General features: G+C 34.6%; 1 pseudogene; it reads right to left on the bottom strand.

Moving 5' to 3' along the window:
• Positions 1–21,537: 21,537 nt before the first annotated feature.
• Positions 21,538–42,682, bottom strand: LOC132364431 (dual specificity protein kinase TTK-like; annotated as a pseudogene).
• Positions 42,683–72,089: the final 29,407 nt, after the last annotated feature.

Below are 72,089 nucleotides of genomic sequence, written 5' to 3'. Positions count from 1 at the left end.
TTTTATCTGATACAAGTATTGCTACTCCAGCTTTCTTTTGATTTCCATTTGTATGGAGTATATTTTTTCATCCCTTCACTTTCAGTCTGTATGTGTCCCTAGGTCTGAAATGGTATCTTGTAGACAGTTTATATATGGGTCTTGATTTTGTAAGCATTCAGCCAGTCTGTGTCTTTGGGTTGGAGCATTTAATCTATTTACATTTACAAGGTTATTATCGATTTGTATGTTCCAATTATTGCTTTCTTAATTGTTTTGGGTTTGTTTTTGTGACTCTTTTTCTTCTCTTGTGTTTCCCACCTAGAGAAGTTTCTTTAGCTTTTCTTGTAAAGCTGGTTTGGTGGTGCTGAATTCTCTTAGCTTTTGCTTGTCTGAAAAGCTTTTGATTTCTCCGTGGAATCTGAATGAGATCCTTGCTGGGTAGAGTAATTTTGATTGTAGGTTTTCCTCTGTCATTACTTTAAGTATATCCTGCCACTCCCTTCTGGCTTGCAGAGTCTCTGCTGAAAAATCAGCTGATAACCTTATGGGGTTTCCTTTGTATATTATTTTTTTGTTTTTCCCTTGCTGCTTTTAGTATTTTTTCTTTGAATTTAATTTTTGTTAGTTTGACTAATATGTGTCTTGGTGTGTTTTTCCTAGGTTTTATCCTGTAAGGGACTCTCTGTGCTTCCTGGATTTGTGTGACTATTTCCTTTTCCATGTTAGGGAAGATTTCCACTATAATCTTTTCAAATATTTTCTCGGGTCCTGTCTCTCTCTCTTCTCCTTCTGGGATCCCTATAATTTGAATGTTGGTGCATTTAGTGTTGTCCCAGAGGTCTCTGAGATTGCCTTCAATTCTTTTCATTCTTTTTTCTTTATCTGCTCCTCAGTAGTTATTTCCACCATTTTGTCTTCCAGCTCACTTATTCATTCTTCTGCCTCCATTATTCAGTTATTGATTCCTTCTAGTGTATTTTTCATTTAAGTTATTGTCTTGTGCATCTCTGTTTGTTTGTTCTTTAGTTGTTCTAGATCTTTGTTAAACATATCTTGTATTTTCTCAATCTGTGTCTCCATTCTATATCCGAGATCCTGGATCATCTTTACTATCATTATTCTAAATTCTTTTTCAGGTAGATTGCCTATTTCCTCTTCATTTATTTGGTCCTGTAGGATTTTACCTTGCTCCTTCACCTGTGACTTATTTTTTTGCCCTCTCGTTTTTTTTTTTTAAATGAGTGGGATTGTGTTCCTGTCTTACTAGTTGTTTGGCCTGAGACTTCCAACACTGGAGTTAGTAGGCTGTGGGTAGAGTTGGGTCTTGGTGCCAAGATGAGGACCTCTGGGAGACCTCACTCTGATGAATATTCCCTGGCGTCGGAGTTTCTCTGTTAGCCCAGTGGTTCAGACTCGGAGCTCCCACCACAGGAGCTTCAGCCTGACCCCCAGCTCATGAACCAAGATCCCGCAAGCTGCACAGCATGGCAAAAAATAAAAAGAGAAAAATAACAAAGTAAAAAAAAAAAAAAATTAGACTAGGAAACTAACAGATATGTTAGAAAGAATATAAAAATAAAAATATAGATGAAACAACAACCGGAAAGTAAAACAGAAGCACAATAGTAAAAAAAAAAAAAAAAAAAAAAAGGTGGAAAAGACCTTGGCTGTGGAGGGTGGGGCCTAAGCAGGGGCAGGGTTCGGGTGGTGGGCAGAGCCTATGCTTAGGACCCACAGGGCTTGAAAACACCCTAGGGGTGTGGGGAGGTGGGGCTTAGGCTCAACTGAATAGAAGGGGCCCAGGCGTGCCTCCTGCCTCTGGTTTCAGGGGGTGGGGGACCCCACCTGGGAGCCCAGCAAGCTTCCCAGGCCTGAGTGGGGATGGCAAACACCCTCCTCTGGGCCTCTAAGGGTGTAGGACCTGGTCCAAGAGCCAGGCAGACTTCCCCAGCTGATTGGATAGGGGATATGCTGGGCATGCTTCCCCTGATCCAAGCCTCTGAGTGTCCCTCCAGGCATGGGAACCCCTCCTCCCTCTCAGCTATCCCTCAGGGACACTGGTTCTGTCTGGCCTCCACTTCTTCTCCCCCCTCAGTCCCCCCACATCCTACCAGTTTGCTTGGGGCTTCCTCCCGTCCCCTTGGGTGTCAAGGTCCCCCACCAGTGTCTGGCAGGTGCCCTAGTTGTGGGGAGATGCAAACTCCACGTCTTCCCACACCACCATCTTGACTCCACCCCCCCATCATATGTTATCTTAACTTATCAGAATATTGACTCCTTAAGGCAGAACTTTGTCTTTGCTCATTGGTATATTGCAAACACATATTACAGTCTATCACAAAATAAACTCTAAATACGTATATATTAACTGACTATTTACTGACTGACTATTTTGTTCTTTATAGCAGTTATTGCGATTACTTTCTTGGAGCAACTGGAGAGATGACTGTATTTGATTTTTCCAGGCATTTCAGGTTTATTTTGTCACATTTGGAATTAGGTGAATCATCTTTGAGTAAACATCTTATTAAAATTAAATAGTGTTAGGAATGCTTTATAGAGTTTTAGAAAGATCAGATGCAAGGATTAACATTTATATTTAGAGATAATGAGTAATACCCATAGTCATACAAATCTCCACTCCCCAAGACCCCACTCCAGGGAAAGAAACATTATTTGAATTTCTCTTTCTGGTCCTTCCATCTTTCTTATTATATTAAGATATAAGAAAAAAGGAGAGTGTCAAAGTCAGGATAATTATTTAGCGGAGAAAGGAAAAAGAGATGATAAATTCTTCATTTTAGTACCTATTTGTGGCACTGAGGTAAAATTTGCTGATGGTAATGCCTGATGCTTGGGATTAATGGGGGAAGGCATTGCCTTTGCCATGAAGAATACCAAGCAGTCTTAGGCAGAGTGCAAACATATTTTCCCATTCATAGGTTTGTCAACTACAAAGTCAAAGTATACTTCTGTTTCCTATTTTATCAGCCTTTGAGATTTTACAATAAAGCAAGCACTGGAGTTGCCAAAAGTTAAAAGACATTTGTTGCTTACATCTTGGAAACCAAAGGCAGTAGTTTTCCTCGGTGCTTGAGTCCTTCTCAGCCCTGACAGCAATGGCACCACTGAATCCAGTTTTCACAGTGAAGAGAAGCCAATACACATTTTAAATGTTGTATTTTATTCTTCAATGCCAGATGCCAGTCAGTGATTCTTCAATATTACTTTCTCTTTTCTTTTCTTTTCTTTTCTTTTTTCCCCAGTCTGGCTGCATACTCTTCACATCCTTAGTATAATTTTCATAATTAACATTACTCATTACATGCAATGAGTGAGAATGCATGCATAGTTTAAAAGATATATTCCCCATATAAACCCTAACAAGATTCCTTATCTCTGCTACTCCCCCCAACTTCTGGAGACTTACAGATGTCATAAATAGTGGATTTTTTTTCTTTTTTCATGTTAAATCTTTTCTCTCTCTTTTATTCCCACCCATAATATTGTGATGTTCATGAAATAATCAGATATCTGTATTTTACTTTCACACTGATGTTTTAATATCTTTATTAAAATGTACCTACAATTTATCATAATCAGATATTCAGTAAATCCTCCAGTGTCTTTAATTTCTCTTTCATTATTTTGTCAGTACACAGTAAGACTCAAGCTACACTGGAACTCTAGGGAACACAAATATCTAAAGTATAAACAAATGCATACAATTAGTCTTTGCAAAGATGACATTCTATGGGTTTACAAAAAATCATTTCCTTTTATTCTAAAACCAATAATTTTATAGTGTTATTTTTACTATAAAAATATTTTGTACAGACTGATATTTGTCTCTTAAAGTTCCAGTACATACAAAAATATGGCTTCTCCATTTGAGGTGGGGAAGGGAGTCCCTATAATATTGCCCAGAAGTCTCTTCCCTTTTGCCTTCCCTTTCCTGGAGGCACTTATTGGAAAAGGAAGATGGAAAATATTGCTTTGGGAGGCAATTCTCCATGGTGTTTCTGTACATCTATGACAATTTTTGTTCAAGACAATCTTTTCAAGGGTATTTTTTAATAGCAAAACCCTTGGAAGATAAAGCCTTGTTTGTAATGCAAAACCCTTGTAAGACAGAGGGCCAGAGGGCAGAATTATTTCTTAAGATAATAAGGACAATGTAACTCTCTGGGCCACAGGTTAGGTAGGTTTGCTTGTAGGCCCCTTTATAAAATTGGGGGTTTCCTAAGCTTGGGGTTTCTCAGCTATGACACCAGCCCACTGAGTGCAGCATCTACCTGTGCTTACCTCTGTACCTTTTTCTTGGGATTTGTGAAACAAGGGGAACCAAAGCAAATCTGAAGCTGATACTGACACAGGAGACTCATGTCTTCTGCCAATATCTATATATAATTGTGATAGCCTAACATTAGCTTGTAAATAGGGCAAAGTCTTAGACATTTTGTGACAATTTTGGAGACAATTGGAGGATAGGATACCAACAGAGACATGGCTCTCTAAAAGAAGAAAGTAAAAAGATCCTATGTGGCCAGGTTAAGGGACATGAGAATACTTTCCAGGACTAGTAGCAAATGTTCTCAAGTTGTAGGCAAGAAGTGGTGGGGTGCAGTTAAGGGCAATCCCTCAACTTTTAATTGATGAAGAGTGGGAAGTAAGCTTGAAACAAGCTACACAAATGAGTCTTTTCTTGTTGTTTACTCCTCTAGGCAGGAAGTGGATGAGTCAAGGAGTCCCAAAGCTGGTACACAGGGCTTTGAGTAAACTGAAAACAGTGGAAATTTGATTGAGTCATCGGTCTGTTTGACATGGAAAGTAACTGTGACTTACTGGTAGAAAGCTGTTTTCTCTCTTCTTGCCCCCTCTCAGCTGCTTTGAGAAAAGAGGCTGAGTCTTCTGTGGATATAATTTGGGAAAATAGTTTGGGGGGAAGGAGGGACACAAACTTTTTGGCTCTGTTAGATGCAGGTGCCCAAATCTCCATCCTACCCAGACTTGTGTGAGGAGGAGACTTCGGGATTCAACTGTTGGGATTCAGCAAGGTTCACTGTGGGAAAAGAAAACTAACATGACCTTGTATGTGGGGCCCTTTAGGCTAATTAATTGCACTGTTTTTGTTGCTTCTACACCTGCATGTATGGTAGGAATTGATGGGTTACTTCAACTTCGCCATCCCACAAGTGCCAGACAATCAGCATGATCAAGGAAGAGCTGTAAGTAGAGAGAGACTAGGGAGACAAACTTCAATAGCATTTACCACCAGTGGGTGGGTCATGATTTAGCATGAGATCCTTTGTCATCTTATGTCCAATGCTTTCCTTATACAGATGATGTCTGTGTATGGTAGGTCAAAAACAGGAGTCTCAATTGTCCTGTTATCATATCTCTGTCAGCAGGGTAGCTGATAAAACCTATTCCTTTGATAAGTACCAAAAGTGTTTTGAGACTATGTGGGGAGATTCATGATTATCCATCTGGCAGTCAAGGAAAAAATGCTGCCTCTTCAGACCCCTGCCACCAAAAAGAAGCCCTAGCCCCTTGTTGGCCATTTTGGGAAAAAAGACAGAAAAGTCTCTGTGACTGATGATTTTGTTGTTTGGAACCTCTGGAAAAGGGAGATAGCTTCTACCCAGAGGTGCTCCTTGGAGTTTTGAACTTAAAGTCTCCCTGATACAGCTTCCAAGTACACCTCTTTGGAGAAGTAGCTATTAGCCTGCTACTGGGCTCTTGTTGAAAGTAAATGCTTGACCCATAGAGGCCATATGACTCTCTGGTCTGATATCTACATTTTGTGGTGGGTCTACTGGGACCCAGTGATTATCACAGTATGAAGGGTCCCAAAATGGAAGTGGTATATTAAAAAACACAGCTACTGGCCCCAGTTGCATCTTGGCTTTACATGAAAAACTAGCAGCTATAGCTTGGTTGTACGGAGACTTTCTGTCCCACTCCACCTCTTGAAGCAAAGCTACTGTCACCAGGGTGTTTAGTTCATAGAGGTTCCCCTAGGTGCCTAGGTCTGGTTCACTGATGGTTCAGCTAAAAAGAAACCAGATTGGGCTTCCCTCGTGGTGCAGTGGTTGAGAATCTGCCTGCCAATGCAGGGGACATGGGATTGATCCCTGGTCCTGGATGATCCCACATGCTGTGGAGCAACTAAGCCCATGCGCCACAACTACTGAGCCTGCGCCCTAGAGCCCAAGAGCCACAACTACTGAGCCCGTGTGCTGCAACTACTGAAGACCACTCACCTAGAGCCCGTGCTCCACAGCAAGAGAAGCCACCACAATGAGAAGCCCGTACACTGTAGTGAAGAGTAACCCCCACTCGCCTCAACTAGAGAAAGCCCACACACAGCAACGAAGACCCAACAGAGCCAAAAATAAATAAACAAAATAAATAATTTTATTAAAAAAAAAGAAACCAAATGTCTGCTGGGATGCTGCAGCTGTTTAGCCTAAGTCCCAGCTCTAAAGAACTAACACCAGACAAGGTCTTTCTGTTTAGAAGTAAGAACTCTGACTGTTGTTCTTTTGCTTATGACCTAGATGTTTGGTCCATCACGTGGAAAACTACTAGATTAAAAGTCACCCCTCTTTGGGGTCATCAGCTGTGGAAACAGATTACAGTTGCTGGCTGAACTATCTGAGTCATTCATGTAGACTCCCATGAAGAAAAAGGGCCCATTTTCTGATAAGATCCACTGTAGTCAAACCATTGATTGAGTCTGATTCCTAATAATAACAATAATACCTATTTCATAGGGTTATTTGAGGGTCAAATGGGATTATATGCATTACAAAATTTGAAAAGTTCCTGGAATATGGTTAGTCCATATAAGTGTTAGTTATTCTTAATATTATCATTAGATTTCTTGTCATAGATGCTTCTGTATTTTCTTCCTCAGCATTGATGGAAGTCATTAAGCAATGAACTTTATTTCCTGTTCTAAAATGTAACCTCATTTGCAGGTTGTAGCTCATCAAAATAGTGGGTACTGCTATATTTCTGCCAGCGTCGGCTCTACTTAAAGTAAAGGAAATTGTGGGTTCCCCCCTTATCGCTTTTCTTCCATTGAGCCTTATTTGCACTATATCTCAAATTCCTCCAGATTTGATGCATGTAGATTACTTGATTTTTTTCAAGCACTCTTGTAGATTTCTTCTGTATGAAATTATCCCTTTCACAATTTTAGGCCAATACTGGAAGAAGACTGTTTCTTTTAACTTTTACGTTTAAACTATTAGTACTAAAGAAGTGATATCTTAATTTCTCTACAGATTTTATATCAGGGATATTATTAATTATGAAAAGTGTAGGTGTCATTAAAAGATGGTATTGTACAGAAAGTACAAATGGACATATTTAAAATATATTACTTTTTCATAGAAAAAATACAGAAACTTATCTGCACAGATATGGCTGCACAAAGCAAGAGATATCATAATATATTTCCATTTGGAGGAGCTATCACCTGGGTTTACTGAGTCCTTATAGAGATGGAAAGCTGCCGCTGACATCTTCTGAAAGTAGCAATTATTTTAACAGGCCTAAGATCCAACTTCTCAACCATTCTCTGGGATAAGGGAGGTTTCCTGAATACTGTCACTCAGTTATGTGCTTCCTAGGAACAAGAAACAATGAGATTGCATGAGCTGGGGGTTAATATGTAGCAATCTAGAATTTTAAGCTAGAATCATTTCATAGGAAGCCCAGAGTCCTATCACCCAGCAGGAATTATTGGTTGTAGCACACAGAAAGGTAATAATCATATTAGAAATATTAGTTTTTATTTCAGCTTCATTAAAACCTGAGTCACTTAATAAAGAACTCAAAATTTTAAAACAAAAGTGCTTTGTTTCAAAACATAATTCAAACTATGTATTTTAGCTTCTAAAGCACACTATAGTAATTTGTTTTCTGGAAATTAAAAAAATCATTGAATTGACTAATGTCTGTATAGCATGCATCTATAAAAGGAATATTCAAAAATAAAGGCTGCACTTACTTTTCAGGCCAAGATGGAATAATAGGAATTGGATTTATTTTTCCAGTTAAAGCAAATAAAAAGCAGACAAAATATAAAACATAATGGTTTTCAAGACATTGGACATCAGGCAATAAAGCTTAATGATCCTTAAGAGAAAAGAAACAAATGAGGTGAGTCTTGTAATTAGCCTAACTTCATGTCTGGAGAGAGTTTCTAGGCCACAGTACCAAGAAAGGTAATCCTTGTGGAGTCTGGCAGTCTCCCTGTATTTAGGAACCAGAGCTGGGATGATGGAAAGAATAAGCAGGCTAGGATTTACAGTGCAGAATACTGGAGAGGAGATAGCTAAATCAAGGGACAGCTCTAGGGATCAACAGAGGGTCCCCCACAGGTTTTCAGATGAGTGATGACTAATGAATGCAATGGAGGAAATTACCCAGGACCAGAGAAAGAACCACCTGAAAGAATTATAACAGTGCCAAGAACTCACACAGAATAGAAAAATCCCATAATTCATGGGGCATTAGGAAGAGTGCTCAGAATCTAGCTATCTATCCTCAAAAGGATCAGAATGCCCCCAGGAAACTTAACTTCACCCAGAATATAGCTCAAGAATACTTTTCAGAATAAAAATATCCGTCACTTAACAAAATAAAAATCAGTAGCTGGCATTCAATCAAAAATTCCCAGGTGTGCAAGAGGAAGGAAATATTTATGATCCACACTGAGGAGAAAACCTGTCAATTGAAGCAAACTAAAAAAATGTTACTGATGTTAAAAATATAGATAAGAATCTTATGAGTTATTATAATTGTATACTATATATTGAAGAAGACAAAAGATTGTACATATTAAGTAGACTATGGGAGAGATAAAAAAGTTTCAAATTAGAGTTCTAGAGATGAGAATTCTAAGGTCTGAGATGAAAAAATTAGACTAGATGAGATTAACAGCAGAATAGACACTGCATAATGAAAGATGAAAGAACTTGAAGAAATAAATATTAATAGAAATTATCAAAAAGAAAATGAACACAGCAATGGTGAACTGGGGGGGGGGGCAACTTCAAGTGGTCTAATCCACAAATAATTGGAGTCCTTGAAAGATAGAAGAGGAGGGAACAACATCAACAAAAATAACCCTCAATAAATAATGGCCAAATTTCTAAATTCTATGAAAATTATAAACTCACATATATCAAAAGTTCAATGGACCTCAAGCTCAAGAAACATGAGATAAACTCCACCAAGTTACATTATAAACAAGTTGCTAAGAACCATATAAATAGAGAAACTTAAAACTGAGAAAAAAGACACATTACTTATGAGGAATAGATATCAGAGTAATAGCAGGTTACTCTCTGGCAGCATACAGACTGGAAAATAGTTTGGCGATATCTTATAAGTACTTAGGAAAAAGAACAGTCACCTCTGAATGGCATACCCAGTGAAAATATTTTCAATATTGAAAGCAAAAATAATGTCATTTTTAAACATAAAATAAAAGAATGAATTTATGTCCCAAATCCATGAAGAAATGTTAAAGGCAGAAAGAAAATTATTCCAGTTTGAAATCTGGAACTAGGCAAAAGAATAAAGAGCACTGCAAACCAAAGTATGGGCAAATACAAAACAGCATTTTTCATTATTGAATCTCTCTGAAAGACAATTGCCAATTTAAAGCAAAAATAACAAAAACGAATTGTGAGTTTTACAAAATAGAAAGAAAAAAATGTAAAACAGCAATAGCATCAGTGCTAGGAAGGGAGAAATTGATGTATACTCTTGTATGGTTTTTATGTTATAAATGACACAGTCTATCACTTAAAAGTAGAAGGTGATAGATTAAAGATGTTCACCATAAACACTGAAGCAACTATCAACTTAAAAAGTGTTATAGTTAAAAAGCTAACAGAAGACATAAAATGAAATCATATAAAATATTCAATGAATTCAGAAGGAAGCAGAAAAAGGAGAAAGGGAACAAACAACAGTTGGGACAAATAGAAGACAAATATCAAGGTGATCAATTTAAAATTAACCATATCAATAATCATATTAAAGGTAATTGGTCTAACCTCTCTTGTTTATAGGCCTTCTCCAAGAGGACTTACAGATGTAACCACTCTCTCCTTTTTGTCCTCTAGTTGGTCCATGTGTCTGCTTTATGAGATACAGCACTTTGTTTAATTCCTTTCTTTGCCTACTTTCCTAATAAAGAGGCCCAAAGTTCTATTTGATTCAACTCTATCCCTTTTATGTTTTACATAGCAACAGAGTAAAACTAGACACTCAATAAATATATATTAAATAAAATATTTGAAGTATTGTGAGACACCGAAGACACAATAAACATGGGAATCTCTCAGGCTTATAGCCGGTGCTAGGATGGACAAGCTGATATTAGACCTGGTTCTAAAATTCTTGCTAATATGAGAAATTGACCTGAAAAATAGAAGTGAAGAAAATTAAAACTGGAAGGTGATATAGATCTGTAATATTAGCTTAAACAAAAGGGAGTTTTTCATCGAGGTTGGCAATCAATGAAGTAGTATATCAATTTGGAGCTTTAATTTTTTTAAGATCTGTCATTACTTTCAAATGAAGATTTTCCTTTCATTTTACTTAAGATAAATGCAGGGATCGATTTAAATAGACCAAAGTCAACAAAGCACTATTCCTGTCTGTCTCTCAATAACTGGAGGCTTCTTTAGAAATTATTCTTTCATGTCAAGAAGTTCCCTGGTATCTTAGCTCAAGTAGAAAATGATTGCCTCCTTTATGGTTGTGGCATATTTTTTGTTTGTTTGGTTTTATTTTTTTTGAGCTCCTATAGGTAATACTCTCAACTAAAATACAGAACCTGAACATTTCTTGGCTAGAACAAATAACTTCCACAGTCAAAACTCCTGCTTAAAAATCATTATACACCCACACCACATTATGTTTTATAGCTTACAGTATCATACCATTATTCTTTTAGGAGATAACTTTAATAAAAACAAAAACCTTGTAACTACACATGGCACAATTAAGGCAATTCAAATTCTCTTGAATAAATTGTTACATGAAAAGCCACACTCAGGAATAATTGTAATTGAAGAGATAGACAAAATGGCCCACAAATAAACTCGCCTTTTAACACCCTTTACTATTATACAGTTAATGCATACAGGTTAAGCCATGTTTATAGCAAGCATGAAAACTTACATCCAGACTTAATATAAGTTTTAGAAATCAAAGACAAATGTTGCTCTCTGTGGATTATAACAAAAAAATTAAAAAAAAAATACTAGTTATATAAGGTAGAAGTGAACAAATTCATTAGTTAAATAAAATGAAAAAGAGCACAATAATCATATTTTTGTTTATTTATTGAAATTTGTTTTAATTCCTTCCTAAACTTTCAAATTCTAAGTGTTATAATGATAAAAGTTTGAAATGAGGAAGACAGTTTGAAATGGAACAGCCTGTATCTAGAAATGAATTTATAGCAGAGGATTAGACCTTTATATTTTAGTTTATAATATTAAATATACACTTTCACATATATTAACCAGTGAGTCTTACTCTCTTTTGATAATTAGAAAAGCAATCCTCATGGAATTCTTGGTAATCCATTTACTCTGAGAGAAATAAAACTCTTTAACTTGATAATTTCTGATTTATTGTATTAGTTGTAAGGTTAAATGTATGAGTACTTACAGAGGTTGTATGCTGTCTGTGGAGCTATTTAATTTAAGCTCATAAATTAATGCCTTAATAATTAATATCTACCTAATGCACGGCTTAAATAGTGCATATTTCATTAATTTTGCTCTAGTTCAACTATCTTAGTGATCCTGGCCAATACTGAAGGTGAAAGCAACCTGGTTAATCAACGATTTATTGCAAACTTAGTTTACAAAGAAAACACTCAATTGCCTATTTGCCAGGTTGAAACAAGTTGAAATACCATTGATGGTATTTATTTATGAATTTATATAAATTCCTTACTCTCTCTTTATATGAATTTATATAAATCCCTTAACTTATGAATTTATATGATTTATATAAATAAATTCACTCATTTATATAAATTCATAAGTAGGATATATAAATTATCCTACTCAGATATGTTTTCCTCTATTTTCTCTGAAGCTTTCTCACTATCGTTTTAATCTGCTAGTTCTTTGTGTATTTAGGGACCATCTCCAACCGTTTTCTTTTGTTGTCTATGTATTGCTCTTTTTCCTTCTCATCTCAGCCAATATATTTTCTTGAATATTTGAGAGCCCACAGACAACTTTCTGAACTTTTCCCTATCATCTTTCTCTCCCAGTACAGTTAATGAAAGAGATTAAACATATTATCCCTGTAGAAAAGAATTCCTGGGTTTAAATCCTAACTCCAACATTTTCTGGTTATGTGATCTTCTCTGTTTGTCAGTAATCTCATTTGTAAAATGGTGAGAATAATAATATCTGCTTTATAGGGTTTGTAGCTTAAATGAAAAAACAATACAAGAGCACTTTGAATCATGCTTGACAATATAGTAATATTTGCTATCATTATTCTTATCACCAAACATCTTTAATATAGGAAGCCAGCCTCACCATTTTGACTCAAACTGCCACTTACACCTAAACATGTTTAATCTGAGTTCTGCACCATTATCTTAATGAGATTGCTTTCATGAAATCAGTGATTGCGTGCAAAGAACTGGAAAATTCGTACAATCTTTCTGTGGCATAACAACATTACGTAGGAAAGGCTTTTTAAAAGTTTGAAAGACTATGCATCCACAATTCTATCCTCTGGCATATATTTTAAGGAAATAGATAAGTGAGAAAATTAAAAAAAGATGTTTATCAAAGAGTGACCAGCAAGATGCTAACCAAACCTTGTTTACGATATGTTCTAAAAATGTGAAAAACTTAAAGTAAAAGAATAATAGAGTGATTCAATAAACTATCATACAAGCATATAATTATAGAGTGGACAGATAGAATAATAATATTTTAGATGGACATCTGTCAACATAGAAAATATGTTTATGATTTTTTCAACATTAATAACACAGGCTTTGGGGCCAGATGGCTTGTGTTCAAATCTCAGCTCATTCAACACATAACTCTGTGAACTTGGACAAATAACCCCTCCAATCTTTTTTTTCTTTTTTTTTTTTATAGGTAAAGTAAAAATATTAGACCTTGCCTAACATGTTTTGTGAGGATTAAAAGATCATTACTTGAAATATTTAAATAGAATTTGGCACATATAAAGATTTTTCATAATAAAAAGTGTTATTTTTTTCTTTGCTGCATGAGCATAACATTTCAAAAATTTCTAGAACTTTCTTCCTGGTATCCAACTTTTCAAAATGAACATCCTAAATTAAAAGATTCATTTAAAAAAATATAATAAGTTAATTATTTCTAAATCTCTAACTCCATAATCTCATCTAAACTTTACAACCTTGTTTCAAATGCCTGTAATATATTCCTACCTGGGTATTGTAAAACTCTCAAATCCAGAAATTCCAAATATGCCTTTATAATCTTCTCCTTCAAATCAACTTTTTCTTCTGTAGTCCTTCTATTCATTACTATATTGCTATCTAGGAAGAATTTAAAAATGATAGGCTCTGATTTCTTTTCAATAAATTTGTCTTCCTAATCTTCCATATCAAAGTGGTTACTTTGAACGGAATGGTATCTGCCCCAGAAGGCTTATGTTGAAACCCAAACCCCTAAAATGACTATATTGGAGATGAGGCCTTTGGAGGCAATTAAGGTTAGATGAGGTCACGCGGAAGGGACCCTAATGATGGGATTAGTGGCTTTGTAGGAAGAGAAAGAGAAAGAGAAGAGATTGTTCTCTCTGACAAGTGAGGACAAAACCAGAAGGCAACGACCCAGGAAGACAGTTCTCCACCAGGAATCTAATCTGCCAGCACCTTGATATTGTACTTGCCAGTTTCCCAAATGTCTATTATTTAGCCACCTAGTCTATGGTATTTTGTTAAGCAGCTCCAGCAAACTAAGATACTATGTCTTGATTTTTTTTTTTTCTCAGCAATCTACTTAATGCAGATTAGTTCAGGGTCTCTGTGTCTCTAATCAGAATATCACTATATCCTCCTCATGGTCTTTCTATGACATGAATCTTCCCATTACAGTTTATCTATCAAATATCACTAAAATTTTCCTTCCAGAAAATAATTTGATTATATGATCCCTCTGCAAAAAATAAAAACAAATTTCTCTTAGTTTCCTGTTATAGTAAAAACAATCTATGCTCCTTACTCTTAGTATTGACTGAGCATGAAATAGTTAAAAATATAAATATTAGCTTTAGCAGTGCCTAGAACATGATTAAAACATTATGGTTATTGTATTAGCTATCCCTGCTTATCTTAATTCCTAAAAATAATGTAGCAGGTACTGCTGGTGCCCCAACACAATTCTGTTCCATGGCAGGTGTGCTCAAGCCCCAGCGTTTGTGAGTTTTGGCTGATAACTCATAGTTGCCCCCTTTAAGGTGAACATCCCTCAGCCAAATGAGAGCCTTCTAGCACTGGAGTCTACTCTTCACTCCTCTACCCCAGTCCTATCTCCCTTGGAAGAAAGGCCTCTGCCAATGACTGACTTACACTGGGGTGGGAAATGACCTGCCTTTCCTCAGTGCACAAATATGTGTTTTAGTCTTCTCTTTTGGATCCGAGATATCCCTACTTACCTCAATTCCCTTGTACTAGCCTGCATCCTCTACTTCCTTTTTCCTAATAGCATTTCCCTAATAATCATTTGATTCGAAATCCATGTCTCAGGCTTTGCTTCTTGGAAACCCCAAATAAGAGAAACAGTACTATTTTTATTGTTCACAAGTTTATAGGTCAGTTGGATGGTTCTTTGGGTCCTGGCTGATTCCATAAATACCTGTGGGCTTGGAAGGTGGCTCTGCTGATTGTGGCTGGGCTTTTTCACATCTTTGAGTTTGGCTGGCTATCAGCTGCTCCCAGACGGCTCAGCTCTCTCCCATGTGATCTCCCACATCTCTTCAGTAGGCTAACCTAGACACGTTTTCAGTAGATCACCAAGGGGCAAGAGAAATCAGAAGTGCAAAAGTCCCCTTGATGTTTTTGAACTGACTCACCATCACCTCTGACCCACTCAGTTGGAGAAAGCAAGTTTACAAGCCAGCCTATCCTTTATATCTGACCATAAAGTAAAAGGGCTTTGGTGTTTGAAACTTTTATATCTTCACTCAGCTTATACTGTACCTTTTTTGTCAAGAATGTCTTCAGAAGGATTGAAAGAGTGACAGGTGGAAAGGGAATTTTCTCAGAGAAGAAGCCTGGAGCTAGGTCATTGTTTGTTTGCACGCTTATCCTTCTCACTACATTGGGTAACTTTCCCTCAGAGAATAGATCAGTCCTACTAATTATTATGTTGAATTTATTTGTTTATTACTCAAACATTCATTAAAGTCCCATATGTACCAATCATTCTATTAGGCACTGTAGATTTAAATTTCAGTCAATTTTCCCTTGCGTATTTTTCTTCTGCATTTCTTTTGAATTCACATCTACTTTACTTCTCTTTTTGTAGAAAGACGTCACATTCATTTTACTGTCATACTTTTCAAAGTTATATCACAAATCTCATTCCCATCAGTCCAGTCTCCATTATAGGCATATTTTGAAGCAGGCCTTTTTAAGTTCAACAATCATCTTAGCTGACAAGTCAGAGGCAGGAGTAATTAGAGCATGAAATATATACTGCAGGTCACCTTACATCTCCAGTGTAAATCATGATCCAAAATGCTAAGTCAGCCACATTTTCACTAGGAGCCTTCAGCTAATTTCCTTATATTTGGAGCAGCTCACCCCTTAGCTTGTTAGTAGAAGTTGTTAATATTAGAAATGTGTAAACAGTACAAGCCCATTCATGCATATATGCACCTTCTTTTTAATGTGGAAATTCTTCCTTTCCCCTGCATAGTAGTTTATTGAAAGCACTTTTTGATTTATGTTCTTTGGTTATGTTCTGAGTAAAGGGAAGGATCATACTCTCTTATTTTGTGTTTCTGAGATAGAATGTGGGAAGACCAGATGCTAAATAAGACAATCAAGTTAGTTTTTATTGTTTCTATAGATTTTCATCCTAAATAGGAAAACTTTTCTTCTGGGGTTACTTTTAGAAAGAAAAAAATAAAAGATCACTCAAAACTCATGTAAGTGACTGAAACAGTGATGACTCTGCGAAAAATCCCAACTTCTTATGCTTCTTGTTATTGAGTTAAATAGTATGCAAAAGAAAAGTATCCCAGAGTGTGATATAAACTTTGATTAAGCAATACTTTTGAATGTTCCTACCTCTAGCAAATGCAAGAGATTCAGTTCACCTTTACTACAAATATAAATATCACTTACAGAAGAATGAATTGGCCATCTAAGATGTCAGAGTACCCAGACATAGAATAGACTGTTGCAACAGAACATAATTTTCATTGTGAGTACAAACTGTTTATTTTAATTTGTATTTATGATTAAGTAAAAGAACATAGGTTTTATAGTTAGACAAAGTTAGGTTTTCTCTTGGGATGAACCATTTACCAACTGAGTACTTTAGTACATAATTTAACCGCTGTAATGTTTCATTCTTTTTTCTGAAAATATGGATACTAATACCTCTTTTAAGAGATTATTTTAAGGCAAAGAATAATCTATACAACACATCTAGCTTAATTTCTGGCAGAGAATATGTACTCTTGTTGCTGGTATTATTATGATTATTATTTTATTGATGTAGCTATTATGACTGAGAAAGTAGCTCAAGATAATAACTCTTAACATGCAATTTATTTTAACAAGTAATTCTTATTTTAAAAAGTAAACAACTAACTGCAAAATATTTAATAATCTCCCCTATGTTTAAAGAAATCAAGGATAGCACTGGGAAGAAAAGATAGATTTCTCTCTAGCAAGTAGGTACATACTCCAAAAATTTTGACCTCTTAAGTAACAGTAATTTAATAAAAGTCAAAACGGTATTGATTTGCTTTTCTAAACTGAAATGAGTTTTGCCCAATTTCACAAATTGTTAGTAATGTTTATTAAGCTGTATTCTAGCAATTTCAGTTAACTCAAGAGACTGATTCCTAAAAACAGCAAAAAAAGAAGAAAGTACAGTTCAGTGTATGTTGACTTAAATGTGGCATTTGTTCAATCCTTCTAAAGCAGTTTGAGGAAAACAAAATCGGGGTTCACTCCAAGACTTCCCTCGTGTGAAATGTTTTAAGTCAATTACTTGTTCTTTTGTTCTCTATTTGAAAATGTAGGAAAGCAAGAATTTTTTTTAAGTTAAATAATAAAAAATAAATTATATACAATCACCTCATTCATTAATGTAAAGTTTTTCAATCTTATTTTCTATTTTGTTTGTTCTAGAATGATCAAATGTTAGATGAATACACACATTTAAATAAAGGTACTACAGGCAGATTTTCAAAAGAAAATAATATTCTGAAAGTAAACATGGCTTATGATAATGTTTAAAAATAAAACTGGAAAACATATGTTATCAAAAACTATTTTCATGTGGGTAAAGGGTTTTAATAAATGAATAATAAAGTGTGCTTACATACTATTTTAAACTTAGAAAGTACCTTTCTGCTATGTAAATAAGCATATGTAAATAAGCATGGTAGCATCATTACAAAGTCTGCTATGTAAATAAGCATGGTAGCTTTATTACAAAGTCATTGCCATCATAATTTGCGTATTATATTATTAGATTAATTAGAATATTAATTTCCAGAAGTACAGAATAAAACCAATTACCATGATTTTATTGCCTGTATATATTTTAATGAAATTTTATAAATGTAAAATACATATCATAAGGAAAAGTAATTTGTTATAAAAGCATAAAGACAGAATTATCAGAGATATATAATGTATGAAAAACTTTTCATCTCTTTAGAATACATTGTATTGGTTACCATATTGTTCAAGTTTAATACATGAAATTTAAATCATGAGTTCTTACGTATTTCATAATTCACTAACTTGGCTAATCAGATCTAATTCACAAAGTATTTTTCCCTTTTTCCACTATATTGACATATTCAAAATTTATACAAGATATTCTTATACTTACTTGAAGGTTTTTTTTTTTTCTTTGAGATTTGAATTATATCACCTGAAGTATATAAAACTCTTAGTGTTTTAGAAATTTCAAAATAATTTGCAGATGCAACCTACAACCTTTTAAAATATCTTGCTAGGCATACTAACTTACTGGCCTTTATTGTGTAATTATCTTTCCCTTTATAAACCATCTTCAAATGTCTTGACAAATTCCATCATTTAGGCACACTAGAATTTCTGAGTGGTATTCAGATGATCTCCCACCAATAGAAGGACCTTTAAGAGAAAACATGCTCTAAACCTAGAAAATAAGGCGAAAGCATATCTGTATATCCTTTCAGTGTCATATTGCAGTATTAACAGGTCTACCCAAGGATTATTTGATTTTCTAGAGAATGGATCTTTGTTTTGACTTTATATGCTAATTGGTTAGTGCTTAGACACCAGAAAGTTACATGCTTACTTGTAGATATCTGTTTAGTAGAAAAGATATCACCATCTTTTAGGATATAAACTGGTATTATAGGTAACCAAGTGATCTTATTCTAATATTCTACTTAAATGCCTTTCCTTATAGACTATGCAAACACTTATTCGTCAGATCTTGTTGGAATCAGCCTTTCCATGTGACTGGTCCCTCATTAGTGAGCCAATGAGCTAAATAAAATCTTTGACATGTATTTATTCTATATTTATATAAGGTTCATGTTCTTAAATTCTGAAAATTATAATTAAATAGAATAAAACTTAAGAGTGACTGTCCAAATTAAACATAATTTTAAACGATTAAAATTTGATAATTAAAATGAATACTTTTCATTAAAATGAAATTTATTATAAAATTAAAAAGATGATTTCATACTTTTTAAAATTTAAAACACTGGTGTAAAGGAAAACTCAGTCTCACTGTTTTTAGTTTCTTTTATGTAAGCTTATATCGTCTTTAAGATCAGCTAATGTATCATTTTTGTTCTATTATTTCTTATGCAGTACTTCTTCATGTCACTAGTAATGTATTTCTTATCATTGTATGTGCCTGTTTATAAAATATCCATTTTACTGTATTCTTACAGCTCAGAACAAAAGAGACTCCAGAAAGAGGAGGGACCTGACTGAGGGAATATGATTGCTTCTGGAAAGCAAAGTGCAAGTCTGGTTGTGAATGTTAAGTGCCGCTGGCTACAGCTCTCTGGAGCAGTATTTCTTGTCCTGTCAGGTGAGTTCAACAAGTTAGAAAAGTTATGGTCTACCTGGAGGTTTCGCTTGTAAAGAATGTTTACTTGTAAGGCCATTTGACTGCACTTAGTGCACTAAAGAGCAAGCCTTTGACCTCATGACAAGTAAAGAAGGGACAGAATGAAATGCTGCTTTCAGAGGGTACAGCAGTCTGTCAGAGCGTGGGCCAACTCCTCTTTAATTATTCAAAGAAATCACACCATTAAAGTCTTTACGTTTATTGAATCCAGAGAGAAAACAGTGATTCAGAGGACGATAAAAAAAAAAAAAGTGTATAATGTCTCAGTGCCTTAGGATTTAATTCAAAATAATGGACAGAATTTATTTCCAGGTTTAAAAATTGTATATTTGCTATTTTTTTTATATTGTAATCTAATATTTCAGCTGTGGAGAGAGGCCATTAATAGTTATTAAAGAGTGAGTGGTGATAATAATAGTTACAACCTCAAAGTGATATTGAGAGGCTTAAAGGAGGTAATGTATATAAATCTCTTGGTACTTTAGTTGGCAAATATTGAGCACTTTATATTACATTATGTTTATTATATTATGGATATTACATTATGTATTGTTTTACTAGAGACTGTAGTAGGTTGAAAATAAAGAGAATTTTTCTTATTTATATGCTCTATCAATCTTTTTTGCCTTTGTTTTTAGAATCTAACTCTCATTCTTTTGTGACATATTTTCTACACCTGTTCTTTGGACTATCTTTCAACAGCATTATTAAGCAAAACAAAATTTGGCATAAATTCACTGGATCTTTAACAGTACCTATCACCTTCCCCATACACCTGTCAGGACCACAACTGTTATAGAGCAAGAATAAAAATAGTCAAGAAAAAATACAATTTAGTATTAAATAAGAATTATTTTTCAACATTTTTGCAAACTCTTAAAATTAATATGAAGGGAAAATGGAGAATGTTGAAAATGATGTTGAATGCATCATTTGCTTGCAATGATCTATTTTCTTAAAAATATCCTCAAATCTATTATACACCACCTCTATGGTATAAAAATTTCACACTGCTGAACTATAATTGGTTTTCTGGACTGGATGACGTATTTCCATTGATCCACACTCACTTATTAGCTTTTTGATCTTTAGGCTGGTGAGTAATAGCCAGATGATAGAAGAATTTGAAGATTCTGAGAAAAAGGGTGGACATAAGGAGAGAGACTAGCCTGAGATAAGAAACTAGATGCCTTCACCATCATGATAAGAGGAGAAGAGGAAAGAACATACTTTCATATAGACAAAAATTTAATAAAATATTTCAAATCATGTAATGTATACATATATATATATATGCACATGTATGTCATTTCAAAGAGGGGATATAAAATATGTACAAACTTTCTTGAAACTATGTTCTTAATCATAGAACACTTTTGTTTCTGAATACAAAGTATCTTGTGAACATCTTAAAAATCTGTTTTAGAAATGCTGCTTTGAATGGAAGAATGATAGTTAAAAAGTGTAAATGTTATTTGGACATAAGAAAGTATATACATCCTTGTAATTGGAAAGACTTATGGCTCTTTATGGTACTTTTAAATTAAGTTTATTGATTGCATTACTTAATAAATATTTGTCATTAGTTTTTAATAAGATCTTAGGATTAAAAAGTTCTTTTGAACACTTCCTCTAATTTTACTAGTCGTTTTCATTGCATTTAGATGCTATTGTGGTTCATACAAATAGATTTATGGCTGCAAAATCCATGTCCCTGCTGTATTTTATTAATACATGATGGATGTCTCCATCCTTTTTATTGATTTATAATCTTTAATGTTACTTTCTCTTAGTATTTCTTCTCCACATGTCTTGTTTTGACTGTGCTTCTTTCTTTGCTGATTCCTACATCTTCAACTTTTTTTTTTAAAAAAATCACTTCATTTTGAGAATCTTTGTTTCTGAATATAACATATCTGGGTGTTAGTTCTTAATCCAGTATGACAGTCTTTGTCTTCTGATGGATCAATTCCTTCCTTTTTTCCTTTCTTTCATTTCTCTCTCTCTCTCCTTTTATTCTTTGAAATTTTAGTTTCATTTTATTCTACAAAACTTTTTACATGATTTTCCCAATGTTTCAATTTTCCAACATTTATTCTAATGTGAAAACACATCAGGTACATTAGACTCATAGTAAACTACACGACAGTGAAAAACAATTCTAGAATTTATTGCATATGGTACCATCAGTGGTTGCTATTTTTAGAGTTTTCTTTGGGGGATTATCCATTGAAACATAAAATTTCAGAGCAAAGTCATCTTCAAGAGTCGACTTCTGAAGACAATAAAGAGTACAACAGTCCAATATTTTTATAGGTGTTATTTGACAGGTTATGAGTAGCTGCAAGCCATTTCTACACATTTTTTTCCAAAAGGCTTAGATGATGAAGATGAATCATTACTTTCAACACTACTCTACTAACATAAAGTTCTAACAACTTTCAAAATGGATTTAGGAGAATTTGGACCAACAAGTTGGTTCAGGATATGTTTTATTTCTTTGATGGTTCTCTTATCCATCTCAGTACTTTGGTGAATTTGAAATTGATCATATACAGCACCAGAAGCTCAGAAATGGATATACTCCTGTTTAGAGCCCCTTATTAAGCCATGCTTCCTCATATCTAAAAGAAATTTATCTAACATTTCAGGAAATTTAATTTTATGGTTAAGATAAATAGCTTGGAAATCTAAATCTAAAATCTAAATCTAAACAATCTAAAATTGTTTAGAAATCTGCACATGGATTAGAAATATATTTACATGCTGAAATGGCATTTTCCCATAAGTCATTAATAGAGAATGGATCCTAAAGATCAAACATCACTTTGAAGGCTTAACTTTGATTTTGATTTCTGTTTTCTCTTGAGGAAAATATATTTTCGATTATTTCTGGTAATCTATAATTAACTGTACCAACCTTACAATATTAATCAATGCATGTTGTGCCTGGATGGTTATATAAAGTTTGCAACCCAAAAAATCAATTAGCTTTAGCATTCCATCAGAAAGTTAACAGGTTTCAGGTCGCTGTGAAAAATGCCATGTTGATAAATTATGTGAAGGGTCCCAACATATTTTTTCAGTTTCTCTAGTATTCCTGTGATGCTGGATTTTTGTTTCTTTTTAAGCCAACTATTAAGATCAATATTTCCACACTCCACTGCCATATAGATGTAGTGGTCTCTGATTTTATAATTCTAAAGTTGGGTTACATTATTGCTGTGTTGTTATAATTTATTAAAATAAGTCATCACAATCCCATAACTCTCAATTGTTTGGTCATCTGATTCTTCTAGGTTCACATATTTTATAGCATGTATCTGCTTCTTTTCACTCAACACCTGAGATACCTTACTTGAATTTTTATGTCCTACCTGCTTTAAAGTTGAATTGTTTTTATTTTATCTGAAATGTATTTTTTATTAAGATGTTGAAATCATAAGTAAAGTTTATCAATTAATTCAGTTCTTTCATTTTTAATTTAAGTATTCATATACTTGTTTTTCTTCAAGTTTATTGCTTATTTTATATCAGAGATTCCTTTATCTGTGCTGACTTTATCAGTTCCTATTTTCAACCACTGTTAATTTGGATTTTTTTACTGCATTTCTTTCCCATGAATTGAAATTTACCATTCCTCTCTCTTTATCAGATGATTTTACTTTTATTACAAGTTAACAATTGCTTCTCTCACTGAAAGGCACTGTTTATACTGCCTCATGCTCTTTAATTCTCTCTTACTACATTTCTGTATAGAAAACTATATTGAGAATACTTTAAAAGTCTCCCCATTTCCCCTTTCACACAATGAGACCTATGGAACAACTTGAACTTCCTTTTTCTGATGCTTCATGCCTATCTTGGATTTTGACTAAGATAGTATAGTTCTTACTAGAACTATCTTTCTGTGAGTCTTATGCTGCTTTCAAGCAATACCAGAAAGTATACATTCATCCATTTTGAGTTATTCTATAAATAAATAAATAAATTTGTATATAATTATATAATATTATATATTACACATAAATGTATATAAAACAAAATAAATATAAATATAGAAATAATATATATCAATAATATACATTATATATTATGTATACTTATTTACACAGACACACATGTGTAAGTTGTATAAATATCAAGTTTATTTATACCAATGTTCATAAGCACTGTTAATCTACTATTCCATCTTCTCTTCATTGCTATATTTTGAGGTCTTGTTTTGGTTAATGTCTGGTTTGGTGGTAGTTTTTAAAAAAAATTTTATTTCCAAACATTTTTCTTAGTCATGATAGTTGAGGAATACACTTTTGAATTCTGGCATCTCTTCAAACATCTTTGTGCATCTGAGATGCAAATGACATCGATAGTAAATTTGGAATTCCTGGGCTGAAATCCTTTTCTTTCAGTAGTTCATAAGTGGTACTCTGCATTTAGCTGCGGGGAATACAAAGATGTCAGTCAGATTTATTTTCCTCTGCTTGTAGCTTATCTTTACATATGGAGAATTATAAAATTATTTCTCTATTGTTAGAGATGATGTGTTTTATCAAGATAGGTGTTCTTTCTCATCAGTACAGCCTGGAAGTCAATGACCTCTCTCAATATGAAGACACATGCTTCATTCAACTCAGAGAATTGCCTTCAATCAAGTGTTCTGTTATTCCTGATCCTCCATCTGTCCATTTTCCTCCCTTTGAAACTCCTATTCTTTTCTTGCTAATTTTCCTGAACTTGTTAAGTCACTAATTTCAGTCTCAATTTCTTCTCATTTAATCCATTTTCTGAGTGTGTCTTCCTAAGTGCTTAAAACAAATCAGGTGTCCATCTGTCTCCTCCAGCAGGTCTTTCTCTCTTGCCATGTGTTTCAAACTTTCCATCTTATGTTTCTCTCTGTGGTTCCTGAGGTCTATCAAGTAAGCTGCAATTTTACTCTGCCAGTAAATTGAAACTTAGATTGAATGTTTGAATGTCTCCCATGAACAGAATTCTCAGGGTTTCTGAGGCAAATGGGACTCCTTGTCTGGGGAGCTGTGGATTAAGGGCAGACTGTCACCACTCTCCTGAGATAAATGGAAGAGTCCTTTCTGCTCTTTGGTATTTGTCTACTTCCAACCTTCCCAGTAGTGAAGAATCAGCTCACTTGTTGTTTGCAATCTGGGCTCGCTGAGGCCAGGGATTTCCGGGCCACATCCTAGAGGAAAATTCAACTTTCAACCTTCACTTGGAATACTCTCCCACCTGGGTTCTACAGATCTCTGGACACCAAGCACTTTAAAGAGTAAGTCATACAGCATCAGATCTTCATTTGGAGAGATAAGAAGAGGAAAAATGTGGATGATGAATTTGAGTGGGCAAACTGGAAAACAGGGATAATATTTTGACAGATTTTGAATAAATCCAGGTGATATACGATATGATGAAATGAATATAGAAATTGACTATATTGATAGAGAAAATGTAAAGAATTTTTAATCCTTTAAGAGATATAACAAAAGCCATGGCCATTGATTGAGTATAGAGGACAAGAAAGCAAGAGCCACCTGAGCTAAAACTCAAGATTCTGGTTTGAGGTAAGATGACAAGATAAATTTTGTGCCTTTTAATGAGAAAGGAGAAGTGTATTATTTGGACCAAATTGGTACCAGAATATACTGCTGGGTCTATCAAATCTCCTACCTAGATTGGGATTTCCAGATGTTCATTGGTTCTCTATCATGAACTCGATAAAACTTGATAAAATGGATTTTTGAAGATTTTTAAAAGATCAAGATCATAAAGATTATCGATAACATTGTTCCACAGGTACTTTAACACTATTTGGAAAAAGAATCTCTGTTCACTCTGAATTCATTCAGTCATTAAGTATTCGCTATCTTTATATCATTAACAGGAATGGTGAGAAGCAGTTTAGAATCAAAGATGAATAAAGCAAAGTCTCTTTCCTGAAGAAGTTCTGTTACACCGATAAACTCTTATTTCTCAGAACTCTTATGGCTCAGTATCAGAGAAATTCATAGACTGTCATGAGAAGAGAGGACCTGGAGGATGCGTTGGTGAGAGAAGTCGTACCTAATCTGATTTTTAAAGGATGAAGAGAAGTTAAATAGGGAAAGCTCAAGGACATTTCAGAAAGAAAATGACACAAAAGTGAATGACTGTGGCAACAAACAGCATAGTATAGGCAAAGCAATACAAGCAATTTTGTGCAGTTAGTTAAAAAGTGTGAAACTGGGATTAAAAAAGAAAGAGTTTGAATGGAGCAGTAAGTGCCGGGTTATGAAATAGTTTGTTAGGAAGTTTAAGAATTAACCTATACATAATGGGAAGCTAGGAAATATTTACAGAAGTTTTTTTATGACAGCAACATGGTCAGATTTTTTTTTTTCTTTTTGACGGATCACTCTTGGCTGTAATGTAAATGGATCCAAGGGGGATAAGACTGGAAACAACAGAGATTTTGGAAGTTACTGCATTGGCTTAAGACAGAGATAGTAATGTTGTAATTATGTCATTTGAATAAGAATAAGGCCAATTTAAGTTTTAGACAGATAACTTGATTTTATGTTCTAGTTAAATTGAGTATGAAAGTAAAGATTCCCAGTTGACAGGTGGACAAGCACATGTAAGGCTGTAAGGAGGTAGCTGGGATGGAAATAAGATTTTGGGTCATCAGCTCACAGGTGTTGGAGGAAGGCATGAGAATGGAGAGAATTTCTCAGGAAAATCATGCCAAGTGAAGTGGTATTAATCTGAACTAGGAATAACGGTGGTAAGCAAGCTTAAAGTGTGGACAAAGAAAGTGATTATCAGGAAAAATTAGTTTTTTTAAAGATAAAGAGATATCTAATAACATTGGCACTTGAAGACATCAGTACTGTTTACTAATATCCAGTTCTCTCTTCCCTTGGGCACATGGGAGGATTGTACTCCTCATTCCCTATGAGTTAGGCATGGTCAACAGACTCATTTGATCAGTGAAATGTGAATAAAAGAGACATATTACTTCCAAGAGAAAGCCAGTAATTGCCCAACTCCCCGTGCCCTCCGACTTTGGTATGCTTGTCACAGAAGCATTTGTTGAGATGAAGCCTCAAAAAGCCTGGGTTATTGTCTATTCTTCATAGCTGAATGAATGTTGTTGTTTCAACAGAATTTTTAATACTAAAGCTAATCTTAGCCCATGAAAAGAGCTGTTAGTATTCATTAGGAAATGCATCATGATCTTAGCAGGACATTTTTGGTGACCTAGTGAGATAAGTCAAACTTCAGTGCATCTAGGAGTTTAATGGATGTGATATGGTGGACATAATATGTGTCCCTTGCTACTATATGAACTTTGGGAGAGAGGAGAGAAACTGGAGAGTATATCCAGAGAACTGTAGAGTCAAGACAGGGTCCAATTTGGCAGGGGTGAATCAAAGAGAGAGACTTCAGGAATATTCATGCTGAGGGAAGGGAGCCAGTTAAAATAGGAATGAACACAAAAGAAAAGGAATGATCAGTGAAGCTATTTTCTACAAACGTCAAGAGATATTGCAATAAAGGGCACACAGGGAGAAGGATTTAGGATGGGCTATGGTCACACAACGAGAAAGCTTTAAACAGGAAGAGGTAACCCTCAATATCCTAGACAGAAATTTAGGAGGGATAAAGAGGAAGGAATTAAGGAAAGAACCAGGGTTTAGTTAAGGTAAAATAACAAATCATGAGAGTGACAGCCTTCTGTGTTAAATGAGATATTGGGTGGTTTGTTAATAATGAAATTATGTTTTCAGAGGTTACAGTGTAAATTTTGGAGGTAGGGCAATAAGAAAAAAGACAGCAGTATAGACGTTTACATCAGAGAATATTTAGAGGAAAACTGGGAAAAAGGGATTTATCCATCAACAAATTGATAATTGAGATCTTTGTCATGTCTTTTAATTTTTTGTGTATTTTAACTTTGTCTAAAGTCTTTTAGTAACAAAGCTACTCAGTATGCTAAGTAATATCTGCCCTGGTGTTAGTGGCTCTGCCATATGTTTTAAATAATATCGTTTAAAAGATGTTGACCAGTGTGCATCTTCTAAAATCTTGTAATACTAGAATCAGTCGATTGTAGAATGACCTAAAGCAATAATTCCATTAAATATGTTCATGAGCAGTATTTGAGAATCATTTTCTTTGCCTAGTATCATGATTTATATCTTAACTAGTTGCATTCTTTTTTTTTTTTTAATTGCTCTGTGCCAAATATCACAAACTAAGTGGCTTAAAACAACACAAATATATTATCTCCCAGTTTCGATTGGTCAGGAGCCTGGCACTATCTAGCCGACTTCTTTGCTCATGTTGGCTGGGGCTGCTATATCATCTGAAGCATAAGTTCCCCTTCCCAGCTCATTCAAGTTGTAATTAGAGCTTAGTTTCTTTGGATTCTAGGACTGAGGTTCCAACTTTCTTACTGGCTGTTAGTCAGAGCCCATTCTCAGCATTGAGAGGCAGCCTGTGGTTTCCTGTGTTCATCATAATATGGTGGTTGTTCCTTTAAGGCTTTGAAACTTATTTCCTCTCACTGTGATTTAAAGAGCTCATAGAGACAGGCCCATCCACATAATTTCCTTTTGATTCACTCAAGGTCAGCTGATTAGTAACCTTAACTCTATTTACATCTGTAAAATCTCCTTTGTCATCTAACATAACATAATCATGAGAGTGATAATCCATCATATTCACAGGTTCTGAACACACTCAATATGAGGAAATTACACAAGACATTTACACCAATGTGAAAATCTTTAGGGCCATCTTAGAATTACAATTATGCCAACAATATTGACAATCAGTACACTTAAATAGTACATGAATTATTGAACATACGTGAGAAAATATTAAAATATGACATCCCCATCCCCACCTTGTTGTATTTTCTATTATCACCTGATAACTTTTCTTTCATATTTCCTTCATTAATGAATTAAATACATATCCCACCTTGAAATCCATAAAAATTGTTTTAAAAATTGATGTAGAAAAAAGAGCATGAGAGAACAAAGTCATGCATGGCAGAGGAAAGACAAGAAGAGATATTTTTACATAAAGAAGATGAATGATTCTATGAGCTTCTAAAACTGACCCAAAAGGAGTTTTTAATCTCCTATAGCCATGGAGATATAAAGAAAAAAACACAAATTTTTGACTTTTCAAGTAAAAGATTACAATGCAAATGAAATTCAGAACCTCTCTGGAGCTCTTAAGTGAAAGTGAGAATGATGATTAGAAAAAATTGGAATGATGGAATTTGTAGGGATTCTGATAGATTATGATTACTTACACCACCACCTCCAATCCTCTTTAACTTTGCTTTTAAAAAGAAAAAAATCTCTTGCTCTAATGGAGATTGTTAGCATTCCTTTGCTTTAAGACTCTTTAATAACCTCATTTGAAGCAGATGCATTTCAAGGGGATGCTGATTGTTTTTAAGATCCACAAGTACCATCTCTCAGATCATCCTGAGCCATACCCTCAGAAGAATTAAGATGAATTATGACTTGAGAGGAAAATGGACAAAAATCTGGCAAATCATTCGGTTTTTATTCTACTATTTATATCAGCCAAAACCTGGGACTTCATGTAATTCATGTATGAAAATATTATACATGTGTTACGTTAGGGAGGAAAAATCATAACATTATATGGAGTCAAACAATTAATATGGATTGCAGCTTGAGCAGTGATAGATATCTCTAATTACTTGGTAGATAACTGAAATCTGGACTCAATATTGGCTTATGTTAAATAAAGTTGAGATATTGGAACTTAACTGGAACATAATGCAGGAAGAAATGACAGTACTTAGAGAGAGAAGCTATCTGTAGAGAATTCTTCATAGGTTATTTACTCACCCTAACTAATCATGCTCCCAAGAGGGGCTCTTCAGTTGCTTTCCCTTCTCCCTGGTCTTCCTTCATTTTCTCTGGCTCCTGGGCTAAGGGTAGTGTACATACGTTCAACTCCATAACAAAGGGCTCTGGTTTCTGTAGGATGCCTTCATCACTGAGGTCAGAGGTAACAAGAAACAGTATGATTTTCAGTCTGTCCTCCTGTGGTTCCAGATTTCTATTATCTTCTCTTCCTGCCTGTGGACTTCAGTCTCCAGCATTAGAAACAAAAACATCCTTGCGGGGCTTCCCTGGTGGCTCAGTGGTTAAGAATCCGCCTGCCAATGCAGGGGACACGGGTTCGAGCCCTCGTCCGCGAAGATCCCACATGCCACGGAGCAACTAAGCCCGTGCGCCACATCTACTGAGCCTGCGCTCTAGAGCCCGTGTGCCACAACTACTGAAGCCTGTGCTCTAGAGCCCGTGCTCCGCGACAAGAGAAGCCACCGCAATGAGAAGCCCATGCACCGCAATGAAGAGTTGCCCCCGCTCGCGGCAACTAGAGAAAAGCCTGCGCACAGCAACAAAGAGCCAATGCAGCCAAAAATAAATAAATAACAAATAAGTTTATTAAAAAAAAAAAAAAAAACAACATCCTTGCAAAGACTATTTAGTCAATCCCCTTACTTCCGTAAGTCATTTTCTATAATAACTATCTCACTGGTTCAGCTCCTCTGATTGAACCCTGACTGACACAAAAGGAAATCTAGTAATTTTTAAAATAAGTATAGTAGAAAAAGCAAGAAATACAAACAAATCTAAGTGGAATGAAGACACTTGAGGTGAGGCACCAAGTTAGAGAATCAAGGGCTTCTTACCTAATTCCCAGATTAGAACCGATAGGTAGACTCTAGAGATCCTGGAGTAAAGGAGAAACTGGGTTTCCTTAAAGGTGTATCCTTGTAACAAAAATGCACATATGTAATGGAGATAATCTTCCTGGTTTTCCCCTGGGGTCCTGTGAACATTTTCAGGGTAACTTGCTTTGGACAAAGAGAAGTATTGAGACCTTTTAAGTGTTACTCAGTGCACAGCTGTGGACTGACATGAAGTTTTGATCATCCAAAAGGCCACTGCACACTTTTACTCAGAATGGGGGCTTATGGAGGTCAGTTGAGAAATTATATGTTGGCCTGAATCCATCTTTTAGTGGGCTTGGTAAATTTGCAAAAACATCCTGTAGTTATCTTCCCAAAATCCAGGTATATACTTAACATATCTCCATAGCTGACAGAATTCCTACATTGGTTTTCTGGCCCATGGAGTAAAGGCTGTTATGGTACAAAGGAAAAGTGGAGGTCTCTGATCCCATTATATCCAAAAAGAAAAAAAAAAAAAGAACGTTATCCATGATGCAATCTCAAAGAATGATGCCAACATCAAAGACTTGAAAGATGTAAGAATAGTGAGTTCTAACTTATCTCCATTGAAAATGCTACTTTGGCTGTGAAGAAATATCAGTGCTGGAGAAAGAAAGGGAATTATTGGAAACAATTAGAAATTGCCTCCATTGCAACTGTCGTTTCAGATGCGATCTGCATACTGTAACAAATACCACGAAGGTCAGTAGGCGGTAAAAAGCTATTAATATGGTAAATGCTTGCATCTATGTTTTAATTAGGAAGGACCATCAGAGAGTTTGCTTTCATAAGGCACTGAGGACAGCACATCTTCACAGTATTACCTCAGGAATATGTCAGCTCTGTCCTATGTCATAGCGTAGTACACAGGAAACTTGATTGTTTTACCATCCCTTTGAACATAATACTATATTACCAGACTGATATCATGGAAATTAGATCATGGTGGTCAAGACATAGCAAATAACCTTTAAAACTATTTGTAAGAGGTACGTGTCAATGGTGGAAGATAATTTTCCATGAAAATTCAGAAAGGATGAATGTTATGCATGAAGTCACTAAGGACTTCCCTTAAATAGGGCCTGAGTAGCTGAGTAACTAATCTCCAGCTGCAAAGACTAATGCTAAATTCCTAATAGGATGTCATTTCCCAAGAGGACCACCCTGATTCCTGATGGTAGTTGAATTATATTTAATCTCTTCCTTCCATCACATAGGGGAGAAGGGTAGGGACAATAAATAATTCATTAAAATGGTGATTCAGGGTATAGATGTTTTTGCCTGCCCCAAATTCTTTCAGCATCACCCTTATTGACTTATTAAATACTTTATTTAACATTGTGATATTCATACAACACAGTTCCTGAACAAAGAAATCATTTTTCAACCAATGAAACAAGAAAACTTGCTTACTATCACAGAGTTCATTGGTTTTGCCATATAACCCCATTCTTAGAAGCAGCAGGATTAATATTGATACAGATTGAGATGGCCCCTGAGGACTTAGTTATTTTGCTGATTGGATGACAATAACTTGTCATGCTACAATGACTATTATAGCTGGAAAAGTACACCAAATATTGGAATAAATGTAAAAGTTTTGGATTCTATTCTTGGCTCTATCTTTAATTAATTGGATAGATTGAGGCAAATCAGTATAAGTTTTCATAATTTTTTAATAAATTTATTTATTTAATTTATTTATTATTTTTGGCTGTGTTGGGTCTTTGTTGCTGCGTGCGGGCTTTCTCTAGTTGTGGTGAGTGGGGCTACTCTTCATTGTGGTACACGGCCTTCTCATTGCAGTGGCTTCTCTTGTTGCAGAGCACGGGCTCTAGGCGTGCGGGCTTCAGCAGTTGTGGGGGGTGGGCTTCCATAGTTGTGGCTCGTGGGCTCTAGAGCACAGGCTCAGTAGTTGTGGTGCACAGCTTATAGTTGCTCCACGACATGTGGGATCTTCCCGGACCAGGGCTCGAACCCGTGTCCCCTGCACTGGCAGGTGGATTCTTAACCACTGTGCCACCAGGGAAGCCCATCATATTTTTAAAAAGAAGAAAGATTGTTTCTAAGAACAACAGAAGTATCCAAGGTGTTTGAGAAAGATCCAATGGTTAAAAGTTTACAATGAATATTTTAAAGTATATTTAGTCTTAAATGGAATGCCCTTTTAAAAATATCTGAGAAACTTCTTGTGGATGTTAGGTGGTTATTAGTGGCTATCAGATGCCTATAACTGTGATTTCATCTGTCAGTTTATCATATGAACAGTGTTTGACATGCTGAACTTTTGACCATTACATCTTTTTAGTGTGTTTTTGTTTCTATTTAAATATATTTTTGTTTATAATTGTTGAAGTAGAAATTCTTAATGGTTTAGGACAAATTTCATGCTTTGCCAAAGTTTTGAATATTATTTTGAATTCACTAAACTTTAAAAGAATTTTATGACTGAAAAAAATGATTAATATATAGTAAGATCCATGGTTCTAGTGACTAATGAGAACCAAACTCTTCTTTCATTTACAGTTAAGATCTCACAGTAATCCTCTATTTTTGGCATGCAGGTGAAAATCAGAGTTGAGTAATTATGATGGCAAAAGAAACAGCTGCTAAACATTCCAAAGTGAGAATTATAAACCTAATATAATATAAAGCTTTAGAAGTTAATGTTGGTATAGGATTTTTACATTCTTAGGAAAAGTTAGTAAAAAAAATTACAAAATATGAGAGAAATGTATTTTTTAAAGCATCTTTATTAGAGTATAATTGCTTTAAAATGGTATGTCAGTTTCTGCTTTATAACAAAGTGAATCAGTTATATATATACATATGTGAATCAGTTATACATATACATATCTCTTCCCTCTTGCATCTCCCTCCCTCCCACCCTCCCTATCCCACCCCTCTAGGTGGTCACAAAGCACCGAGCTGATCTCTCTGTGCTATGCGGCTGCTTCCCACTAGCTATCTATTTTACGTTTGGTAGTGTATATATGTCCATGCCACTCTCTCACTTTGTCCCAGCTTACCCTTCCCCCTCCCTGTATCCTCAAGTCCATTCTCTAGTAGGTCTGCATCTTTATTCCTGTCTTGCACCCGTCTAGGTTCTTCGGACCATTTTCTCTCTCTTTTTTTTAGATTCCATATATATGTGTTAGCATACGGTATTTGTTTTTCTCTTTCTGACTTACTTCACTCTGTATGAGTCTCTAGGTCCATCTACCTCACTACAAATAACTCAGTTTCATTCCTTTTTATAACTGAGTAATATTCCATTGTATGTACGTGCCAAATCTTCTTTAACCATTCATCTGTTGATGGACACTTAGGTTGCTTCCATGTCCTGGCTATTGTAAATAGAGCTGTAATGAACATTGTGGTACATGACTCTTTTTGAATTATGATTTTCTCGGGGTATATGTTCAGTAGTGGAATTGCTGGGTTGTATGGTAGTTCTATTTGTAGTTTTTTAAGGAACCTCCATACTGTTCTCCATAGTGGCTGTATCAATTTACATTCCCACCAGCAGTGCAAGAGGGTTCCCTTTTCTCCACACCCTCTCCAGCATTTATTGTTTCTAGATTTTTTGATGATGGCCATTCTGAGCGGTGTGAGATGATATCTCATTGTAGTTTTGATTTGCATTTCTCTAATGATTAATGATGTTGAGCAATCTTTCATGTGTTTGTTGGCAATCTGTATATCTTCTTTGGAGAAATGTCTATTCAGGTCTTCTGCCCATTTTTGGATTGGGTTGTTTGTCTTTTTGATATTGAGCTGCATGAGTTGCTTGTATGTTTTGGAGATTAATCCTTTGTCAGTTGCTTCATTTGCAAATATTTTCTCTCATTCTGAGGGTTGTCTTCTGGTCTTGTTTATGGTTTCCTTTGCTGTGCAAAGCTTTTAAGTTTCATTAGGTCCCATTTGTTTATTTTTGTTTTTATTTCCATTTCTCTAGGAGGCGGGTCAAAAAGGATCTTGCTGTGATTTATGTCATAGAGTGTTCTGCCTATGTTTTCCTCTAAGAGTTTGATGGTGTCTGACCTTTCATTTAGGTCTTTAATCCATTTTGAGTTTATTTTTGTGTATGGTGTTATGGAGTGTTCTAATTTCATTCTTTTACATGTAGCTGTCCAGTTTTCCCAGCACCACTTATTGAAGAGGCTGTCTTTTCTCCACTGTATATTCTTGCATCCTTTATCAAAGCTAAGGTGACCATATGTGCGTGGGTTTATCTCTGGGCTTTCTATCCTGTTCCATTGATCTCTATTTCTGTTTTTGTGCCAGTACCATACTGTCTTGATTACTATAGCTTTGTAGTAGAGTCTGAAATCAGGGAGCCTGATTCCTCCAGCTCCATTTTTCTTTCTCAAGACTGTTTTGGCTATTCGGGGTCTTTTGTGTTTCCATACAAATTGTTAAATTTTTTGTTCTAATTCTGTGAAAAATGCCATTGGTAGTTTGATGGGGATTGCCTTGAATCTGTAGATTGCTTGAGGTAGTAGAGTCATTTTCACAATGTTGATTCTTCCAATCCAAGCACATGGTATATCTCTCCATCTATTTGTATCATCTTTAATTTATTTCATCAGTGTCTTATAATTTTCTGCATACAGGTCTTTTGTCTCCTTAGGTAGGTTTATTCCTAGATATTTTACTCTTTTTGTTGCAATGGTAAATGAAAGTGTTTCCTTAATTTCACTTTCAGATTTTTCATCATTAGTGTATAGGAATGCAAGAGCTTTCTGTGCATTAATTTTGTATCCTGCTACTTTACCAAACTCATTGATTAGCTCTAGTAGTTTTCTGGTAGCATCTTTAGGATTCTCTATGTATAGTATCATGTCATCTGCAAACAGTGACAGCTTTACTTCTTCTTTTCCGATTTGGATTCCTTTTATTTCTTTTTCTTCTCTGATTGCTGTGCCTAAAACTTCCAAAACTATGTTGATTAATAGTGGTGAGAGTTGGCAACCTGGTCTTGTTCCTGATCTTAGTGGAAATGGTTTCAGTTTTTCACCATTGAGGACAATGTTGGCTGTGGGTTTGTCCTATATGGCCTTTATTATGTTGAGGAAAGTTCCCTCTATCCTTACTTTCTGGAGGGTTTTTATGATAAATCGGTGTTGAATTTTGTCAAAAGCTTTCTCTGCATCTATTGAGATGATCATATGGTTTTTCTCCTTCAATTTGTTAATATGGTGTATCACGTTGATTGATTTGCATATATTGAAGAATCCTTGCATTCCTGGGGTAAACCCCACTTGATCATAGTGTATGTTCCTTTTAATGTGCTGCTTGCTAGTATTTTGTTGAGGATTTTTGCATCTATGTTCATCAGTGATATTGGCCTGTAGTTTTCTTTCTTTGTGACATCTTTGTCTGGTTTTGGTATCAGAGTGATGGTGGCCTTGTAGAATGAGTTTGGGAGTGTTCCTCCCTCTGCTATATTTTGGAAGAGTTAGAGAAGGATAGGTGTTACCTCTTCTCTAACTGTTTGATAGATTTTGCCTGTGAAGCCATCTGGTCCTGGGCTTTTGTTTGTTGGAAGACTTTTAATCACAGTTTCAATTTCAATGCTTGTGATTGGTCGGTTCATATTTTCTATTTCTTCTTGGTTCAGTCTCAGAAGGTTGTGCAATTCTAAGAATGTGCCCATTTCTTCCAGGTTGTCCATTTTATTGGCATGAAGTTGCTTGTAGTAATCTCTCATGATCCTTTGTATTTCTGCAGTGTCAGTTGTTACTTCTCCTTTTACATTTCTAATTCTATTGATTTGAGTCTTCTCCTTTTTTTTCTTGATAAGTCTGGCTAATGGTTTATCAATTTTGTTTATCTTCTCAAAGAACCAGCTTTTAGTTTTATTGATCTTTGCTGTCGTTTCCTTCATTTCTTTTTCATTTATTTCTGATCTGATCTTTATGATTTCTTTCTTTCTGCTAACTTTGGGGTTTTTTGGTTCTTCTTTCTCTAATTGCTTTAGGTGTAAGGTTAGGTTGTTTATTTGAGATGTTTCTTGTTTCTTAAGGTAGACTTGTATAGCTATGAACTTCCCTCTTAGAACTGCTTTTGCTGCATCCCATAGGTTTTGGGTCATTGTGTTTTCATTGTCATTTATTTCTAGGTGTTCTTTGATTTCCTCTTTGATTTCTTCAGTGATCTCTTGGTTATTAAGTAGTGTGTTGTTTAGCCTCTATGTGTTTGTATTTCTTATGGATTTTTTCCTGTAACTGATATCTAGTCTCATAGCGTTGTGGTTGGAAAAGGTACTTGATACGATTTCAATTTTCTTAAATTTACCAAGGATTGATTCGTGCCCCAAGATATGATTTATCCTGGAGAATGTTCCATGAGCACTTGAGAAGAATATGTATTCTGTTGTTTTTGGGTGGAATGTCCTATAAATATCAATTAAGTCCGTCTTGTTTAATGTATCATTTAAAGCTTGTGTTTCCTTATTTATTTTCATTTTGTATGATCTGTCCATTGGTGAAAGTGGTGTTAAAATCCCCTACTATGATTGTGTTACTGTTGTTTTCCCCTTTTATGGCTGTTAGTATTTACCTTATGTATTGAGGTGCTCCTATGTTGGGTGCATAAATATTTACAATTGTTTTATCTTCTTCTTGGATTGATCCCTTGATCATTATGTTGTGTCCTTCTTTGTCTCTTGTCATAGTCTTTGTTTTAAAGTCTATTTTGTCTGATATGAGAATTGCTATGGCAGCTTTCTTTTGATTTCCATTTGCATGGAATATCTTTTTCCATCCCCTCACTTTCATTCTGTATGTGTCCCTAGGTCTGAAGTGGGTCTCTTGTAGACAGCATATATACGGGTCTTATTTTTGTATCCATTCAGCCAGTCTATGTCTTTTGGTTGGAGCATTTAATCCATTTACAGAGGAATGTATTTTTAATGAAGTTGGAATACAGGTAACTGTAAGATAGTCAAAGCAGTGGTGTGAACATTACAAATCATACATTACTGGGTTCTAATTAGGCCTGCCTTTGACAAGACTAAGGAAATGCCGATAAGTTCTCAGAAACAGATCAAACTTATTAGTGTGGGTGAGACACTCATGCATTTTATTTATCTTCTGCTCATAGATTAATCTCAATGGAATTGATATTTTTTAAGAATTGTTTCTCTGCCAAAATGTTCTTCATTCAATGACATTTTACTGTTAGATCTAGAATACTAATATTTTAAAGTGTAGAATTAACATACTGAAATATTGTTTCTTCCCTCCAACAATTTAGATACCTCTAAAGAGGTCTGAGGTAATTTAGGATTACAGTCTTCTAAAAAGAAATAATCCTGTATCTGCCTGATGAAAACTGTACATCGATAATTTTCAAATTTAGAGAAAACTGTACATGGATAGTTTTCAAATTTCAGAAAAAATAATATATATGGTCATCAATGTCAACAGACTAATAGTAGGTAAAGCCTCATAAACATGTTGGTTTTACTCAAAAAATGAGTTTTTGAATCATTATGGTAGAAATTTGCTATTTTTTTTAATCTGAAGAACTCTTCCTTGTGCTTTTCAGAATATAGTATGTAAAGCAATTCAAGGCTACCCTGTTGAAGTTTGGGTGGGAGCTCTGTAGTCCATTCTACTAAGTCCAATTCCCAAAAAGTTCTTAAACATATACAATAAACCCCAAGGCTTAACAGAGCAGTATAAAGAGATCAAAGATTTTTTAAACATTTGTACATGTAATAAGAAGTGTTAAAAAATTGTATGAAGAGATAGATTTGCTCTCATGCCAGGACACACACACACACACACACACACACACACAGACACACACACACACTCTTCAAGTCAGTTCAACTGCACCAGTGTCCTTAAGTCCTGACGGGGAAAGAAAGAGCAGAATGGTGACATGGTGACAGCAAAAAGGACAAATGCAACTGGAAGAAATCTTTCAAGAATCTTGACTTATGTATCATGCATAGTAATCCCTTCCAGCATTTGAGAAAAGATGGAAGTATGTTTATGATTTACATTTCAAACTTCTAGATCAGCTTATCTTATACTTTTTATTCCTCTTTATAATCTCTTCCATCCATATGACTGGTAATATCACTTGGGAAAACGTCCCATATATGTTCTTCTCAATGGCTGATGCTTCTGATATAACTATTAAGAACTCTGAAGGGCCTGAGATTTTACTGTACTTGCAAACTGAAAGTGAACATGGTAGAGTTTCAGAGATAGTTGCAGGAGACCTAAAACTTCAGGTCAGAAACAGAGAATAGTTTATTGTTCATGGCAATTAAAATAGTCAGAACATCAGCATTTGGCTTGATTTCTCAAGCCTTAATTTCCAAGAGCTGATGTTAAGAGAAGTGACACCTGCCTACACAGTGGGTTGTATTACACAGAACCCACATTTTAAAATACAAATCAGTAGGCATGCCTGTCCCTTGTTCCACAGAGAGGTACTTTATTCCTCAAGGCTCTAAACAAACCTGCTTCTGCTTTGATGTGGGGGGGAGGTGCTGGGGGACATGCTATCTCTGTTATCCAAGGCTGTTTGCTGTTCAGACATCCTTGAAAGATAGTTCAGAACAAAAGCAGTTGTGCCTTTACTTATAAGACATTCAGCAACACAAGAGGCCCATGGACAATTGCTTCCCAGTGAAACTGTTACCATTTAAAAAAAAAAAAAAAAACTTCTGAAAATACTATTAGGGGAAGGCAAAATCACACACTCTGGGAGGACATGCTGGGACGCTCAGGATCCACAGAGGACTGCCTCTCTCTACAAGGGTTCCAACCCTCACCACCCCTTTCTTTCAAACAATGGTAACACTAAATATATTGCTATAAATGTTTGTCACAAAAGATTCATCTTCTGAATTATTTTAAAAGTAAGGCTTCATTGTATAACAGTTATCCTGACGTATACTGAATTCACAATGACAACTTAATCTCTATACTTCACAATCCATTAATAGCCAATGAAGTGAAATCCTATAGCAATAAGACATTGTAATCACTAACCCCAATATTAAGAAGCAAACATTTATTTTTTACATACCTGCCTTTGAGTTCCAAAGAGTCAATGCCTGTGTGTGCAAAACACAATCAAACATTCTACATATATTACTAAATATATCCTTGCAAGTCCAGGCAAGAATAACAAAACTGAGTACTCAAGGCCACCACTAGTATTTTTTTGCAGCAAATATTAGAGAACACCATAATGACTTCAGATAATTTTCTTTTATAATTTTGGGGAATTCTCTCTAACCATGACTTTTAAGGTTAAGTAAAATATGTAAAATCTGCAAATATGTTTTTAAATGGAGTTCCTAACCGATTCAGGCCAACACTATGATCACTCAATTGTTAGCCTTAAAATTGATTCTTAATTGCTCATATGTGTGATACCTTCATTGCTAGTCATTATAATGATAATACAATATTAATAAATTACATATTGCTACAGTTTAAACTCCTTGTAATACCATGACCTATGTCTCATTTTATTTTTCATAAAACACTTGTAGGATAGGTAAGGTTTTTGTCATGTGATTTTGGAAATGGTGAAGACTGGCATCAATCATTGTTTTGCCCATCACATTGGAAGTTAGTTGAAGACCTGATGAATATGAATCTAACAGACCAAATCAGCTGATTCTGTCCTTGCTAGCCCTGGCATTCAGATTCCTCTGTTATTTCCATTGGCCCTTGACAACTGGATCCTAGGGAATGTGCTACTACTGAGGTGGCAGCACACATCTCATTGACTGGGGAAATATGCAACAGTTAATGATCTGCTTAGGAGCTGGAAATTTTTAAGATCATAAAAATGAGTCTTTAGAATTAATGTAGATTATCATGTACCTTAAAGGACTTTCTACATTTTTATAAATATCCTTCCTCCAAATAGCTAGAGGCCATGAGCATAAAGAGTAGTTAAGTTCTACAAAGCAAATGATCTAAGCCCCCAACATAAGACCTGTTATTTTTAATCTCGCAAAGATTACACAGATTTGTTTACTTCATAGTCCTAATGGAAACATGGCTCATTTCAGAAATTTGATTTAGAACCTGATTCAATTCTAATCCAAATATTTAAGTCATATATTATCTTCCTTGCTGAAGAAACAAAGAGGAATAAATATGCTTCTGATCTCAAGAAGCTTATAATATGGGGCAAAAATAGCAATTAACTGAAAAAACAAAAATTGTCTATTACATAGACTAATTATCTTTGTTGTATAAACTCACTTGTTTTGCCCAATGTTATTAGTGGTAGAATTTCACCAAATTTTTATCTCCTTATCTTAAAATAATTTTTCAAGGTTTAAAATTAATGGTATTTTATACCAAAAGTATATGCACTTTTTATACTGAAAGCATCAAATAGAAAATGGTAATGATCAAAAATTATATGCGTCAGAGAAGCAAAAGCTGTTGCAACCAAGTTCACTCTATTTTAAAACTTCATAGAGCATCAAGACATTCTAAAGAAATTTAGTGATTGACAGCTTGACTTTAACTTTTGCTTGCCCTCATTCTGTTAGGACAACTTCAGCATCCTGATCATAATATCATTATTTTCCCAGTTGACTCTGAACTTATGACTGAGTCAATCACAAGTGATTGAATCAATAGCAGCACTGATATTAACTTACAGTACAATATGCATTGTGGTGAAATTGGGATGTAAGACATGTACTTTGCTTTGCAGAAGTAAGTCATTATAAGAAATTTATCCATTGATAAACAAAATATTTCAGCTTTCAGTATCACTAATAATGGAGCATGTGTGCCAATTTATTAATTAATGAAACAGATTTTACTGTCTTCTGCCAAATAAGCATATACTTTCACTTCTGGAATAATTCATTTATTTCAAAGCATCAAAAGTGGTGAAAATAAATAATTTGATTGGTATCACTGTTTCTCCAGTGCCATTGTTGATATTAGTAAAAGCTTTTTAAAACTGTAGTAAATTCTGATTACTATTTTGCTGTTACCACTAGTAAGAGGTAATTATTCTCTGAATCTGACCTTTAGTTTATTGCAGTTTAAAATGTAGTTCTCAATGAAATTAAAAGAAATCTATAACGTACTTTTTAAATTCAATACCACATAATCATTAGATCCTATCAGATAGAAAAAATGAATATAAATCATTCATTTTACAGTATTTTATTACAACATTATACATTTCTAAAGAAGCTATTATATTAAAACAAAACCTAGTTTTAACTTTTCATATATGCTTTTATTGTCCATAAAATTTTTAATTAATTTTATTACAGCTCCATTAACATAGTCCAAATTATTTTCTGGCTGTAAGTGTTCAAATAATTTTGACTGAAAAGTCAACTTATCTAAGCTTCTGTCAAAACTTGAACTAATCAAATCTCACATACCCACAAAAATAAAATAGAAAATTTATAGGGAAGTTTAAATGATGATATCCAGAAGTGTTATGAACCAGAACTAATTGACATTAGTATTTTTGTAGCTGGGAATCAAGGGACTTTTTACTTAAGAAGGTATTTTTGCCATATGATTCTCACTTCTTTTTCGAACTTCGAACAAATCAAAAATTGAACGTATGTATTCTATAAACATTGATGAACATTAATGAAAAGGATTATTTACTTAATCTACTATTCCTAGGTTAGCACTCCATAAGAATCAGCACAGCTTCAAATTTGACACATAAATGGACACATACAAATGGATGATAGTTCTAACCCGCTGTAATGTAAATATTATTGTCAATCACACAATTGACTTTTTAATTAGTGTACCCATAGTTCCTTATTGTAGAGCAATGATCCCTGGGCCAGGAATGAAAAGGTCTGAACTTCCATCTGGGCTCTGTTATTTGCTGACTTAACATGATTGTGAGATGAGTTCTTAATAGGACCTGGTACAAAAAAAGAGCTCACAAAATATTGATTCAAAATGTGAAACTGACTAAGGGAGAAAAATATTGCAGAAAAAGGAATGATAATGTATTAATTTTCTGTGCTGCATAGCAAATTACCACAAATTTAGCAGCTTAAGATAGCACACATTTATTTTCTCACAGTTTCTGTAAGGTAGACGTTGTGGCACAGCCTAGCTAGGTCTCACCAGGTTGAAATCCATATGTTGACTGAGTCTGTGATCTCATCAGAAGCTACAATGGAGAAGAATCAATTTGCAGGGTCCCTCACTTGCGGGAAGAACTCATATTTGTGGCTGGCACTAAGGTCCTCATTTTCTTGTTGGTTGTTGGCCAGGGGCTGTGCTCAGCTCAGAGAGGTCACCCTGATATCTCTTCCACATAGCCTTCTCCATATGCCCTCTCACAATGTCGAAGCTTACTTCTTCGGAACAAGCAACAGAGAGACTCCCACCTCAGAGACAACCAAGTCTCTCTTTTAAAGCCTTTCACCTCATTAAATCAGGCCCACCTAGAATACTCTCCCTTTTGATTAATTCAAAATCAACTTACTTGAGACCTTAATTACATCTGCAAAATCCCTTCGCATTTGCCATAGCCTATTTTCTAGAAGCAAGTCACATTCCAGGAGAGAAGATTATACAGGATTGTGCATGCCAGAAGGTGGAAATCACTGGGGTCCACTTTAAGGTCCATCTGCCGAAGATGGAATTGTGGTGATCAAATCCAGAAGATGTCCAGCTTATCATTGTTAACATATGAAAAAGTGGAGAAGAACTCCAATGAGGTCACAGTGTCCTAAGACAGAATGTAATAAGTGCTGGAATGACAGTAAGTCAAAATGGTTAACAGAACACTGACAATAGACAATAGCAACAATGATGTTCCTTAGGGTTCTTTTACCCACTGAATAGCTGCTACACCTAGCCACCTATCACTTTTTGTTGGAAATAAAATGGTGTGGAAGGGGAGATACAGTTTGCTCCAGGCAAATTTACATTGGTAATCCGTGCTTGTACTTTTTCTGTAAATCTTGCTTCTCCTAAGATGTTGAGCTCAGCTAAACAATAATGGATTTACCTTTCTTTTAGAAGTGACATTATTTTCTATATAAGAATCAATTCAGGACAAATAAAATTATTTATTTGCAACAACCCATCCCCAAACCTTAAGAGAAAAATAAAAGTGCTTTATTAAGTCCCACAGGGGGGAAATGTGTTTTTATAAATTAGATTTCCAACATTATTCAGTTTATTTTTAGAAAGCCAACATATTTTGGCACTTGTTTTCCCCTGATACAATATAAATTACTGAACACATTGGAAAAGTAGCAAACGCTTCCAACTTTTTCAACCTGAAATTCTATCTCCTGCCATTTTTCCAGAATAGGAGGGCAACACCTTTGAACTAAGGCTTGCTTATCACTCATCTGCCAGAAGGACATGGTTACCCAGTAGTCAGCTGCTAACTTCTCCTTTCCAAAGTTTTGGGTTGTAGCAGGTCTGCATCTAAACTTCAAATCCAACCTCTGAAGTGTAAGAATAGCAAAGAAAATGTCCTAATTGTATAATTCCTTTTTTTTTTTTTCTACAAAAATCTTCCCTGGAATATAACATATAATATTATCAGGTAGTCAGGAGAAAATTCTTGTATAATTCTATTTGAACTATTAATTATAACAACGAACAACTAGAAAGTCATTACATTAAAAATTGTCTTTACTTAGCACCTATTATATACTGAGCAATATTGTAAATTCTGAGAACGGAAGAGAGCACTCTACCCTGAATATCTAACAAAGAATTGTTAGGCATAGTATGGTATATCCAAATTATTAAATGTTAAACAATCACTACTCTGGTATTTCTAAAGAATCTTTAATGAGATTTTTTAAAATCAATTTTAAATAAAAAAGATTAAAAATTAATATTAACATGGAAAAATTGTAACATGTTCACCCAATAGAATGTGATACAACAGTAGAAATGAGTGACCAAAACTGACACATAGCAAATTAGATTAATCTCAAAAATAATGTTAAGCATAAAAAACAAATTATAGAGGAATACTTACAGCATAATCACATAATACTATGTAGTAAAAGTGAAAGAAACATATGCAAACAGTGAATACCAAATTCTGTCTAGTGTTTAAATATGTGAGAGAAAGAATAAAAGTGATTCCAGAGGGGAACAAAAGGGGCTTCAAGCATTTAGGTAATTTTTTATTTCTTTTGCTTTATATGGGCACATCGGGTATAGTAATTTTTTTTGAAACCTATTTTTATTCACAATTATTTTTTAAAAAAAGTGGAGTAAAACTACCAATAGAAAAAAAAAAACCAGCATATAATATATAATTCCATTTGTTGAGTAGTAGGGTTTTTATATTTTTTTCATGTTTTCATTCTCATCTTTCTCTCTTTCTATTCAATAGTCATGTATTCATTTTATAATTAGAAGAAAAAATGTCACTCAAAACAGTTTAAATGTGTCACTGTTCATGTACAGTGGTGAGGAGTGGCAATTTTAGTCTCTAGTGGGGCAGGGTTGTCATTTGGTCCAAACCAGAGCTTTCTCTTTTTATCAAACCAACAATTGCTGAATTTCAAATCATGGGTTTTTTTTTTTTTCATTTTCTGAGGGCAGTTGATGGGCTTTTCTAACCATTTTCCTAAATTATCATTTTGGGAAATATCCCTTTGGACCATGACAGAGGTTTGGCTGCTGCTGGTCCCTTTAACGGCAGCCTTCCTTGCAGAAATATCAGTGAGGTGATTTCCCCTAGCTTCTAGAGAGTCAAGTTTAGAATGCCACAGATTTTTTTTTTTTTTACAAAGGTTTTTTTAAAAAAATTATTTATTTAATTTATTTTAATTTTGGCTGCTTTGGGCTTCCGCCGCTGTGCACGGGCCCTCTCTAGTTACGGCAAGCGGGGGGCCACTCTTCACCGTGGTGCACGCGCGGGCTTCTCATTGCAGTGTCTTCTCTTGTTGCGGAACACAGGCTCTAGGTGCGCGGGCTTCAGTAGTCGTGGCACACACGGGCTCAGTAGTTGTGGCTCACGGGCTCCAGAGCACAGGCTCAGTAGTTGTGGCTCACGGGCCCAGTTGCTCTGCGGCATGTGGGATCTTCCCAGACCAGGGCTCGAACCCGTGTCCCCTGCATTAGCAGGCAGATTCTCAACCACTGCACCACCAGGGAAGCCCCAGGGGCTACTTTTAATATTACTTTCACTGGAAATAAGGAAGCCGTGTTGCTTCCCCAACGTTCCAAAATCCTGATCTACTCTGAAAGCGTATCTACTATCAGTATTAATATTGGCAGTTTTGTCCTTGGCTCAAGTACAAACACATATAAGAGCATGGGATTCAGCTTGTTCGGCCAAAGTAGCCATAGGTAAAGATGCTGTCTCAACAACATCAAAAGGAGCTGTGATAACATACCCAGCACAATATTTGCCATTGTCATCTTTTAAATAGGAACCGCCAGTGAACCATGAGAAAAAGTAAGCATTACTCAAAGGAATTTCCTGTAGATCATCACAAGGAGTCAGGCGGTGGTCTGTCAGGGCTAAGCAACTGTGAGGGAATGTAAAAAAGTTATGTGGGGAGCATTTAAAGAAGTACTTTATAGGTGAGGCAGCTGACAGAAATGTTGAGTGTGATGCAAATTCGGGAGAGCTTCTACTGCATGAGGTACAAAAATGGTTAAAGGGAATTCCACAGTGATTTTCTTGGTGGCTTTAACCAAAATGGTAGCAGCTGTGGTGGCCTTAAGGCAAGAGGGGTATCCGCAAGACACAGGGTCCTGTTGCTGGCTATAATACCCTATGGGTATGGTGGCCCTTGTGTGATTGGGTGAATATCGCAAGGACATTTCCTTCCTTTTCAAATACAGAAACGAAAAGGAGAATCTGTTAATTGGAATGCCCAAGGGCAGATGGGTTCAGAAGCTTCTTCTTTTTAGGCCTTGAAGACTGTAATTTGGTTCTTCCCATAAAATTGGGTTTGGGTTTTTAATTGTTGAATAGAACATAGAGGTTTGACATTAAGAGAGAAATTCAGAATCCAACTTCAGCAGTAACCAACTAGCCCAAAATAGCCTCAGAATTTGTACTTAGTTTTGGTTCTGAGAAACTCAGGACACCATGAAGTCTATCTGGATATAGGTGCAGTGCTTGTTCTGATACCAGATGCCCTAAGACCCAGACCCAGGCTTGGGAAAACTACAGTTTTTCTTTGGCAACCTTATGTTCCTTTAGGCCAAAAGCTTTAGCAAGTGGATGTTCTCTTCCTGTGTGGAGGCTTGAGAAGGGGACCAAAGAAGCAAACCATCCACATGTTGCAACAAAGCAGAACTTTACCATAGAGAATATTATATCATCCAGATCAGCCTTCAGGATTTGCAAGAATTAAGAAGGACTGTCAGTAAAACCCTGAGGCATTACTGTTCAGGTGAACTGTTCTTCTTCCCAAGTGAAGGGAAAAAGATATTAGTTAGCTTCATCACCTGGAATACTAAAGAATGCACTGCATGAATCAATTACAGTAAAGAATTCTGGTAGGAATGGATGTTAGTGACATACAAGGGTTATGAACGACCGAGTGTCAAGAGATAACAATGTAGTTTACTGCTCAGAGGTCCTGAACAAACCTCCACTTTCAGCCCTTAAATTTTCTTACCGATAAAATGGGAGTGTTAAAGGGGCTGCTAGTACAAGGGACAATGAGGCTTTGAGCCTTGTAACCTTCTATTATGGGCTTTATGACTTGAAGGACTTCTTTACTTATAGGGCATTGATTAATTATTGGAAGAGGTTTTAAGAGGTCTATTTGATGGGAGGTGCTCTGTGAATTTTGCTAACATCGGTTGGAGATTTTGCCCGTAAGAAAGGTGGTAGCTGATTTAATAGGGACAAATGATTGGTGTTTCCAGACTTAGCTCTAGTACTGTCAGAGTCAGAACAAATATAAGATGTCAAAGGGTCATTTAATTCACCTGGTGGGTTACTTTGATAACTATTGTCAATTTCTAGAATTATTTCTCATTTTTGGAAGAAAGAAATTTCAGCATGGTACTTCTGTAAGAAATCTCAGCCTAATAAATGGATAAGGGAGGAGGAACTAAGGTGGCAAGGGTGTATACCTCTCAGAGTCTAAACAAATGGGAATAGGTTCAGAGACAGGAACCTCTTGAGGTTTATTAGAGATCCCCACTATTTGAACTGTTTAAGTATTCTGAGGCAGGGGGTGTTTTATAGTAGTGGGATTGAACACTGAGAGTGTGGTTCTCTCCAGTGTCAAATAGGACTGGAAGAGATTCAACCCCAACCTGGAGATATGTTCCTTCAAGCCGATTAAGAGGGAGGATTGGGAATAGCCCCTGTATTTCCTCAGAGCCTTGTCTGAGAAATGAGATGTTCAAAAGGCTGCATATAGAGCTGAAGATGTTTAAAGTGCTTACTTTAAGCACCTTAAGAGAGTAACTACCTCCTTTCCAATGTCCTGGATCTTTGCAATAATAACAGAAGCTGGATGGGTTTTGGTTTTCGTTAGGAGCCTTCATTTTTTGGATTTGAAGATGAAGAATTTTGGCAGTCTTCCTTTAATGTGACCCATGTAAAGTGTAAAAGAGCTGGTTTGCCAGATTAACTAAATCAAGAGTGATCATAGTTTCCATTCCATTCTGTTTTAAAAAAAATATTATTGTTATTTTTTACTAGGAGGAAAAAGTCCCAGTATAGCCCATTAATAAACATAGAGTTAAAAGCTATGCAGGTAGAATCAACATCTGAAGGAAGACCAGAATTTTCTTTAAAAGTAATCTAAAGTTGATTATAGTGACCATGAACAGGTTCATCAGATTTCTGTGTGCAAGTCTGAGTTTTGTTCCAATCAACAGACTTTGGAAAAGCCCTAGGAATTGCTGGTTGGGGTTGCCTAGTGATTGCCTAATCCAGATCATATAATAAGTTAGCTGGTCTTCTGGTTGTAAGTTCTAGAGACCATTCAAGATTTTCACAATTAGAGATTTTCAGCCAGTTCTGGGCCTGGCTTCATGGCCAAGCAAGTGAACTAGATATAGGTCAGAGAAACCAGGCTGATAAGTTTGAATGACTATATTAAATTCCTCAACAAATCTGTGAGGAACTTTGGTTACTTTGGGAAAATCTGACTATGGCTTATAGTGAAGTATAAGAAGTTTAGCCTTTGGATCCTCAGAAGGCTTTATTTTAAAGGGACAGGTTCTGACAAGTTCAGAGGAGAAGGCAGTGGAGAGAATTTGGGGGAAAATGGAATTTTAGGGAGATAATCATTACAGAGAATTGAGGGCATAGAGGAGGCAAAGGCAGCACAGAGGGAAGGAGGAAGATGGCACTAGAGGTGGAGTCTAAGGCAAAGAAACCAAAGAAGAAAAGACTGAGGCTTCGAGATCCATTTTTTCTTTCTTAAACATTCGTGTGTCTCAATTAATCTTGAAATTTGATTTAGTGGAGAGGCAATTTTAGGCTCCTGATAATGATGAGAAGTCTCAAAACACCAACTGAAAGAAGAATTTCACTTTGAGCTATTATAGTCCAATTCTGTTTTAAGGAAATTAAGTTTGGGATTTCAAAAGTTCTTGATAATGGCCATTGAGGCCATTGCCATTCTGAATTGCCTTTAGTCAGGTCAGTCTCTTTAGTTTTACAAGTGCACAAGAGGAACGAATGTGGCTTTTGAGCATAAAATCATCTAGGAGTCCCTGTAGGGTGGGTTCCTCAAAATACTTAGACAACTGAGATCCCATTTTCATAGGTTTTTCTCTAGAGTAAAGAACAATTTTCAAACAGCTCAAAAGGCTTACTGCACAAATGGCTCAATTCAACATCTTGCAAGCCTGAATACCAGTCAATTCTAAGGAAACAACTTGCTCCCAGGAGAGCCAGGTCAAAACTTTTTCACACAGTTTCCAGGGAATAGCCCCTTCCAGAGGAATGAACTGAAGTCTAAAGGCATTTTCAGCCAGCTTTAGGTGAAGCAGTCTGACTCAAAATCAAACCAAAGTTCCAAAGGAGTACTTGTATACAGAGCAAGGCCTTAACCAGAAAGACAAAACCTTAAAATAAATCCAAAATAAAACCTGGAGAGTTTCAAATGCAAAGAAGGAATGAACTTGAATCCAGAAGAAAGATACATGTTCAAACCCCAGGGTTGGCAAGAAAGCAGTGATTGACAATGGGCTTAATTTCAGGTACCACACCTGTTTGGTTCACCAGCCCTGTAACATTAGGGAGTCTTCTCTGGCCCCTGTACTGGTCACCAAAATGTTGAGCTGAAATAAATAGACTGCCAGATATTTCTTCAGCAAAGGTGGGTTTATTCATGATCAGTAGAGATTTGCAATTCAGGGTCTGCAACACGGGCAAGTCATGTGCAAGTCCCTTACATATCAAGGGAAGGTAAACCGTTTTATAGAGGGGAAAAAGAAGCTGGGAGGGCTATAGTAGACAGAATCCATCTCTTTTCACTTACTGAGTTCTTGTCAGGAAAGAAGAGGAGTCTTTCTACTTCCTGTTGGGCTCTACTATCATCACAGGGAATGAGAGCTCTCCTTTCCAGTCTCCTGATTCTATTTAATTAAGGTTTCTGTTTATTAATTTTTTATAGGAGAAACCAATACCACCAACACCTTGATCTTGGACTTCTACCCTCCAGAACTGTGAGTAAATACATTTCTGTTGTTTAAGCCACACAGTCTGTGTTATTTTATGACGGCTAGCCATAATTATGAAAAAAAGTGTGTGACAAAATATGCCAATGTATCACATAAAATAGCAGTAACAATAATAAAAAAAAAACAGCAAGAAACAGATTAAAAAGAGCTATACATTTAAATGTTATTTCTAAATAGTGGAATTAATAATTTTGATTTTGTATCAGTTTTTCTGTTTCTAAAAATCACTAAATAATGCCTTAAAGTGAAATAAGTTAAACAAAGTATAAAAGGTTATAGTAGAAAAGTTAAACATAACATGTTAAAAAATTAACCAAATCATAGAAAATTAATTATTTTTTCCTGAGTTAAAAGGCTATAGAAATGTTGTATGGTTGTATATTTTATAATATAGGATATGCACATTCAAGATTGATAAAAGCTCTTTGCCATGGTATTAATCCTGACATAATGAACGTCAAGGGTGTTGCATAGTGCTGGTACCAGCACTGGAGGTTTCTCATGAACATGTGTCAATGCACCACACAAACATCTCTTTGCCTGGGGAAAGTTTCTTAGGGAAGGTTTGAAGCCTCGGTGGACATGCGTTACACTTGTTATTCAATCAGAGTTCTGCATATTAGAGTGAGATTTGCTTTCTTAATACCTTCATTGTCTTTGCTAAGCTAAAATACACAGGGCATTGTTCACTTTAGGGAAAAGATTAATTAATTTAAGCCACAAAATTCAATTTAGCAAGGCAAAGGCCATTTGTAAACCATGTGCTGACCATCTGATTGAAAAACTTGAGTTAGGGAACAACTAATCAAGACTAATCAAGAGAGAGGTTTTGTTTTTTTTCTTTAGAATAATAAATAGTTTGATGAGGTATGCCATACATTATTTTCTTTTGTCATTTTACTACAGGTTTTCAAAGATGCTTACTTATACTTTTATTTATTCACTACACTAATGGGTATGACACTATATTTCTCTTGAATATTTATACTTCATTCTAATTTTTAAAACCAAGCCAAAATCCATTTACAAATAAAGCAAAAGATGTTCCAAAATTGTTACCATGTAAAAATGTCTTGTAAGCTCATATATAACAAGAATAATTTAATTTCTTTTCATTTTCTTTATCTCTCCCTCCTGCTAGTATCACAATATTCAAGGCATTTGTGTGCCAACTTTTCCCCAGAACACCTGGTCAATCCTTTACTGCCAGATGGACCTGCTGATGCAGAACAAAGCAGGGAATAGTTGTAATAAATATGTCTGTGGGGGATATTGTTGGTAACATTATTGGTTTAGTCTGCCTTGACTGAAAATTGTAGCAATCCATAGTCTCCATTTATCTGTCTACAACTAGCAAATTATTCAGAGGTGTCAGAAGGCAGGGTGATATAATGAAAGAGCAGTGATCTGTAAGTTGATAGATTGCATGATCCGTGCTGTTTATTCTACCTCTTTGGGTCTCACTTTTCTACCTCTAAAATGAGTGAATTCAAAATAGAGAGAATTGAGTAAGATGTTTTTGTACTTTATTCAGTTTTATGGTTCAGAGTCACAATGTGAACACAACATTTTGGCATCAGAAAACGAATAGACTTTTAAAGGCACATATAAAGTAAAAAAATATACTTTTCTACATCCTCTGGATTTTCAAAAATTTTTGAAAAATACTCCTATTTTAACAAAGTTATGTTATTTTAATAAAATTTGGTGAATAGCTACTGGTGGACTTTTTAAAAAAATTTATTACTGTTGAACATTAACCATATTACTATATGCCAGGCACCATGGCATGAGCTGAGACCCTATTAAGCACTACTAACTGGGGCTGATAAATGTAGTGTTAAGAAAATAGCAGAAGGGCACCTGTGCAATGAATGAGAGCAGCAGAAATGTAGATGGTTGGATATGGAAGTAGAAGTCTCCTAACACATGTAAGTTGAGCAGGTTCTCACTTGTCAAGAGGGAGAGGAGTAGCATGAGAATTTAATGGAAGTATGTTTCAAATGTCAACAGGTAGATATATACAGGAATTCAATTACAAGAACTTTTACCAAATAACCAAAAAGTTAATAACACAAAGGGTAAAGTTACAAAGAGACAAAAAATTAAGTGCACAGAGGCACAAGCAAATTTAAAGAGTAAAGTTAACACTTTATCAAAGGATATTAATGGATTTCCAATTTCAGCTCCAATATCTAAAGTGTTTAGAAGTCATCACTCCCCTCATGATAATAAGAAATGGTTGTACAAATTAAAAGTCAATGATGTTTCTTGGAACCGTCAGAGAACTGATGTTGTAAGACAAACTGCTACCTTGAAATCTGGAGAGACAAGCACATACAGAGAGTTAGTGCTAATATATGCTTATCAGGAGAACTCACTGGAGCCAAAAACTGATGGAAACACTTACATGTTAATGTTAACAAATTGCTGGAAGCTGGGTGTGGACTAGTTTGAGAATTACAAACAATTGGGGGCTGCAGTCTTGGGAAGAGGGCATATTTTATGCACTTTCTCTCTAGGCACCCACAGTAAAGCTCTGAGAAAGATCTAGGACTTTATCATGGGGAGGGGAAGAGAAATAGTTCTGAAATACATCCAGTGACTTCTCCATAACAAAGTCCTACTCTACAGGGAAAACACTTAACCAGAGCCTATACCCACTTCTAGGGCCCCCTAGATTTCCTGTCTCATCTAAGGGGAGAAGAAAAGGTAAGAAACACTTGTGAAAGTCACAACACAGGGAAATAGGCCCATTAAAAGAATGAGATGAAATCATAATATTATAGAATGCTTCCTCTGCCCTACAACTTATCCCCATATGAACAGGGATCCAGTGGATTACAGTTGAAATAGCTGCAAGACACTACCTCTGAGAGAAGTTCTTAGGGAAGCCTCAAATTAACAGGGGAAATGAAAATAAGGTCACCAGAGGAAGTTGAAATCTATGACACCTATAACTACATTAAAGATATCCCAGCTCCTAGCCAAACTAACATAAAACTACACATTAAGGCCTCCTTACCTCAGTTCCTGTTACCCAATATATCCTGTTACCCAATATATCCTGTTACCCAATATATCCTGTTACCCAATACATCGTGTCCAGCTTTCAACAAAATATTATTAGACATACTAAAGGCAAGAAGAAAAACCAGCCTGAAAAGAAAAAACAAGCTGCAGAACCAAAACAGATATGACACACACTTTGAAATTATCGGGCAGGGAATTTAAAATAATTATAATTAATAAATGAAGGGCTCTATGACAAAGTAGACAACATGCAAGAACAGATTAGTAATGCAAGCAGAGAGAGGAAAACTCTAAATAACAATAAAAAACATGGTAAAAATAAAAATAAACTAGCAGAAATAAAGAATGCCTTTGATTGTTTTATCATTAGATGGGACATGGTCAAGGAAAGAATCAGTGAGCCTGAAGATAGCTCAATAGAAACTTCCCATACTGAAATGAAAAGAGAAAAAAAAAGAAGTGAAAATATCAGAATGGAACATCCAGGAACTGTTGGGGATTTCTAAAAGGTATAACATGTGCATATCTGGAAAACCAGAAGGAGAAAAAATGAAGTAGAAGTATTTGAAATTTATAATGGCCAAGAATTTTCCAAAATTAATGACAGACACCAAACCACAGATCTAGGAAGCTCAGAGAACACCAATCAGGATAAATACCAGTAAATTTATATCTAGGTGTATCATATTTAAATTGCAGTAAATGAAAGACAGAAAAAATCTTGAGAAAAGCCAGATGGGGAAAGTCTTACCAATAAGGTAACAAGGATAAGAATTAGAATAAAGTTCTTAACAGAAACCATGTAGTCAATAAGGGAGTGGAATGGAAACTAAAATTCTATATCAAATACAATAATCCTTCAAAAGTGAAGGAGAAAAAAAGACTGTCACAAACAAAAACCAAGGGAATTCTCTAGGGAGCAGATCTACCCTGCAAGAAATGTTAAAATAAGTTTTTCAAATGGAAGAAAAATTGTGTAGTCAGAAAATTGGATCTATGTAAACAAACAAAGGGAACTGGGGAAGGAATAAATAAATGTAAACTATAGTTTAAAAATTTTTCTAATTCTTAATTGATTAAAAGATAACTGTATGTTTAATATACTAAAAGTAATGATATGTTTGATTATTACAACATATGGATAGGTGAAATAATTACAACAATAACACAGGGGACAGCAAGGAAAAATTTGGTATACTTTATTATTATAAGCTACTTACACAACATGTGAAGCACTATAGTGTTATTTCAAGATGGACTTAGGTGAGTTAAAAATGTATATTGTAAGCTCCAGGGAAACCACTATTAGTTTTGAAGACGTTTAATTGATATGCTAAGTATTGAAAGAAAATAACAGATTTTTAAATGGGTTATTTTTCTCTTTATTGTTGAGTTGTAAGTGCCATGAAATTGACTCCTGTGCTTATTTCTAAGTTATTTTTAATTTTGATATTATACTTAAGTTTATTTCCATTTCAAATTATTTTTTCTCTGTTGTGTGACATAAGAGCCCATTGTTCTGAATATGGATATCAAGATGTCTAAGCAGCAAGATGAAAAAAAAAAAAACAAAAAAAAACTATAATTAACCCATTGTATTGTCTTTGTTCTCTTGTCAAAATCAATTGACCATAGTGTAGGGGTTTATTTCTAGATTCTAAACTATGTTCCATTGAGCTTTACGTGTATTTCTATGATTATGTAAATTTGACAGTGTCTTGATTAGTGTGGTTTTATTGTAATATTTATAATAGAGAAGTATGTGCCCTCCAACTTTGTTCTTTCTCAAGACTATTTTGTCTGTTCTGGGTCTCTTTTCATTTCCATATGAAATTTAGACTCAGCTTTTCAGTTTCTGCCTAAAGACAGCAAGGATTTTGACAAAAATCTCTTGAATCTGTAGATCAAATTAAGTAGTTTTGCCATCTAACAATAGAAAGTCTTCCAAATCATTAATATAGGATTGTTCTCCTTTTATTTACATCTTCTGTAAGTTCCTTCAACGTTATAAAATTTTCAGTGTACAATCCTGCAGTTCTTTGATAAATTTATTTCTAAATATTTTATTATTTTTGATGCTATTGAAAATAGAATATTTTTTAGTTTTATTTGTAATTTTTATTATTTGTTTACAAAAATGCAATTGATTTTTGTATATGGATCTTTTATCCTGAAACTTTGCTAAAATACTTTGTTAGTCATTCTAGTACATTTAGTGGATTCCTTTCAATTTTGTATGTACAAGATCATGTCATCTGCAAATAAAGATAGCTTTACTTCTTTTCTACTTTGGATGCTTTTTATTTCTTTTTCTCATCTAAGATAAGGATAAGATAGTGTTTCTAGGACAATGTTGAGTAGAAGTGGTTAGAGCAGATATATGTGTATTGTTCCACATCTTAGGGGAAAAGCCTTCAGTCTTTCACCATTAAGAATGTTATTAGCTGTGAATTTTTCATAGATATCCTCATTAGGTTTAAGGGATTCCATTCTATTTCTATTTCGCTGAGTGTTTTTATGACAAAAGGGTGTTGGATTTTCTCAAATATTTTTTTGTGCATCTACTGAGATCATCACGTGTTTCTTTGTCATTGATTCCATCTGTGGTGTATCACATTGACTGATTTTCAGATGTTAAACTCATCTTGCATTCCTGAGATAAATTCCACTTGGTCAAGGTGTATAATACTTTTTATATGCTGCCAGTTTAATCTTGTTAGTATTTTATCAAGGATATTTGCACTGAAATTCATAAGGGGTATTTTCTGTAATTCTCTCTTCATGTGATTTCTTTGGTTTTGGTATCAGGGTAACAGTGGCATTATACAGTGAGTTGGGAAGTGTTCCCTACTCATTTTTTTGGAAAGTTTTGTGAAACATTGATATTTATTTTTATTTATATCTTTAATAGAATTAAGTAGTGAAAACATCTAACACTGGGACTTTTTTGTGTGTGTAGAAAGTTTTTAAATTACTGATTCAATCTCTCTGTTTGTTATAGGTCTATTCAGATTTCCTATTTCTTTTTAAGCCAGTCTTGGTAGTTTATGTCTTTCTAGGAATTTGTCAATTTTATGTAGATTACTTAATGTCACATATATTTGTTCACAGTCTTCCATTATAGTTATTTTTCCTTCAGAAAGATAGATAATGATGTTTTCTCTTTCATTTCTGATTTTTAGTAATATGAATCTTCCCTCTCTTGTTTTTCTCTGGCTAGTTAAAGGTTTATCAGGTTGTTTCCTTTGAAAGAAACAACTTCCAGTTTTGTTAATTTTCTCTGTTGTTTCACTATACTCAACTTTATTTCCACTTTAATAACTAATATTTCCTCCCTTCTGTTTGATTTTGGTTCAGTTTGTTCTCCTTTTTTCTAGGTATTTTTATAGTAGAAGTTTAGATTATTTATTTCATTTATTTTCTTTTTTAATATAGGCATTTATATCTATAAATTTTCTTAAATTTTGCTATTTTTTCCATTTACCTCAAAGTATCTTCTAAAGTGCCTTGTAATCTCTTCTTTGATGCATTAGTTATTTAGAAATGTGTAATTTAATATCCATACATTTAGGAGTCTTACATTTCCTCTGTCACTGATTTCTAATTTAATTCCACTGTTGTCTGAAAATGTATTTTGTATAATTTTAACCCTTTTAAGTTGATTCATACTTGTTTCATAACCTAGAACATGGTCTATCATAGAGAACGTTCCATAGTACATGACAAGAATATTCATCCTGCTCTTTTTGGGTGAGGTGTTCTCTATGTGCCTGTTAGGTCAAGTTGGTTCAGTACATTTCAAGTCTTTTATTTCCTTGTTGGTCTGCAGCCTAATTTTTAAAAAATTAATTATTCAAACTGAAAATTAAAATTTTCAACTATTGTTTTTGAGTTGTCACTTTCTCCCTTCAACTTAGTTTTTGCTCCATGTGTTTTTGGCACTCTATTGTAATGTGCATATATATTTATAATTGTTATGTATATCTGACAGATTGATCCTTTTATTAAAATATCCTTTTTTTGTCTCTAGTAATAGTGTTTGTCCTGAAGTCTGTTTTGTCTGACATTAGTACGCCAGCTTTCTTTGGGCTACTGTATTTTGAACCTATCTGTGCCTTTAATCCTAACTGTGTCTCCTGTAAGAAGTCATAGTTGGACATTTTAAAAAATCCATTACTTCAATGTCCACCTTTTGTTTAGAGTGTTAAATCCATTTACATTAATGTAATTACTGAAAAGATAGTATTTGTGTCTGCCATTTTGGAATTTGTTATCTGAATGTCATGTCCTTTTTGTTCCATTTTCTTGCATTCATGTCTTCTTGTTGGGTTAAATAAATATTTTCTAGCATACCATTTTAATTTTCTTTTTTTACTATATTATTTTAAAATCATATTTGGTAATTTCCCTAAAGATTACAATTAACATCTTAATTTAAACAATCTGGTTTGGATTAATACCAAATTGATTTCAACATTATACAAAAAGTTTGCTCCAATTGTATTTTATTCCTCTTTATTTTGTTCTATCAAAATCATCAAAATTACATCTTTATATATTATAAGCCCATCAACACAGTTCTATAATTATTGCTTTATGCAGTTGTTTTTCAATTAGGTAAGGGAAGAAAGGTGTAAAAAATACATATATATTGTATTTTATATTTATGTAGGTAATTTCCTTTACCTATGATCTTGTGTGTGTGTGTGTGTGTGTGTAATTGTGTTACTGTATAGTATCATTTCTTTTTAGCCAAAATGATTCCCTTCAGTATTTCTTGTTACACAAGTCTTCTATTTATCTTTCTTGTTGTCTGCAGATATCTTCATTTCCTTTTCATTTTTAAAGGATTGTTTTGCTGGACATAGAAATCTTGGTTGACATTCTTTTCCTTACAGGACTTTGAATATGTCATTCCACTGACTTCTTGTCTCCCTAGGTTTTTTTTTTAGAAGTCAGTTGTTAATCTTCTTAGGGATACCTTAAATGCAATGAATCACTTATTTTTTGTTGTTTTAAAAATTCTCTATCTTGAGATTGGTTAAAGATGGCAGAGTAGAAGGACGTGCACTCACTCCCTCTTGCGAAAGCACTGGAGTCACAACTAACTGCTGAGCAATCATCGACAGGAAGACACTGGAACTCACCAAAAAAGATACCCCACACCCAAAGACAAAGGAGAAGCTGCAATGAGATGGTAGGAGGGGTGCAATCACAATAAAATCAAATCCCATAACTGCTGGGTGGGTGACTCACAAACTGGAGAACACTTATACCATAGAAGTCCACCCACTGGAGTGAAGGTTCTGAGCCCCACGTCAGGCTTCCAAATATAGGGATCTGGCAATGGGGGGAGGAATTCCCAGAGAATCAGACTTTGAAGGCTAGTGGGATTTGATTGCAGGACTTCAACAGGACTGGGGGAAACAGAGACTCCACTCTTAGAGGGCATACACAAAGTAGTGTGTGCATCGGGACCCAGGGGAAGGAGCAGTGACCCCATAGAAGACTGAACCAGACCTACCTGCTAGTGTTGGTGGGTCTCCTGCAGAGGCTGGGGGTGGCTGTGTCTCACCACGGGGACAGGACACTGGCAGCAGAAGCTCTGGGAAGTACTCCTTGGCATAAGCCCTCCCAGAGTCCGCCATTAGCCCCACCAAAGAGCCTGAAGACTCCAGTGCTGTGTTGCCTCAGGCCAAACAACCAACAGGGTGGGAAATCAGCCCCATCCATCAGCAGACAAGCAGATTAAAGTTTTACTGAGCTATGCCTACCAGAGAGACAGGCAGCTCTACCCACCACCAGTACCTCCCATCAGGGAGCTTGCACAAGCCTCTTAGATAGCCTCATCCACCAGAGGGCAGACAGCAGAAGCAAGAAGAACTACAATCCTGAAGCTTATGGAATGAAAACCACATTCAGAGAAAGATAGACAAAATGAAAAGGGAGAAGACAATGTACCAGATGAAGGAACAAGACAAAACCCCAGAAAAACAACTAAATGAAATGGAGATAGGCAACCTTTCAGAAAAAGAATTCAGAGTAATGAGAGTGAAGATGATCCAGGACCTCGGAAAAAGAATGGAGGCAAAGATGGAGAAGATGCAAGAAATGTTTAACAAAGATCTAGAAGAAGTAAAGAAAAAACAGAGATGAAAAATACAATAACTGAAATGAAAATACACTAGAAGGAGTCAATAGCACAATAACTGAGGCAGAAGAACGGATAAGTGACCTGGAAGACAGAATGGTGGAATTCACTACTGTGGAACAGAATACAGAAAAAAGAATGACAAGAAATGAAGACAGCCTAAGAGACCTCTGGGACAACATTAAACGCAACAACATTTGCATTATAGGGGTCCTAGAAAGAGAAGACAGAGAGAAAGGACCTGAGAAAATATTTGAAGAGATTATAGTCGAAAATTTCTCTAACATGGGAAAGGAAATAGTCACCCAAGTCGGGAAGTGCAGAGAGTTCCAGGCAGGATAAACCCAAAGAGAAACATGCTGAGATACATAGTAATCAAACTGACAAAATTTAAAGACAAAGAAAAATTATTAAAAGCAACAAGGGAAAAACAACAAATAACATACAAGGGAACTCACATAAGGTTAACAGCTGATTTCTCAGCAGAAACTCTACAAGCCAGAAGGGAGTGGCACGATATATTTAAAATGGTGAAAGGGAAGATCCTACCACCAAGATTACTACACCCAACAAGGATCTCATTCAGATTTAACAGAGAAATCAAAAGCTTTACAGGCAAGCAAAAGCTAAGAGAATTCAGCACCACCAAACCAGCTCTACAACAAATGCTAAAGGAATTTCTCTGAGTGGGAGACACAAGAGAAGAAAAGGACCTACAAAAACAAACCCAAAATTATTAATAATATGGCAATAGGAACATATATATCGATATTACCTTAAATGTGAATGGATTAAATGCTCCAACCAAGAGACACAGGCTCGCTGAGGGGATACAAAAACAAGACCCATATATATACTGTCTACAAGAGACCCACTTCTGGCCTAGGGACAGATACAGACTGAAAGTGAGGGTATGGAAAAAATATTCCATACAAATGGGAATCAAAGGAAAGCTGGAGAAACAATACTCATATCAGATAAAGTATACTTTAAAATAAAGGATGTTACAAGAGACAAGGAAGGATACTATGTATTGATCAAGGGATCAATCCAAGAAGATCATATAATAATTATAAATGTATATGCATCCAACATAGGAGCACCACAATACATAAGGCAAATGCTAACAACTATAAAAGAGGAAATCAACAGTAACACAAAAATAGTGGGGGACTTTAACACCTCACTTACACCAATGGAAAGATCATCCAGACAGAAAGCGAATAAGGAAACAGAAGCTTTAAATGACACAATAGACCAGATAGATTTAATTGATATTTATTGGATATTCCATCTGAAAACAGCAGATTATAGTTTCTTCTCATGTGCACATGGAACAGTCTCCAGGATAGATCACTTCTTGGGTTACAAATCAAGCCTCAGTAAATGTAAGAAGATTGAAATCATATCAAGCAACTCTTCTGACCACAACGCTATGAGATTAGAAATCAATTACAGGGAAAAACCATAAAAGGAACAAACACATGGAGGCTAAACAAGACGTTACTGAATAACCAAGAGATCACTGACAAATCAAAGAGGAAATATAAAATACCTAGAGACAAAAGACAATGAAAACGCAACAATCCAAAACCTATGGGATGCAGTAAAAGCAGTTCTAAGAGGGAAGTTTATAGCAATGCAAGCCTACCTCAAGAAACAAGAAAAATCTCAAATAAACAATCTAAACTTACACCTAAAGGAACTAGAGAAAGAAGAATAAACAAAACACAAAGTTAGTAGAAGGAAAGAAATCATAAAGATCAGAGCAGAAATAAATGAAATAGAAACAAAGAAAACAAAAGCAAAGATCAATAAAACTAAAATTTGGTTCTTTGGGAAGATAAACAAAACTGATAAACCTTTAGCCAGCCTCATCAAGAAAAAGAGGGAGAGGACTAAAATCAATAAAATTAGAAATGAAAAAGGAGAAGTTACAATGGACACTGCAGAAATACAAAGCATCATAAGAGACTACTATAAGCAACTCTATGACAATAAAATGGATAACCTAGAAGAAATGGATAAATTCTTAGAAAGGTATAACTTTCCAAGACTGAATCAGGAATCAATAGAATTTATGAACAGACCAGTCACAAGTAACGAAACTGAAACTGTGATTAAAAATCTTCCAACAAACAAAAGTCCAGGATCAGATGGCTTCACAGGTGAATTCTATCAAACATTTAGAGAAGAGCTAATGCCCATCTTTCTCAAATTCTTCCAAAATATTGTAGAAGAAGGAACACTCCCAAACTCATTCTACAAGTTTGCTAGATACCAAAACCAGACACCATGACCCTAATACCAAAACCAGACAAAGATACTACAAAAAAGATTTTTTTTTTGACAGACCAATATCACTGATAAATATAGATGCAAAAATCCTCAACAAAATACTAGCAAACAGAATCCAACAACACATTAAAAGGATCATATACCATAATCAAGTGGGATTTATCCCAGGGATGCAAGGATTCTTCAAGATACACAAATCAATCAATGTGATACACCATATTAACAAATTGAAGAATAAAAACCATATGATCGTCTCAATAGATGCAGAAAAAATTTTTGACAAAATTCAACACCTATTTATGATAAAAACTCCCCAGAAAGGGGGCAGAGAGGAAACCTACGTCAACATAACAAAGGCCATATACGACAAACCTACAACAAACATCATTCTCAATGGTGAAAAATTGAAAGCATTTCCTCTGAGATCAGGAACAAGACAAGGATGTCCACTCTCACCACAATTATTCAACATAGTTTTGGAAGTCCTAGCCACGGCAATCAAAGAAGAAAAAGAAATAAAAGGAATAAAAACTGGAAAAGAAGAAGTAAAACTGTCATGGTTTGCAGATGACATGATACTCTACATAGAAAATCCTAAAGATGCCACCAGAAAAATACTATAGTTAATCAATGAATTTGGTAAAGTTGTAGTACAAAATTAATGCACAGAAATCTCTTGCCTTCCTATACAATAACAATGAAAGATCAGAAAGAGAAATTAAGGAAATAATCCCATTCACCATTGCAACAAAAAGAATAAAATACCTAGGAATAAACCTACCTTAGGAGGTAAAAGACTTGTACTCAGAAAACTATAAGACACTGATGACAGAAATCAAAGATGACACAAACCGATGGAGAGATGCACCATGTTCTTGGATTGGAGGAATCAATATTGTGAAAATGACTATACTACCCAAAGCAATCTACAGATTCAATGCAATCCCGGTCAAATTATCAATGGCATTTTTTACAGAACTAGAACAAAAAATCTTAAAGTTTGTATGGAGACACAAAAGACCCTTGAGCAGACAAAGGTTGAGGGAAGAAAATGGAGCTGGAAGAATCAGACTCCCTGACTTCAGACTTTACTACAAAGCTACAGTAATCAAGACAATATGGTACTGGCACAGAAACAGAAATATAGATCAATGGAACAAGATAGAAAGCCCAGAGATAAACCCACGCACCTATGATCAACTAATCTATGACAAAGGAGGCAAGGATATACAATGGAGAAAAGACAGTCTCTTCAACAAGTGGTGCTGGGAAAACTGGACAGCTACATGTAAAAGAATGAAATTAGGACACTCCCTAACACCATACACAAAAATAAACTCAAAATGGATTCGAGACCTAAATGTAAGACCAGACACTATAAAACTCTTAGAGGAAAACATAGGAAAAACACTCTTTGACATAAATCACAGCAAGATCTTTTTTGATCCACCTCCTAGAGTAATGGAAATAAAAACAAAAATAAACAAATGGGACCTAATGAAACTTCAAAGCTTTTGCACAACAAAGGAAAGTGTAAACAAGATGAAAAGACAACCCTCAGAATGGGAGAAAATATTTGCAAATGAATCAATGGACAAAGGATTAATCTCCAAAATATATAAACTGCTCATGCAGATCAGTATTAGAAAAACAAACAACCCAATCAAAAAATGGGCAGAAGACCTAAATAGACATTTCTCCAAAGAAGACATACGGATAGCCAAGAGGCACATGAAAAGCTGCTCAACATCGTTAATTATTAGAGAAGTGCAAATCAAAACTATAATGAGGTATCACCTCACACGAGTTAGAATGGGCATCATCAGAAAACCTACAAACAACAAATGCTCGAGAGGGTGTGGAGAAAAGGAAACCCTCTTGCACTATTGGTGGGAATGTAAATTGATACAGCCACTATGGAGAACAGTATGGAGGTTCCTTAAAATATTAAAAATAGAATTACCATATGACCCAGCAATCCCACTACTGGGCATATACCCTGAGAAAACCAAAATTCAAAAAGACACATGCAACCCATTGTTCATTGCAACACTCTTTACAATAGCCAGGTCATGGAAGCAACCTAAATGCCCATTGACAGAAGAATGGACAAAGAATATGTGGTATATATATGCAATGGAATATTACTCAGCCATAAAAAGGAGCGAAATTGGGTCATTTGTAGAGATGTGGATGGACTTAGAGACTGTCATACAGAGTTAAGTAAGTTAGAAAAAGAAAAACAAATATCGTATATTAATGCATATATGTGGAATCTAGAAAAATAGTACAGATGAACTGGTTTGCAGGGCAGAAATAGAGACACAGATGTAGAGAACACACGTGGGGAAAGGGGGGAAAGCAGGGGCAGGGTGGTGGTGGTGGGATGAATTGGGAAATTGGGATTGACCTATATACACTAATATGTATAAAATAGATAACTAATAAGAATGTGCTGTATAAAAAAATAAATAAAATAAAATTCAAAGGAAAATTCTCTATCTTGACTTTTGATAGTTTGACCATGATGCATGTATATTGTGGATCTCCTTGAGTTTATCCTACTTTCAGTTTGTCAAACTTTGTTTTTCCAATTCGGAATGCTTTTTTCTATTATTTCTTCAAATATTCTTTCTGCACCCTTCTCTCTCCTCTTGAGAGTCTTATACATATGCTGCTATGTTTAACGTTGTTTCACAAGTCTCTGAGGCTCTTTTTAGTTTTCTTTATTCTTTTTTCTTTCTGTTCCTCAGACTGTATAATCTCAGTTGACCTATATTCAAATTTCCTCTTCTTTTCCTGCCAGCTAAAATCTGCTGTTAAGAATCTTTTTTGATTTTTAAAAAAATTTCATTCGTTGTACTTTTTCAACTCCAGAATTTTTATTTGGTTCTAGCTCTTTTGTGAAAAAAATTATTTTCTTTTTATTGATATTTTGTTTTTGGTGAAACATCTCTTTTATACTTTTATACTTTTGACAGGATATCCTTTAGTTTTTGAACATATTTATAATAGCTTTTTTAAAGTTGATATCTATTAAGTTCAATGTCTGGGCTTCTTTGGGGACTTTTTTTTTGACTTCTATTTGTTTGTTTGTTTTGTATTGAAAGACAATAATATCCTGTTTCTTTGGTGTCATAATGCTTTCTTGAAAACTAGACATTTTAAATAATATAATGTGGCAACTCTTGTACTAAAATCAGTCCTCCTCTCCACCCCAAGCCAGTGTTTGTTTCTACTGTTTGTTGTTTTTGTTTTGCTGCTGTTTTTGTATTTAGTGACTTCCCTGGAAAATTCTGTAAATTCAGTGTTCTTTGTCATGTGCAGCCATAGAAGCCTCTATTTTCTTAGCTTAGCCAAAGATTTCTTTAAAAGCTCTGAATCAATAGGTCCCTTACACTTTACTGAGGAGCTCTGTATTTAGCTGAGTCATGCTGGAAGTTCACAGCCCTGACTTAGACTCACCTTTCTGCTTGTTTGGAGCTTTAATATTGGCCAGAGGCAATAAATTAGGGGTTTATTTGAACTTTTCTGGGCATTCCCAAAGCATTGTACATGCATATGTCTTTCTAGATCACCAAGAATGTATCCTTATTTGTAAGCCCCTCATTTTCATCTCATTACTCTGATGTTCCTCTAAGTTTATTGTCCAGATTTTTAATAGCTCTGATTGGTATCACTGCCGCAGGCAGCTATGATGTTAAACAATTGTCTCATATATATATATTTTTTTCATTTGACAAGTGCCCCAAGGGAAAGGCTGTTTATTCTGAGCAAACTTAAACATAGGTCAAATAAAGACAAGCCCTGCGAATGGAGCTTTTCGGGGAGCTGCCAGACAGGTCAAATAGTGACAGTTCTCTGGGAACTGGACTTTTTGTTGAGCTCCATACTCATTCTGCTCCCTCCATTGGCTGATATTTTGTGGGTTTTCATACATATGATAATATTGATATTGGATTTCATGGCTACAAAAGAGTTGAGGAGAATAAGATTTGAATAGAGTGAGTTAAAATGCCACAAAAATCACTGCTCTTACAGAGATTTAGAAATTTTTCTTGAATAAACATGAATGGTTTTGATTTATTTCAAGTGCTCTGAAAAGGACAAATTTTAAAAGTTTTACCATTGTTCTCATCGCTTCTATGGAGGAGTGGATTTTTGGATGTTCTTTCTGGGCCATCCTGGAAGTTCTACAGGATGTAGATAATAACCATTGTGAGATATTGGTTCAGAGACTGTCTTATCTACCTGAGTCTGGTATTGAACATAAGATGTTTTTGAATCCTATAGAAACTATAGAAACTAAACTTTTTTTTTTTTCCCTTCTGAGCTCTAAAATGGGTTTTCTAAAGAGTTATCTCTATGATCTCCTTTTCAGAACTCTATTGACTAAAGGCTAGATATCTTTTGAAGTAAAATATCTAATTCTCTTCAGACGCTAATCTTTAAGTTGGTAGTGTGTCTTCCACACTCCTTCACTTATGTCAGTAAGAATGAACTATATTGAGCTGAAGCCAATGTCTTGAAAATAATTTTTCATATTGAAATTATCTCATAAGTAAGTGGAAATTTTAAAATACCCAAGTCATGGTCAAATAAAAAATAACCATGCATTGAATTTTGCGATCTTGACTTTTGAATTGTAAACACATTGGGAGGAGAGAGCTTGTCCCTCTCATTTAGTTCTTCCTAGTGGTACTCTACAGGACCAACTTTCTAAACAATTCTCAGTCTCTGTTTAATCAATTATTCTTTTATTTACTTCATTTGTTGTTTAGAGAGATGAATATCTTTTGTTCTCAAGGATAGAACTAGGTACTCACTGTTTTGCATTGTTTATATCTTTCCAAACTTGTTGATAGAATATAATGCACAAGTATACATATTCACTGATGATTTAATTTCACAGAGTGAATAATCCACTTTTTCCTTATTATACAATTACTCAGGGACAATATTTTCAACACTAAGAGAAAATTGAATGCAAAATTGCCCATAAATCTCAAACTCTATTATAAAATGTCAAAATTTCAAAGGGTACTATTTGCTTCCAACTGTCAGATCACTGTAGTTAAGTAAAACATGTTCCTATGAAGAGGTGAGTGACCAATATCTGTTTGTTTGCAAAGCAGTTAGAATAAATAAATAAGATGACAGCCTTAAACTAAACATAAATAGTGTTCATCTATTTTTTTCTAAATCAAATCCTTGATCTTTCAAATAGCCCAAAACTGAAACAAACTTAGAAATATAAGCACTCTTTGTACAATATTGATATTATATACAACTTAAAATTACAAAGACTAAAAGTCTGCTTAGTTTCCTGTCATTATAATCAAATCTTATATCAATAATCAAATACTTGATATATAAACTTTGCACCTTCATTATACTTTTTGACTCATAAACAATCTGTATGAACTGTGTTAAATTGATGAATGAAACAAACAAACAAAAATTTAACTAAGAATGCATTGTCATTGAATGGAAGAAATTGAACTAAAACACTTTAATTTTAAAAACCAGTGTGTTTTAGATTTCTTTTATTTAAATTTAAATCATATGAAGGCAGGAAAGAAATGAGTTACCATTATTTGAAATTTTAGGTAAAATTTGAACAAGAAATTAAAATTTATGAGTCTTATTTATTCCATTCCATATATCTAAAGGTAATAAATGCATTAGAAAATATTAAGAAAATAATTTTAAAAAAATCAAATATTTTCCAATGAAATCAAAATATTTTGAATAAAAGTTTTTAGTTTTATTTTTATTGATTCTTCTGTTGTGTACCTTAAATGTTAAAAACTGATACTGGTTATGAGCTCATGTGGAAAGCAGCTCAAATTAAATTTAATAAGCTAAATGACAAAGAGCTGTTTTTCCTAAACTGAGAAGCTGTTGTCATAAAAATGCAACATTTTTATTAGCATCATCAAGATTGTATCAACAAAGCCTTGAATAACAGGCCTTGCATTAGAATGCATTGTTATTTTCTAATGTATCATCTGCACAAAATGGTGTTGTATATTGTTTTGAGTACTGGTGATTAAAAGCAAAAAAAAAAAAAAAAATACATGTAATTTCAGTTAGTTTAGCTATCAACATTGTTTAAGTTCCCTGATTTGTTCAAAACAATGCTAGATTTTGTGAGAGGTACAAAAAAACAAAAACCTCAATTCCTACTTATTTTCAAAGAGTTTTAATGCCAGTTTGAAAGATGTCATATAAACAGATGGCTGTAGGAAAAGGGAAAGCAAGGGAAGTTTAGATATTTAAGGTCTGAGTATCTTGAGAACTCAGAAAAGGAGGAAATGCCAATCAGCTAGCAAATCTATCTCACCCTGATGCTGTGCTGAAGGAACAGAAGGCTTTAGTTCCTCATCAACCGTGTGACAGCATAATTTAGCTACCTATAACCAAAGCACAATGTCCTGGGACCTCTTCTGTTATGAGTTATTTAAAGTGCAACTCCAGCTCATGTTCAAAGTCAGGAGAGAACAATAATATTAATATAGTTACCTTATATGTGGCTCCTGTTTTGCCCCAGGTAGTAGAACAATGATATACTGTACTGTACTATTCCACCACTTCCCCTTACAATTAGTATATTCCATTAGCTGTAGCTAGCGTTTGAAAATAACTTATTATCTTTGTAAAAAGGTTGAAAGAAGTAATATGGAAAAATATTTGCCAAATAGAGAAAGCATGGACTGTTGAATTAATCAAACCTATTGAATCCCAATTCTAGAAATGTCAATCTGGTAACACTGAGTTATTTCATTCAACTTCAATTTTATCATGTCTTGAATGGAAATAATGCCTTTTCTGATTATCATTGATGGCTGTTTGTATTAAATGAGAAAAGAATAAATTGTCTAAAAGTAGTATTTGACACTTAGTAAGTGCTTAACTCATTTTCTTCTTATTTTTAATTCTCAGCCAACATCATTTTTCACATTTAGATTCTTTTACTCTTTTTAAAACAGTGTATAAAAGCTCACATTATTGTACTGCAGTTTCTTTTCCCCTAGGTCAACATTACTGAGATTTCTGTCCTCATCCCCTCCCTGTCTAGAGAATTTTATTATTCAATTGTTTTGGTTAAAAGGTATATATGCACGTGTTATAAGTATATTTTATACTAACAAAACAAATAACAAAACTTGATTAGTAATTAACAACATTTAAAACACAACTTTTAAATGAAGTTACATTTCATGACTAGACTTTTCAATTAATGATTCCTAATTACTATTGACATTATTATTTAGCTATTCCTATCACTATTCTATATTCCTTTCACTCTTCTACTAGGTATTTTACTTGTTAGCAATTCATACTTGAATTATACTTTTAAATATCTATCAAATCTATTTCTTTTACTAGAACCAATCATTTTAGTGAAAAACTTTGGCTAAATTAAAGATTCTTTCTGTTTTGTTTATTCATATATAGCCATAATGTTGATATTATTAATTTAATACAATAGCATGACATCTTTATTTGAAATATTAGCAATTGTACTTATAATGTGGCATGAAGTAATTAAAAATTTTAATGATCTTTATCATTGTTTTCAATTTTTGAATTTACTTTAGCAATTACACTTAATAGGATTCATTTTATTTCTAGTTTTTATTAATTGTTTTTTCTGTTTATTACTTAGTATCACTAATTTTAATTAAATTTAATTAAACACTTCCTTATTTGTAGCTTAAGGAAAATTAGGTAAAGTAGTAATGTTTAGAAAATGTACTTTTCTTACAAAAGACAAAATATTAAGTTTCTAAATGTGTAATCATTTGATTTAGATAGGCTTTGAAATCAATATAATTTCATGTTTCAGTTGTATTTCAAAACCTTTAGAAACTGTCTAGTAAGTTTGGTGTTGACATATTAGAGTTTAGAATTTATTGCTTCAATTATTCCTTGTAAATAGCTATTTTTAAAATGACTCATTTTGTGATTGAAAAACAATATAGCATTGTTCTCTGACTGAAAAATTAAATTGGCACTTGTCACCATAGAAACAAAGTTGAAAACAAAGAATTGCTAAAGAAATCCAAAGAGCTTTGCAAGGAATTTGACAGATTGATTTGTTAATTTAAAGGAACCAAACAAAATTGTGAAATTCATAAAAATTACAGTGTTTTTTTACCTAAATTTACTATATATGCTATTACTGTTAACCCATCAAATTTTTATTATTTTTTAATATTCAAGGTTTTTTTCCTGTTCCTTTCTTAATTAAAAAACTTCAGTTAGATGATAATAATACAAATCTAGTACAAAAGCTTGTTAGCTAACTGTTGCATAATGTTATCTCATTAAACAATCTTGTGCTAAAACCATAATTATTTCAGTTTTATTCATGACAAACCTGAGGCTCAGGGAAGCTAAATAACATATCTAGGGTAATTCAGCTACAAAATAGACAAGAATTTGAACTTGAGTCTATCTGTTTTTTGCTAATTGGGTCTCATTGGAAGGAGGCTCTGAGATGGATATTAATTAGCAAAGAAATTAGGATATAAGAAGTTTATCAGTTTATCAGATGAATGAATGAATAAAATGAAGTATATCCATACAGTGGAATATTCTTCAGCAATAAAAATGAATGACGTACTGATACATGGTGCAGCATAGAAGAACCTTGAAACGTTATGCTGAAAGAAGACAATCATTAAAAACCCAAATATTGTATATTTCCATTTATATGAAATTTCAAGAATAAGCAAAGCTATAAAGACAGAAAATGTATTAGTGTTTGCCAAGGACTGAGGGCACTGGGGGAAAATGTTGAATGACTACAATTGGATACAGAAATTCTTTTCTGAGTGATGAAAATGTTCTAAAATTGCCTGTGGTAATGGTTGCACAATTCTGTAAATATACTAAAAATCAATGAGTTCTATATTTTAAATGGATTTTTAAAAAAAGAAGTTTCTCAGAGAATGCTTCCTTATGGGTTAAAAAAGAAGTAGTATTAGGCCAAAGTATAACTTGGGATGTGATGCAACCTCAGAAAATGCCAATCTGGAATGGCCCTTCAGAGTTGTTCCAAGATGAGGCAAGGAAGATAAAACTTTATACCACTACATCAAACAATCTTTGAATGCAGGCTTCCCTTGGTTAAAGGGCTTGGTCATTGCCAAGGTAGCTCTCTATGGCCAAGGAAATTTCCAAAAAGACTGCCAGCTAATGCTTATCAGCCAGATATATGCCAGCAACTAGAGAAATAAATCCTTTAGTCTTGAAAAGATATATGTTTGTCCAGCACATCACAAAATCCACTACTCCATACCCCGAAATCATACTTTCTGTGATGCCACCCTGTCAACTAGACTATCACTTTGATCACACATGGCTGCTGTAGTTGTTGAAACAACATGGTTTTCTTTCTGTAGAAGAGTTATCCTTTCTTTACTGGCAATCTAAAGCCCAGCCCATATCACTGAGTTAATGTGAAAAATAAAGGAGATGATTTAAATTTTGGCAGCATACAATCTTTGTTTTGAATTTCAAATCTATAGGACTTCCTACAGATGCATTTATTTGTTTAAAGACATGTAAATAATGCTTTTGATTTTCAAATTCTTTTGCTTTTGAAATTACAATTTTATTACATATCAAATTTTATAGTGTGGCAGAGATGAACTAGTTCTTCTTCAACAAAATTTTATGTCTTCTGACATCACAGGCTATATTTCCCAGATTCTCCTACAGTTGGATTGGCCACATGACCAAGTCAAGGGAAGATGCACCTGTCTGATATATGCTACTTCTAGACATGACCCATGGAAAAAAGTCACACATTATTTTCCCATGTTCTTTTTCCTTGGAAGCACTGCATTGAGGATGGTGGAGCTACAAGATGAAAAGAGTTTGGATTTTTAAACCACCACTTGTGGGAGAGTGGTTCTCAAGTCAAGATGAGCTAATTTGGACTTTTATGAATAGGAAATAAATTCATTTTTGGGAGACACTAAAATTTTATCTCAGTCTACCAGTGCTATCTTGATTAATACAGGTGAAATTTGCAATTTTATTTTATGCCTGCAGAGTGTCTTTAACTTTCTGTTTTCCTTCTTAAATATATTTAAATTTCTGTAATGTGACCATATTTAACTTATACCTTATATTTACTACTGTTCTCTTAAGAAAAACAGCACTAAAAACTTATACTGATATTACCTTTTAAAAATTTTGTTTTATTCATAGTTTTATTTATGATGATCAAATATTTTAAAATTATATCCCTTTTGTTTACTTGTTAATTACATATATTCTATTAATATATTTATTAATCTAAGCAATTTTCCATTTTGGAATGAATCACAATTGATGAATGCTTCTTTGAAAGTTAATGTACAAGTGGTATAATGATTAATTCCATTGTGTTTTCTTCTTTTTATACTTTAAAATGATTTTTCTGTGATCAACTAACTTCCCTCAAAATATCACAAAATGCTAAGATCCTTACTTCAATACCCTGTATCCATTCAGGGTCTTTCGAGTACAATAAACAGGATTTCAGATCCTGCCCCCTCTCACTTCCCTATCCCCCGACTCCAGGGAAGATATGGGCTGCTTCCAATACAACTCATAATAAGTTGTGCAGGTTGCTTGGCAAGATTGAAGATACATTTGTAGTTAGGGGGGTCACATTTAAGATGGTCCTTGAAAATGAAAACATACAATACCAAGTAGATAAAGAAGTTGGGGCATTTGTATAGCAGGGAGAGTAACATGGGATAAGGACACTCCAGTCTGTGGTATCCATCTGTCCA

This window comes from Balaenoptera ricei, chromosome 4 (genome assembly GCF_028023285.1).
Source record: "Balaenoptera ricei isolate mBalRic1 chromosome 4, mBalRic1.hap2, whole genome shotgun sequence".
Taxonomy (NCBI): domain Eukaryota; kingdom Metazoa; phylum Chordata; class Mammalia; order Artiodactyla; family Balaenopteridae; genus Balaenoptera; species Balaenoptera ricei.
Note: the sequence above shows the minus strand (reverse complement) of the source record. Positions and strands in the feature narration are given on the sequence as shown.